Below are 71,038 nucleotides of genomic sequence, written 5' to 3' on the forward strand. Positions count from 1 at the left end.
GTAGATTAAAAGTTCCCTAAGTACGTTTATCTTTCTTTGATCCACTCTAAGCGACACTTGAAGTCTATTGTTTCAAGGCTTGTGTCTTCGTATGAGCCCTTCTTCATTCATATACACAATTTGTCTGGCAATAAAAGGCAAGACGATAAACCCTACCCAGGCCCAAACCAAAACGAACTACAAGTGTGACAAACCAAGTGACACAGTGTAACTATTGGGAAATGAGCCCGTGGTCCTATTCAATTTCTGCTCGCCTCCCACGTTATTGAATTCATAAGGTAAACTATAAAATCTATTTTCCGACGGTACCCATTTCATAGGCTCAATTTCCGCCGCTTTCTCGAGTCCGGTGTACGTTCCTCCTTCGGGGGAGGAGTGCGGGCTCCTTTCTCGAACAGCGGCTGGTAATCGAGCCCATCCATTTCACAGTGTGGCTCTCTTTCAAAGAACCGTGCAAATTCTACTTGATAGCGAGGCTTAAAATCATTTCGAGGCTCAGGCAATTTCTGGGATTGACTACATATACCCTTTACATAAATAGCCTGCGTAGCAGTCTTTTCCGTTTCCTCTAGGCGGGAGAAAGCGAGAACCAAGGGGAAGTCGCGCGAACGCATGGTGCTGATATTTGAATAACGACACTTATACATCCTAAGCCTCACATTCATGTGAAAAATCCTTTGTCTGCATGGAAACATTAACACGAGGTTTGGCATGTATAAAGTTTTTTTTTTTCTTTTAATTTAGGCCTCATTTATGCAAAGTGCCTATTTTCTTAATTGCGCCTGCTTGAAAATTCCTTGTATGCAACACTTGCAGGATTTGCGCCATACCATAAAACGTCGGTCATAAGCTCGTCGCCCTGCTTTTGAGACCTTGTGGTTATAGACCCTTCCCTTGAAGCTTGCCTGCCTGTGCACCTTTTCCATATTAACGACATTAATGTACTAACGTCCTCGCACCATCTAAAGGCCCCCCCTCCCCCCAACCCTCCCCAACTGATGTTTTTTAGCTCCCCCGTTGAACAAGTGCAGGGCTAATAAGACCTAATAACCGGGCGTTGCATAGTCTTTTATCATTCTAGGGTCAGATTATGAGATTCACTAGTTTTCATTGATAGCGTGAGTTATGAGCAAACGAAGCTTTGACTCGATGAACTAGAATCAATCAAAGTGAACAGGAAAATGACGTGCGTGCGGAAGGCGAACGCGGAGCTTTGATCCAAAACAACCCCTGGGGTACACACATAGAAACGTGATAGTAGAATATCCCGTCTCGATTCTTGTAAAACGACTGGCAATGGAAACCTTCTTTTATTAAATACTTGACTCGACTTGAGTGTTAAACAGGATATTGCAGGAAATTCTTCGACATTCTGGAACCACAGGTAGCCAAAGGCTTAGAAACGATTGACAGTCTGTGAAATACAATTTTTTGTCACATGCGAACTTTTGCAGTGCGCGTCGAGCAGAAATCGAAGCAACTTTCATCATTCAGTATCATCGGGTCCCTGGTTTTGCCGTAGAGATTTAAAACACGTTTAAAACCTCTACGACAGTTTTCGTGTCGCAAACCATAATTGCAAGCAAACTATTGGACTCGAGAAAGCGGCGGAAATCGAGCCTAGCAAATTTTAAGCCGATTTGACTACACGAAACGATTCGTGTGGTAGATTCCTATACATTGGTGGTCAGAACGTCTCGGGGGCATGCGATAAGTTGAACCATCCAAATCGCTCTAGTCTAAAAAAAACAGAAAGAAACGTGTATTTTTTTAGTTTTAATTGCTCTACGAGGGAAAAGAAAAGAATCTTTTATATCACTCCCAACCGTAATCTCGACTAATCATTCGGAGCGAAATGTTAGACACTCCTGGCCAGGCACGCAACGGAGAAAGCTGACCAAGTTTCAGCCGTTTCATCAAATGATCTACAATTCTCAAAGTTTGCCATTTGCACTCTTACAGTGCTATAAATCCAACAAATTTGAATACCTCGATAGTGTTTGCATACATACAGACAGAGCGAAAGTTTTCCGGTTCTGTTCTCTCCGTGTAGGATCCGTGTCTCGACCAGGTTCAATAAGTTAATCAGTGATTAATTTTTGGTACTGGTGATCCGAAGAGCTGACGCACCCCGTAGCGAAAACATGGAACCAATCGTGGGAGTTCAGCCTGTTCCAGGCTCTCGGTCAGTGGGGACGATCGAAAAAGCGGGCGGGCGACGAGCCCACTTTTTCAATCGTCCTCACTGACCGAGAGCCTGGCACAGGCTAACAGAGATTATTAAATTCTCAGCCTCGGATAATGCAATTCTAGCTTTCTGATTGGTTCACTGGATCTCGGTTACCAGCCATTATACCTGCGTTTGACCTTATATGGAAATGAAAGCGGCAAATGTCGCTCTGCATGAGCTTTTTCGCGTGAAGCGAAGTTCGTCGACAAAAAAAATGGATGAAAAAAAGCACATTCGGTGAGCTATCTACACAGGAAATACAGGAAATTATGGACAATGCCGTCCCAGTAACAACAAAAAAGCCACAAAGCTCGAGATAAGATTATTTAACGGTACGTATACGTTAAGTTTCCCTTAAAGTTGCAAAATTAAATATGACCGGCGAGATTTTACGCATTCATGAAGATTATGTAACAAAAACAAATTTTACCTGAACAGAATGGCTTGCTAGTCCTGGTAACACCAAATTTTCGAAACCGATATAAGAAATGTCAAAAGAAGAACTGAATGTTGAGTTGAAGTGTTTTTACTCGTCTGCGAGGAAGAAAGATGACACGTATTGCAAAAGTTCATTGATTAAATCCATTAAAGCCGCCAGTTGATCATTTCCTTCGCACGCCGTCGCACAACAAACCGTTTTCCATTATCTCTGACCAGGTAAATAAATTATTAGAGCATATGCATTTGTAAAAGGCCGCAGGAAAACAGGTATAATTGCCGGCGTAGTCCATAAGAAACCAGTTTCCAATGAGCAGATGAGGAAACTGTTCGACTAAGCAAGCTCGGATCGGCCGAGAGCAAGAATCCCGCACAGCTACAGAGGACGACCTAGTTTTATCGCAGTCTCTTTTTTGGCCGACGACGACGAGAGAATCAACGACAGCTAGCGCCAACAATTCTGTCCTTGCGAAAAACACCTCAAGGAGTTGAGTGTTTTGAGCTGAACCGAAGTAAGCCCGGTTCTTTACCAGCCACGAAAAACCACCAGGGTGGCCTCGGAGATTCTGAAGATGAATCTGACGCTAAGATAGTTTCTGTCCTTGACTCTAAAACTGACCAACAGTGAGCTCCACACGTACAGCTCGAAATGCCAAGGCTTTTAAAGCAAGGGAATCCTGAGAGAGATCTTGTCGAGAATAATTTTGGCACAACGTCTGTGTCACATGGCGATCAAAGTTTTCCGCAGCATTATTACAATGGCAATGTGCAAGTGCACAATTATTTGGCTCTTCTCCATGACTCGAACTTGAACGCTTTTCAAACTTTCTGACCAAGGTTATATCTCCTTCATTTGATAGACGTTTCTTGAATTCTACTTGATTGCAATTTCATTCAGCAAATTCGCTTGCTTCGCTCTCAAATTTTTCATTCAACTAATTTTACAAACGGCGCGCATGTCATGTGATTTCCCACTTGTTGTTGTTTTTGTCACATCGACTTCCGGTCGTTTTGTAAAATTAAAATCCAATAAAATTAAGCTATATTTCCAAGAATACAAACGCACCGAATTTAATAAAACAATTATTCCATTCGCGCTTGTTGGATATGAGATTGGTTATAGCCAACTCGGCCCTACGGGCCTCGTTGGCTATTTACCATCTCATATCCAACGCGCGCTCATGGAATAATTGTTAAGTATACGTGGTTGATATGGAAACGATTTCATATTGCGACACTGATAGCAAACCAGTGAAGTAGGAAGCCAACATCAGTCTTGCTTTAAAATGGCTCTAACTAGCAAGCGTAGAGAGTTTATTTGAAGTATGCATCCTGCTTGAAAAAAATGGTCAATGTTGATATCTTGAAAAACCTTTCAGTATAGAAAATCAAACTTTTCAGTAGCATTTCCCATATAACATACCACACAGAGTATTTAATTACAAAATATTCTTCTTTTTTATTCTTTACAATATTAACATGAACAGCTACACCTTCGAGGAAGAATCTAAATGAACATCTATTTTCCATCCTTCCATTCGGAAATGTTTCTCCTTGCGGTCTTCAACAGGCACGTATCTTAATTAATAACATAACCTTAAAATATACCTTGATACACCTAACCGTCACAGGTTTTCTACTCGTTATTAAAGCTCTAGAGTATAAAATTACGTATCTTTTCTATATAAATTGCTAAAACCACGCGAAGTAACATTACATAACATGAACAGGTTAAAAGTACCGGAAATCTGTTATTTCTGTTTCTAGAAAAAGACACCTTACGGGTATAAAATATCTAATCATTTCTTATATTAATTATTTAAGCTGCGAGCAGAACGCGTGTTACATATCTGCGCTATGGCATTCTGTATTTAAAAGTTTTTTTAGCTCATCCTTGGAAATCCGTGGACTGCAGTCGTAAAACGATCAAGAAATTGAGCGAAAACACATTGAATTTGGTAAAATACGGTGCCGGCTATTTTTGAACTACCGCGTTTTCGGTTTATTCTTGATTTCAGCCCACGGTATTGTCCCAGAATTTCCAAGTCTGTGAGATATATTGCATGATGCATATTTAGTAAACTATAAGGCAAAATGGTAGTTCTTTAGGATAGTTGTTTTCACCTTTTCCCTCATTATGCGCTTCTACTGCCCTCCAATTGTGTACCTTATTCGCTTCTTGATAGCGTACCTCTTCTGAGATTGGCAAGAGAACAATCCCTTACTTTTAAAAGTACTCCTTAAATTATTTAACACAGCAGTTGTCTTTTTCATTGTAAATGATCTTGAAAGTATCAATGAAAACGTATTCCACTCCAGACAAAAATCCAAATTGGGTAACATTAGTTTGAAACGTAGCAATTCACTTCCGTAACTGACATCCGTTTGCACAGCGGCTTTATGGCTTTCCAATCGCAACAGTAAATGTTGCATTCTGACTTTTTAAACGTAGTTAACCATGGAAAGGCTACTGGAAACAAATAAAATCTCCTTGTGCGTCTACATCCATCTTTTACAGTACTAAAGACATAATCTGTTTAAATAGGAAGCTAATTTCTCGTGAAGTGGACACACTAACGAACTGAAGGTTCAATGACTTGAATTAACTCTATACATGAGGCTACTCGGAGCTCTCAATACAACTGACACCTACGAAGGCCTAAAATATAACACAGAGTGATATGAGTCAGACTTGCGCAGTACAAAAATATCGATACGATACAATTTTCAATCTCAGATGATGCCTTCCTGACTACCCCCAAAGGCACCTACTTCAACAATCCCAGATAGCACCCACGTAACCATTTTGGGTGTCATAATTAAGATACCTTTTAAAATGATTAAGTTAAAATTCGGGTAAAACTTATCAGGATTAAAACTATCTTTTATGGACAGAAAGATTTTGACCAGTTCTGTTTTCCTTTGTGTATACTAACTTTAATCCCCGACCTCCCATGACCGCTATAGTCCTCCCCGGGAAGGGGGACTCCTTATATAAAGGACAGGGGTACTCATCGTATCTTTACGGGGTTAAAAAAAGCGGTTTTGGTACCTCAATCTTAAGGTGTTGAGCCTCAAAAGGTCCACAGCGGGAACTTTCGCGGTGCCTTTTAGGGTATTGTGCAGAATAAAATATGACAGGAGATATTTGACAATCAACTTTACGAGTAGAAGGTATTCGAAGTAATCGTCTTTATCGCCTTTGAAAATTACGAAAGTGTCAGTTAATGTGTTGTTTTTGAATTGGTACTTCTTAGGGATGAAAAACAATATCAAGCCGCGCCCACAAAACAGAATCTTGGTACCTCTTAGGGCTTTCCAAAATTTGCGACCAGCACCCCCGTCCGTTTAATATGAGAGTCCCCCGAGTAGTCGTCTCATGCAAAATATATCTAACGCAGTTATAAATGTAGTCTTCAACACAATTATGTTAAGGTAGCTACATATTTCGTCGATCGTTATAGCGTTTACGAAAGAGCACTTTGTATTCGTGAATATCTACCGACCATAAACCGACATTGCACGATGGAACACGATTATTCTCAAAGAATTCCGGATCATCGTCGATTGTCCAAGTGGTTACACTCCCACTGAGGTGTGATCAGTCGAATGTCTGTCGAGCGTCATGGACAAATCAGTCGGAAATCTTGCTCAGTATTTCGTAGAACATCACTTTGTTCGAGTTACCTGCACAAGAAAAAGTTATGAAAAAACTAAGTCAATTATGTTTTATACGATAGCTGCAACAATTCACGCGCGCTTATTGGCTAATTTTCATTGTCAATATGCGGACAGACACGTGAATTTATAATTTATGCGATGCGTCAATGAGCGAGAGCGAACAATTTGACAATTTGACAATTCGTTATTGTAAAAACCAAATTGATGTCATGCGTCTGTCCTGTTATTGACAATGAATTTCGTCATAACATTGAAGTCAATTTGTTAAATATACCATGGTAGTAATGGGATGGTTGTCCATTGCTGGTAACTTCCCCTCCCCCCCCCCCCCCCCACCCCCTCTCCCAAACCCCAAACACCATTTTGTTACGTTACTCTAATAGTTCGCTGGTACTCATGCCCCTGGGTGAACGACCACAACAAAATGAACCCGACGCGCGCAACAACTCTAGCCTACGCAGCGCACGTAACGCGAAAGGAATGGGGGAGTGATAAGGCAGGGGACAGGAGGCTACCCTTATCCCGTCAACACCAGCTACGCAGGCTAGGGAACCCAAACTACGCGAATCAGAGTCCATGCGCTAATAATTGGTCTAATGAACGGATTCGGCTAACGTGTTTACATCCTTGTTGCCACCTAACGAAGATCAAGCGATGATTCGTTTGGGAGGATACAAATGTTATGTTTGCGCGTGTACGAACTTGCACAATTGCAACCTCCCAAACGAATCATCGCGTGGTCTGAATTGGATGGCAACAAGGATGTAATTACGTTAGCCGTTTCTGTTCAACACATCTTCCATCCTTTCTGCCACGACGTATGAGCGAATTCTCACCATTTTCGTCCGTGTTGTTGGGAAAGTCCCTGCTCTCGCGTCTCATAAGTTTGCGGTATCTCTGTATGATGCTGCGTCGTTCTGTTGACGTTCTCTTCAGTGTGCTTGGCGCGTCGTCGCTCATCTGTTCCTCTGATTCTGACTCAAACCGCTGAAGGGTTTGGGATAGTACCGCGGACTCCACATGTTCTGGAATACTGTGAGGGATAGATAAAGTTAGAACCTGGTAAATGACTTTAACTGGTAGCCCAACAATGGACTTCTCCTTAAATGCAGTACAATAGCCGTACACGTTCGTAACAAGTCTTGGAACACTTCTTAGGCCCCGTCCACATAACGCCAGAGGAATTTGAAAACGCAGCTTTACTTCTTCGGTTAGGTTTATCGTCCACACTAATCCGGACGAAAAACTGTAGAGCTTTTCGAAAACGCTCTTCAAACCGGAGGAATTTGAAAACGCCGCCTTTGCGATTTAGATTGGACAGAAATATTTTAAAAACAGAGCTTTTCGAAAACGATGACGTTACGATAATCATTTGATTTCGCTGCCCGAGTTCTCCTCAAACACAAATCCAAAATGACCGGCGATTATTGCGTTTTCAAATTTCTCCGGCGTAGTGTGAAAGGAAAGCATTTTATGCGCTTTGAGAGTGAAATCTCTATTTCAAATTTCTCCTGCGAAGTGTGGAAGGGGCCTTAACCATTCCATGGAAGGAAAAAATAACCAAATTTAAATTCAGTGTTTTACTTACCTCCCCATACAAGGTACCAGTCCTTCCTCTAGAACCTTCCCATCTTTCCTCGCACGCTGAGCCACCCACTTCCAACTCTGTCTCGCCTGATCATAGTTTGCGCGCGTGTTGATCACGTGCAATGTTTCTCCAACAGTGAAGCTTAACTCATCCGGTGCCATGGCCTTATATGGATGGATAGTCCTGGCCGGGGGAGGAAACAATATGTCAGCTTAACGAACACTTCAAATAAGAAATGATTTATTCAGCTTGTCTTACAATTTTCTTCTTGCCTAGTACAACACTTTCTAAAATGAATGGTCTCACACGTTAATGTGCAGATAAGTTCTTAATAATCAATAATTCTTAATAATTTCCTGATGTCCAGCAATAACTCACCTGACATAAAGTGAATCGTAAGGTTTGTCTTCAAGGATTTCTTGATAATCTAACGAATTAAAAAGAGTTATTTGAGACATCTGATCAGCTTTTCGACTGTTCCCATTCTAAGAAGCCAAGTGACTGGTCACCCTACGTAAATCCCCTCGGACGGGATAGCACTCCATCGCAGGCTACTCCCAAAATTTTGACAGGTAGCCGCTGCGATAGCCTACCAGCACCTTTATATAAACCTAGCTCAAGAGAGGCCGCACCGAACATGAGGTATCTTTCCCGAGAGCACAACACAGTTAGCCAGGACAGATCTGAGCACAGGCCTTTCAATCTAACGTCCAACACATTAAGCATCAGGCCGCTAGGCCTTTAACCAACACACATCAGGAATGTATGTAAAAAGAAAAATAACGTAACACTTACTTGATACTAGTTGGGCCTCAATTCTGAGATATGTACACGTGCTTAGAAGCCGAACAATCCTCGTAGCGTGGTCCAGGGTCGCCCTAGTCAGGTCATAACTGTTAAGCTGAAGGTAAATAATCAAATACGTGATCAGAAAAGTACATGATCAAAGAAAAAAGATTTCCGTGAAACAGCGGCGCAAACACAAAGAAACACAGCGAAAAACAAACTAAGAAGAATGTTTTTTTTTTAGAGCTAACAAAATGAAACAGCATCGAGATCTTTTGAAGAACGTCAGGATGGTGGTACTGGGTTTTCAACCCTCAGTTTAAGTTTCGGTTATTAAAAGGAGCTCAGTCACTGTAGTTTTGAGTCATTTTGACCTCGTACAAAATTTGCTTTACGTTGAAGGAAACCAAAAAATAGTTGTTTACTGAGATAGAAAAACACCAAAGAGATAATAATAAACCATAAAAGAACAAGGATGGTTAAGGATGGAAAAGATTAACACGGATCAGAGACGACAAACTTGAAAAATCTAGGCTAATTTTTTTCAAGATGTGCAAACCGTGACTAGGCTCTTTTAAAGTTTCGACGATTTCTCCGCTATCATTTAAAATTTTAGCCCAATTTTCAGCTGTCAGTTAAGGAGCGCAACATTTGTAAGCTGGCAATTAAAATTTTGACCAGCTCTTAGTTATCAATTAAACCCCCATTTAGACTGTGTTTAAATTAAGTTATAGCATTGCTCTTAATCTCTCACCTTCAGGAGCCTGTCCCCAACTTGCAGGCCAGCGGCTTTACAAACTGAGTTATCCTGCAGCTCGATGACGTAGATGCCGACGCGGTAACCGCCGGAAACTTCCAGACCCAGGCCATCCAACGGCTTCTTTTCGAGGCGCATCACTCGAGGACTGGGGATGGAGATGCAGGGCAGAACATAACTGAGTGTATCCCATGCATACTAAGGGTTAAACTGGTTTAACTTGTTTTGTTTATGAATGTTACTTGTTGAGTTTTACTGACTTGAAAGTAAGCAATAACTTGTTCAGGATTCTAGCATTCTTGCAATGATCAGTGTTTTTCAAATTTGTTTATTCAAGGAGTTGTTGCACATGGAAATGTTTTGAACAGCCAATGTCGCAACCTCACTGCCCGCTTGCAATCCAAGGTGCAACGAAGACGTTGCCAGACGTTCGCGACAAAATTTTGAGACAAGTCTCAAGAAATATTTCTTAGTAAAAGCCCGGCTTTATTAAGGTTTAACTCGTTTAACCTAGTTACAAATGGCACCCCCTGTCCCTGGGGTTCGAGACTCTACTCACCTCCTCCCAGAGGGCATTACTGTTCCACACGTAGGCTGAGACCTTAATAAGCCTGAGTTCAATCCATCATCGTCTACTCGAACAGCAGTGATGGTAGACTGGGCGCGAACCAAAGTTCCGTCGACACTTGCAGGCGTCAGAAACGTTCCCGACTGCAATTGCGAGGTGCTGACGAATTTTCGGTTCATGGGCGAGCGAGTGTTCGGTTTTAAGGTGCCGTGATCGCAAGAATCGCTCTCTTTAGCGTCCGATATATCCTGAGAACCGTTCTCCGTCCTCGCGTCCGGCCAATCGTCTGCCACAATGGTCTCTAGTTGAGAGTCAGATGAGGGACTGTAGACAGCTGTGGCCGTGCGATGTCTGTCGGCCATGTGCAGTCCATACCCGGAGAATTTGTTTCCGTAAAGATCCGAGTTCGAGTCGGCGAGAGACGAATCGTTGTTCGAGCTCATCGAGCCCATGCTTGAGTTACAAGAAAATCGCGAGTCACGTGACATTGAGCTATCATTCGATATGAGTGACAGGCGGTTGTCGCCGTTGCAGCGAGGAAGTTGTCTCAGTACGACAGTGTCAGATTCGGAGTCCGTGGTGCTGACAGGCTACATAAAAAAAAACCACAATAAATACATATTAAAAATGAATCAGGAAATTTTGCGACGATGCTGTAACTGAGGAACCCAGAGCAAGATTAACCTTTAGATGGAGAAACCTATGTATGCATATCAGAAACTAGTGAGAGCAATAAGGTGGAGATATCAGAATTAATTTACCACCATGTGAGAGAAGATCTTAAAACCGAGACCTCTGCCAACATTTGAGTGTTCTGTTGAAGGGGAACTACAAAAAGGTTGATCGATTTTTGAAATTTCAATTCGCAAGCTCTTTGCCCAAAGGATCCAATCGACTGCATGTTCAGTTTCAAACGGAAGAAGAGAATAATCAAAGGAGATTAGTCTTGCTTCAAGCTTGGTCCACTGTTAGTCAATTCATTCACCATGTACACTAGACAGACAGCATGATACACCTACCTTTAACTCGCAGTTTTTCGGTATGGCCAGGATCGTTCTTGTCACGTGAAGTTTCAGTTTGTCGCCAGACTTTTTGGTGACTTTATCCACCGACGAACCGATTATTTTATCAAGATGTTTCCCATTGATCTATATTAAAAACAGAGCAAGACCATCAAGACTAGGGATAACGTGAACAGCGTTTGTGAGTAAACAACTACCTTAGAGTTTGCGCATCTTGAAAAGCTTAGCCTAAATTTTTCAAGTTCGTCGTTGGTAATCCGTGTTAATCTTCTCCATCCTTAACCATCCTTGTTCCTTTACGGTTTATCATTATATCTTTGGTGTTTTTCTATATTAGTAAACTACTATTTTCAGGTTTCCTTCAGTTAAAGGTAATTTTGTACGTGGTCAAAATAACGTGACTGAGCTCCTTTAAAGAACGTAAATACGAAGAGGTTTATTTCAAGTGTAACGATACGAATAAGGGTTTTAAGGGTTTGTTTGCAGCGGAAAAATGTTGCCCTGGCTATTCAGTCGCGGAAGATATTTCACGCGTTTGATGCAGATCTTTCTTCTCATAGTTAGGGAAGGCTTCTGAAACATTAACGAAACATTTTTCCTCAGTTTCGAAACATGTTTCCTACTCGTCTAAACGCAGAAAACATTTGTTTCACAGGAATATTTCCGCAATACCGTTTTTCTCGTTTTGCTGAGCCCTTGATTTGCAGGATTCTTGCGCGTCCCCCCGCCATCGTACACCCCGTGTGTGTCATCGCGCGACGATTCACGCGAGTAATCCCACGCAAACACGTGCCTTATTGCTTTCATGAAAATGGTTGCAATTACCTTGCAGTAAATCGGAACAATTGAATAGCCTCTAGTTATTGACCAATCACAAGCTCAAGAGGCTTGCAGTCACAGACTTATTATGTACCTTCATAACGTAATCTCCAACTTTCAGGTTGTTCTGGTCCTCGGAAATAAATCCATGCTTCAGATTTTTTACATACAATCCACACTCAAAACCAAGACCTGCAAAAGTAAACAGATAGGTTACATAAAACTGCGCAAGAGAACTTAAGCATCATTGCCAGCGTACAGCATAAGTGAAAACTATTAAACAAAATGATGCCACCCTCATCAGCCGGGAACAATTGTATCTACACATATCGATATATGGTTGAAACTTCTGCGCAAAATTCCTTTTATTCTTACCAGCTTTTGATTTCTTGGGAGCTTTGAGATCCAAGTCAAAACTTATCTGATAAGTGCCTACAGGCCGCTTGAGAACCTGAAAATTAAATTAACAGTATGAACATGCTGTTTACAAAGATTAGATAATAGTTCTAAATATACCTTTCAAATGCTAATTCCCCCCGGCTAATTCCAGTCTTACCATAGTGAGAGTGGAAACAGCTCCATCCAGCAAGGATTTCACGAGGTTTTGGTCTGACTCTGTTACTGGGATATCGTTGATGGACACAATCTCGTCATATTTTCTTAAGGACAAAAGATACAATAATCATTAGTCAATTTGAAAAAAAATGTTCTGATATTTTCACATCTCATGTTTTTCAAACTGGATATTTCATGTGCACAAATAACGTTCAACTTTAAAGCTCAAAAATCTCATTGAAAAAATATCAGTCAGTGGTCAGTTAGAAAGTCAATCAGTCAGTCAGTCATTAAATCGATCAATCACTTAATCAATGAATCAGTCAATCGATCAGTCAGTCGATCAGTCAATCAATCACTCGGTCAATCAATCAATCAGCTAGTCAGTCAGACAGTCAGACAGTCAGACAGTCAGACAGTCAGCCAGTCAACCAGTCAGCCAGTCAGCCAGTCAGTCGATCAATCATTCAATCACTCGATCAATCAATCAATCAGTCAGTCAATCAGCCAGTCAGTCAGCCAGTCACTCAGCCAGTCACTCAGCCAGTCAGCCAGTCAGTTGATCGATCGATCGATCAATCAATCAATCAATCAATCACTCAGTCAATCAATCAATCGATTAGTCAATAAATGAATTAATCGAACAATCAGTTACTCAATAAATCAACCAACCAACTACCACCAAACCTATAGGTCAGAATAAAGAGCAACAAAATAACGAATCAGACAATCAATCAATCAGTCAACCAATCTTATAAGTCGATTAGTCAGTCAGTCAGTCAGTTGATCAATCAATAAATCAATCATTTAATCAATCTACTAAGCAAACCAGACAAACCACAACCAATCAATTACCTGATGTTCCTCGAGTTACCAAAAGCCTTGTCAATATCTATGATGGCAGTATACGGCCTGCCACTCAGAGAAACTCTGGCCAACTTGATAGAGTCAAGTGGATCATCCTGCAAAAAATTGTTAAACATTCACGTAAAACGTAAAGTGGTTCAACGTAAAGTAAACTATCAGAGTGGGCAATTAGCGTGAAGCTAGATAGTAAGATAGCAATGTTTTAATATGTCAAATTTTCATCAACGTCAAAGTCATTATCATCTTCATTCGTGATGGTTTTTTTCGTCATCATCATCATCAACACATCGTCGGCAGCCGTTCGTCTCGGGAAACGATGGTGTAGCGCTATGTCGATGCGGAGCATCGTCTCGAGTGGCTATGGAGTCCCACTCTGGAGTGGCAGTCTCTGTTGCAAATAACGCAGACGAAGGAGGATGGTGCTGCAATTGAGGCTGCCCTGGTCTTCCTCCTGGTTTCTGGTGATCAACACATCACTCTCTTCATATCATTACGCTCCCGTCACGATATTTGTTAACATCATAATCACCGCATCTTTCGCGGCGAATTTCGACACCTGTAACAACATAACGTTATCACTGTCTATTATCACTATGAACATACCTTTTCTAAAGTCACTCGGATCTCTTCACTTTCCGTGAATGATGTGTCTGGAGACTAAACGTGTGACAACAAATTAGAAATTATCATGAAATAAATTATTTTGTTTACAGCCCTTTCACCTCCAGAGTAAAACTTCTAACGTTCTGAGGACAAAATCCTAATGTGTGAACATTCAGGAGTAAGCCACTAAGCTGTACGCTCATGTGATACTGCTTACTATATGCTGTGCAAGGTGGTGCTAACTTTTAAGTCTATGGATGGAATCCTAGTGTGTGACCTTTCAAATGAAAGCAATTGAGAAGCACTTCCGTGTGTTACTGTTTATTATGCTGCATAAAGTGGTTCTAACTTTAAAATCAAATTTGAGATCTTAAATTTGAACTTCGACTCTCGTGGGAGAGCTCTGTCATTGTTATCGAAACGTTTTAACTTTAGCGTCCTTGTAGGTATGTCCGTTAGAAACTTACCTCTAGGCCTTCAGCTGAATCACCCGCACAAAACTTGCATTCCTTGAGCGAGCACGGAATAGACAGTTCACTGGAGTTATTTGTACTCAAACCAGTTTTTGCCAACCGGTTCAACAAGTGATTATACTCCTCTTTCAACTTCTCTAATTGTTCTGCCGTAGAAAAACATTTCTGTATTGCTTCGTCCCTAGCTTGAACAATACTGGCAATCTCGCGATGTAGTCTTTTCCTTTCTTTCACTGATTGTCTCCACTGTTCTTTAGCATGGTCTCTTTCTCTCTTATAAGTCTCTGATTTCTCTTCCAGTGATGTCACTCGGGCGTCCATTTCAATGTTTCTTTGTTGTGACTTAGTAAGTTCTGTGCTTAATCTTCGAACAGAATCTGCATTTCCAAATCTGTCTCTTAAAATAGCATCTTGTTCTACCATAGAATCATCTTGGTCCTGTTTCGTTACTTCAACCTGTTCACTTAACAATGATGTCTCTTGTTGTATTCTCTCTAAGGCATCTTCTTTACGCTTTAGTTTCTTGTTTAAATCATCGCGCTCTGATTTTACCTGCAGATCAAAATGAAGGCGGAATGAAGGGCTGACAAACAGTCTTTGTGACTGAGTGACAGAGTGACAGAGTGATAGAGTGACAGACTGAGTGAGAGACTGAGTGACTGAGTGACTGAGTGACTGACTGAATGACTGACTGACTGACTGAATGACTGACTGACTGATTGAGTGACTGAGTGACTGAGTGACTGAAAGACTGAGTGAATGAGTGACTGAGTGACTGAGTGACTGAGTGACTGAGTGACTGAGTGACTGAGTGACTGAGTGACTGAGTGACTGAGTGACTGAGTGAATGAGTGAATGAGTGAATGAGTGAATGAGTGAATGAGTGAATGAGTGAATGAGTGAATGAGTGAATGAGTGAATGAGTGAATGAGTGAATGAGTGAATGAGTGAATGAGTGAATGAGTGAATGAGTGAATGAGTGAATGAGTGAATGAGTGAATGAGTGAATGAGTGAATGAGTGAATGTGTGAATGTGAGAATGAGTGACTGAGAGACTTAGTGACTTAGTAACTGCGTGACTGTATGACTGACAGGCTGGCTGACTGACTGGCTTCCATGGAGGAAGGCTGGCAGAAGGGAGGGAGGGTGGAAGGAAGGAAAAGGGAAAAGGAGAGGGGAATGGAGGGAAGATAGATAAATGACTACTAATTTGCAGAAGGAGCAGTGTTAACAGACTGGAACGTGATAACCGGAAGCCATCATGATTGATTTATGATATAAAAGGCAAGCTTCTATTCTAGTCACGTAAATCGTATTGATAAAACCACATAATGTAATCCTCCCTTGCAGAGCAGTGTCGAGTGAAATAATAAAAGCGCAAGTGATTAGCTATGGTTCTTCGCAGAAATAATATCAAATAAAAATAGTTAAAGGCAAGCTTTCAGCACACGTAGGACCGACATTAAAAATGGTTTGCAAAGCCAACCCTGGCCGAATTTTGCTACCTGGCCAGCCTTAGTCGCTTTGATATTGTATGTAACAGCAACTATATTTATCTAGCCATTAAAACTACTCCCGTTATCGCAATATTCAACCAAGTAGCAAGCCGACACTTAAAAGTGATACTATCAATTTCGACCTTATCTTCACATCTCTGGAAATACATTTCTAGTTGCCCGTCCTTTTAAATTATAATAAACGCATAAAAGTAGTCATGAATTGACTGATAAGAAGCTTTGCCTTTCTCCGTGAATTGAAACGTCCTTAAAAACCCAAAACGTTGCTGAGCAATATACAACGTATAACCCGCAGGATTACTGGGATTTTTAGATAAGTGCTGCACGGTTAAGGCAATGCTGGCGGTTTCTTGTCGAAGCCAAATATCAGAACCTCTATAAAGCTCCAAATGCGTTTAACAATCATGGGGCATAGCTCTTAGACAGTACACTTAACAAAGGCGCCAAACACAAAGGAATATGGAACAATAGTGTTGGATAATAACGCTGATAATTGAGTACGTGGACTAATTGGTCTTTTAGTGGGACTCTTTAAGTCAGCTATTATGGAGTTCATTTCTCATTAGCAATGCTTTGCATTCTTGCGGTGTTAGTCATGACATCCATTTGAGATCATATAAAGTAAATTAAGATAAATGCTGAATTAATGTTTCGAGTCACCGAGATTGAAGTTTAAATATTAAATATTATGAAACAAACATTCCTATTGGAATGATTAAGCAGAAAAATTAACGTTCGCGACTGCCAAGTATTGTCATTGTTATTTCGCTGAAACATTTTTTTTTTCGATAAATGAACTATAAACAATGTGTCAAAACTGAATTGCAGTACCGGTCTCGTAAAGACGTATTTGTAGAAGTTCTAAGGAAAAAGACATTTTATTTAATAGATTAAATCAATGTCCACCAGCCTGGTACATGGAACTGTCTATATCTGATAGCACACACATTATTACTCCCTGACCGACAGAGTGATCAAAGGAAATTATAGCGATGTTTGAACTTCATTGTCTGGTCACAGTAAATTAAAGGAACCACGTCCGGTTGGCGCATCTTGAAAAGTCTAGCCTGCCTAAATTTTTCCAGTTCGTCGTTTGTAATCCGTTTTAATCTTCTTTATCCTTAACCATCCTTAGTCCTTTATGGTGTATCATTATCTGTTTGGTGTTTTTTATCTAGGTGAACAACTATTTTCAGGTCAGTGTCCTTCAATTGAAAAAGTGGTTTTGTGCTTAGGTTAAAATACCATGACTGAATCCAAGACACTTGAAGTGTCTTGAATTCAATCATTGCGCAATCGTTGTGACCAGGTCAAGAATTAAAATAGAATCACGTATTAAAGGGCTTGACCTGATTCTATTTTACTTCCTAAGGACTAGCACAATAGAGAAGATATTGCACCCTTAATTTTGCACAAGGGATCTATGTAAAGTACATGCTAAGAATTTTCGTCTATCAAAAAGAAGACATTTTTCAATATTCCGTTTTCAACTGGTTTTGTAACGATTGGTTTAGATAACACACAATGATGATAGAAGAATTCATGGGACTAAAAAAATTGTTTTGGTAAAACAGATTGATTCCGGTTAATTTGATAATTAATTTCATGTTGAACAACGTGATTTACTAACAAGGTATGAAAACTAAACAAAATAATAAAACAAGCAATTAATTAACTCTTACATGAACCCAACACTTTGGAATTGTTTTTTTTAACTTTATATAGCAGGCTACCGCACAGTGACCTTGTTCGCAGCGAACACCCTTCTACAGAGGAAACAGCTTCCTTTGCTCACAAGGACTTCACTGTAAGCGACGTCGCGCGACAATTATGCATTATGCAAGCGCGTATTGACACGCGCGTACCACGCGCGTGCACACGTGGTACAAATCTTACCTTGTTTAGTTCTTTTACAAGGGAATCTAATTGATCCAGAGTGGTTTCCCATTTACTCGTAGCTTTGCCCCATTCCTCGAGCGCTTTGTCCTTTTCTTGTACTGCCTGATTCCGCTGATCAATAACAGTTGCAAGTTCTTCTAACGCTACCTCCTTCTCCGTTTGTGCCGAAATGAGTTTCTTCTGCACATCGTTCAAAAAGTTTTGCTTGCTCGCCTCTCCGCCCGACAGTGCGTCGTTCAAGTTCTTAACGTATTTCCTCAGCGCAATGGCCTCCACAAAAGCTTTGATTCGCGACTCCTTTAAACGTTCACACTCCTTACATGAAGTAGTCTTTTGAAGCGGAACGGCGTTCGCTTCAATGGTCGTCTCAAGATGTTCAACTTTGGAGGGAAAAATTACTTTATTGCCTTTCGATTGCACGGGTTCTAACTCAAGATCACTGAAAGAGATTCGCGTTCTTTTCTCGTTGCCATCTGTCTCGCAATTATCGAATTCCTGTTTAATCCGCGTGCTCAACAGTTCTTTCAAGTTTTCAATCTCTCGCTCGGCGTCTTTCAACTTATCGTTCGCATCTTGGAGGTCCTTGTTCATTTTATCACACTCATCCACAGCTCTGTTTTTCTCGTCCATGAGCTGAGCGTTATGGTCCATCAATATGGTCACCTTTTCAGTTTCAGAAATAGAGATTGTCGAATTCCTTTTCTCGTCGTTCGCTGACTGTTCTTTACTGGACTGTTTTCGTCCACTCAGCGACATGGAACGAAATAATCGCGAGGAAGTTTTCCTCTCTCGATCGCTTGATGTTGTTCTTTTAGGCATCTCGTAATTCCTTATCTCGATGCAGCTGCTGCGTTTTGATGCATCTAGAATGAAGAAACAGAATGCAAACCTGTCTGTTAGGAGCCGTGAATTCTATTGTTGACCTTTTGGTCCTAAAGGAAAATACTTCGATGACATCACGTTAAAAATTTCGCCGGAAAAAAAACCATCGTCTTTCCGGGGTCTTACGTGAGCGTGTTTGTTGCCACGATATTGATGTAAGGACAGCATGCAATAAACTGCGGGCGAATAAAAATACAGCTAAAGTAAATTAACGGCTCTGTACCAATATTTTGTTCCGTAAATAAGTCAGCTATCAAAACACGCTCGCAAATCTCTTTCAGAGGCTAAGTAACCCTTCACTAATTGACCCGTTACTGCGAGAGTGATGGTAGGGTGTGAATAAATGGAGCTGTTTTGCAAAACAAATTCAGTCTCGAAAACAAGCCAAAACAAACGAGCTAATGACAAAGAGAAGCAAGATTAAACAGGGGGCTTATTTCGTTGTCTTATAAATACGTTTCATGAAGCATACACAAGTGTACTTCGAGGGCGACAAATCGGGCGACAAATGTCATATCTGGGGAGTAAACGCTACTCTTAATTCAACACCAGGTGATAAGGGCTCGATTATAACAATATCCTGGCTGGAAAATGCGCTTGAAATTAAACCCACTCGAAAAAACATTAAGATACTGAGGAATTGATCGTGGACAAAAGATGTTAAAACAGTAGGTAAAATGATCGACCTAATATGTCAAGGAGCAAAATAACTGACAGTTATCAGTTTTCGTTCTCGATCCAATTTACGTTAACTTTGCGAACCTGTTCCTCAACACGCGCTCTGCATTCTCCCACGAACAAGTCAGCTATATAACAGCTGCTTAACATTTTATCGTTTCCGTTTCTGTTTTATAAAGTCGCCCGCTTTATGAATAAACACCCACTGCGACAGAATCAGAAAACAGCAGCGCGAATGTAAATACAATTGAGCGATATCATAGTGACGTGAGGCTAAATTCCTTAATAAAGAAAGAGAGGAAACAAAAAATATTTCGGCCATTTTCGTCTCCGCTGTACCTCGCCGCCTTTCGGCCTCGGACAATGTTCAGAAATGATCTTATCCCTTTATTAAAAACCAAAACATTAGTACCCTAATTCAACCCGTGTTAAACATATTTGCATATTGTGAGCAAAATGTTCAGACGGCCCTCAAGGCAAACTGATTTGGAGTTTCCCTTTCTATCGATCGAAAGTTTCGATTTCGTCGCTCGGCAGAAAATGAAAAGTATTGTAATTGCAATATTTGTTGTGGTTTTCGCCAAAAGACAGGAAAAGATACGAGCACGCGGCCCTCGACACGTCGCATTTTAAAGAACAAGAAACCTTCCGAATATTCATTTCTAAATCTTGTCTGTTATTACACAGGGCGCTGTGCGTAAATTGCAGATGACAAACAAAACAAAAACAGCCATGTACAAACCTGAAATCGCAGATTCCAACCTCACTAAGTTCAACATTTGATCTTTGATTCACAAAACCGCATTCGAAAACATTTAACGCCTGGTATTTCAGCACTCGGTTAGCACAGTCCGTGACTACATGTAATATTATAGCCTAGCTGGCAGTGCGCTATTAAAGATCTGCCTCTTCAAAAGTTCAAAGAAAATCGAGAGGCTCCAAAGCTTAAGATTTATCATCTGTCATGTCGGCTGTCGACCCACAGTCGGCAAAAACAACGGGAAATTTAACCACGTTTTCATCGGGGTTCGGACTCGGAAGCTTTTTCGCAACAGATCGATTTGAATTAATCCCAGAAAGTAAGGCCGGAGCTTTGTGAACAGCAGAACGGATGCAATTGAAAAAGGAAATATCCGATTACTGTTTTCAACAAAATTCAAGGATTCGTATATGGCAGACATTTTTGGCATAGCAGCCAACACTACACCCGTGCATTGTTGTTCCACGCAGTCAAGATAATAATTACAACTCACCAAACTGCCCGTTGTCACATCAATGAGAGTTAGATCATTTCCATCGAAAATCACAGCTAGAAATTGCTCGATGGTTTCCCACGACGGCTGCGCAGAGATCCAACGGTTCAGGACCCCTATTCAAGCAAGATTGAGCAATTAAAACGCGCTTGAAACGCTAACACTGACCAATTGTCAGCGAAGCGTACAATATTTTTTTTGGTGAAACAATACACAGTCAGTCCGCCGAAAATATTGCGTTGAATATTCATTATTTCTCGACCTGGTGAGAAATGTCATATGCTAATTACGAAGGCCAAGAAAGTCAATACGGGCGGGTATTGACTGACTTGCCTGTCGTTTTAAGTGGTTCCCATTATTTATCGCGAGTTTTTGCCGCTGAACGTTCTGTCAACAGATCGACTTAATTTATGATGGACGGTAAATTGTTATTAATGAAAAGTTCGTTTTACCTTGGAGAGAAATGTAGAAAACGCATGGAAATCTGAACGACTTTTTTGGGCCGTTTTTTTCAGCTACCTGTTTTTATAGTAACGATCAGCTTTGCCAAAGCAAATCAGAGTCATATCAACCAAAACGTTGACTGAAGTCATCCATTGCCCGAAACGGAAAAGTACCTGAAACTCGCAGTGAAAGCATTCCGGCAAAAAAAGGAAAATTTGTAAGGGAAAATTGTTTTTATCGAATATAAATCTGAACGAAAATTTGGGGAAATGGCGTAATTTCGAATGGCAGATATATAGTCCACTTGCACAGTCACGAAGCTAAAATTTTGACATCTGATATAAGTTCCCAAAACGCAGCTGCTCAACAGCTGCGGGCGGATGTGATATTTTATTCTCTTGGTATTTTGTACGTCTATGTTCACCGGTAAATCAAAATTCTATATATTGTGCGGCGCTAGCTACAGTAGATAAAATTTCGCTGAGACAGCAAAGGGTACAATCTTTGCGTTAATTTCTAATCCTTACTATAATACATTTTGAAACTCACCTGTAAAACCTTTTCATAGTTATGATTAAAAAAAGTTGTTCGTCCAATCTACAAAGCCATACATTAGGTTAAGTACTTTGTAGTTTTCTGCCAAATATTTACAGATTTTTATATATAAAAAAAGCACGAATACTATACGAGAACATGTAGAAAAATACGTTTTCTGTTTTTGACGATGAGAATTTTTTGATATAATCACTGTTCATGGGAACAAAAAAAGGACTAAACAAACAAATCTTAGCTCTTCTTGAAAAATCGACTTTCTAGACAAAGCGGCATACGTTGTTTTGCCACACCCAAACCAAAATTGGTGTAGATCAAAGCGGTTATCACTTTAAAAGGATTTATGATAAATAATCAGGGATTTTAGTCTCTGGGACGTAGACAAGCTTGAAAGAACTTAAACCAGTAGATACTGTCTAGTGTTGAGTTTATGAGCGGGCAATAACGTGGCGGTATAGAGGTGACAAAGAGATATCGCACGGGATGTTAATCGGCTTGTGTTGCCGTGAACGGATAATATCTTCGGTAAGTAAGCTCGGAACTGTGAGCAAATCCAATAACTGGAATTGGCAATTGTTCTATCAGGCACTTAGTCGGAATTAAAGCTTTTGAAATAAACTTTATCGCTTAGGCTGTTATGCTGTTATTTTTCATCGCCCTAGTGCACAGTTCTACCAGCCATATCTACCTCATGAACTGACAGCGGTGTCTCGAATCACTTCCGAGTGCTCTTTCAAAAGGTAGTGGTAGCTAGAACCACTTGTATAGTCTATATGGACAACGCTGTTATCTACCACAGGACATAAGTCTACATATTATAAACTAACTTCAACAGGGAAGGCTATTGTGGCTTCGCTTGTCGCTTTATGAACCGGCGAATGACGCCGGTGTCGGGGTATCTTCGATAAGCTCAGTTTGCGGTTGCAGAAGAAGACTTAGAAGTGCAAAGGGTTCTGTGAAAACCTAGTGTAACCTTCTCTTGCAAATACAGATCAGAGGATAAAGACAACAATGACAGAATGCCCACAAAGCAATTGCAAAGAGCTTGAAGTTATAGCTAGCTAGAGGTTTAGCCTGCGGAGAGCCTTTCAGATTCATTTTTGCGTCCTCAAAACATATGAAGAATAATCTCATTGTGCATTCTGTTATAAAAAGGTTTAACGGCTAATGCGCGCTGAAATAAAATATAACAATGAAATAAAACCTATTTACTAATGAATGAATTGGACGTTAGAAATGTTGTGTCTTTTGTAAAGAAAGAAAATAATTGTCTGATCCGGAAGCGACTGCAAATTAATGTCATCACGCGCCAGAGCTAGCCGCGCCGGGTTTGAATCTACTGATCACATTGACGCAAGATGCACGCTTAAAAAGACTGCACAACCTTTGTGCTAACATTGAGCCAACCACGCGCTAAAACCTTTGGCTACCCCCTACATCTGTGCATGCGCCAACCCTCTGGCGGCCTTTCTCAACACCTGAGCTATCTGGGCGACACCGGCACTTACCCAGGGCTTAATCCGCGCCAATTCACCTCAAAACCGACCCTTGCTGCATACTCGCGTAAACCTTACCCAGCTAGTCCTACGCTAACTCTCCACCAATCCTGTTCCATTCCTCCACCGCTTCCGTGAATTCAGAGCTGTCTTATATCTGTACAAACACGTCAACAATCTGGTACCAACCCAGTTGTCCAATGCTAACCCTGTATAACACCTGAGCTAAACCTGCACCAAATCTGTGACACTACATGTTGCAACCCTCCACCACACCAAACTCTACATTTGTGCCAACACCTAGCAACGAACACGAGCCAACCCGCTCAATTCCAGGCACCAAGCTACGTAAATGTCTTTAAACAGAAGTGCCTATAAGAAGTGCGGCAAACGATTGAAAGATTAATGTGTCTCGGGGGCATAACTGAATACGAGAATTATTAAGATTACGGATTGGACTTTGTTTGGTTTCAGAAATCCTGACCTCCGGTTGTTCAAAGTGTAAAAAAGACTAACGTCCAAATAAATCACCATTCAGTAGATAAAGTGCTAAAGCAAAAGCTATTTGACTTTTCCACTAGAAAAGTGATTTTGCGGTTATATATCGTTTTCCAACCCTTAACAACCGGGACTTGACGGCCATGGAAGGCAAATGGGTGATTCCTTACAATAGATTATTGAACAAGAAATACAGTTGTAGTGAAAAGAGTAAACAGTGGAAAAGAGTTAGGTCATGTCGATGTTTCACTAACAATTCTAGCAAAGAAATCTCTGAAAAGCTTTAGACGACAAGGTGTTGCCTTCACGCATAGCGTGAGTAAGGCTATGAAGCGTGCAGATGGGGTTCACCCCAGAACTGCATATCCAGTCTGGGCCCTGTGATTATGTCAACATAACAAACAGCATTTGTCACGCACACTTGAAGAATCAACACTACTGTACTGATAACAGTCATTAAACAACGCACTGTAGGTCAACAACAGATACGTTTCATAAAAAAGTCACAGAATTTCATTCTGTACTTAGACAGCTCAAAGTCCAGTTCATCGGTGAGGGATTTCTTTTCTGAGCTTCAAATTGCAGCGTTTAAAGTGAAATTCACAACGGGTAGCTGTGCAGAATCGAGCTACTCTTGAACTTCTGTCCCGAAAAGAGTGACCTGAGATCAAGATGTTTTTCCTGTTTCTTGCGCTGAGAAAACAACGCTTGATCTGGGCTCGATTTTCCCCCGCTCACTCCAGTACGCTCTACGTTCCTCCTCGAGAAGAGAGTTCGGGGGAGGAGCGCCGGTTCCTTTCTCGGCGAACAGCGGCTAGTAATCGAACCAACGCCTGATCGTAGTGAAGGAAAAAGGCAGCTTCAGTAGCAAGGTGGAGTCGTTATTGACATGATTTCGTCGCGTCAGCTAAGTCCGAAAGGAAACGGGCGTGAAGCGCGGGAGGAGTGGGTGGGGTACCCCTTTGCCATTTCATTGTTCCTCACTTCCGATTACAAGATGTCATTTTAATTTACAATCCCGTTGCGTGCATTGAGCTATTACGCCTGACCACAATGGCAATTCTATTAAATGCTATGTCGCCCTTTCGTAGGAGTCGATCACGACATATTCGCAAAATCATAGAATTAGCTGGAATCAGTTTCTGTAGTTGTAAAACTCTTTTAAAATTTCACAGCCTCTGTGAATAAAAAACATCGGTGTTAGTGTACACTATACCCGACATAAATAATCGAACTGTTCGGTAATCGAATTTGATCGAACTTAATCGAACGATTGGGTTCGACTAGTTTGATAATCGAACTCATTAGAACCAAAGGAAGTTCGATTGTGTTCGATGTCCGAACTTATCGAACCCAACGAACTCAACCGAACGTAATCAAAAAATCTTACTTCAGTGTAGTTCCATTCCATTTTATGATTTGTTTTCATCAACCTACGGAGTCTTTAATAGCCCAAGTAGCCCAGTTGTGGACTTTTGTTTTGCATTCTCCATGCCACATGACCTCAAATCGAACGTGATTAAACCTTATCGAATCCGGGTCGAACTGAGTAGAAACCAATCGAACGTAATCGAACGTTCGATTGAGCTCGATTGTGAGAGTTCGATTGCGTTTGAGTACCGAACTCAATCGACCCAAACGCGTGATTGGGGCTCGATGGAGTTCGACTAATCGAACGGAGACTAGGAGAATCTTTGTTTACAATGTTCGTCTCATCAGCATAAGTGACTCGGTTTCTGCTGGAGCTACAAAAATATTAGTTCTGAATATTGAGAGGGTATGGCATTAGTAACTGTCCAAAAGAGGTTGAGTTCAAAGTAGTTAATATTTCTTGTTCGAAATCAGTTTACCAAAAATGATAGCTGACCATTTTTCGCTACCCAAAACAACATTTTTAACAATCCGAAAACAACAGACATTAAATTTTCTCATATCACGAAAGTTTCAGGTGACAATTCTCTAAAGAAAATCAGAGGGGATTAAGGGCCTTCCGAACAGAATTTACCGAAACGATCTGTTGGGTGCCCCTGACTAGCCATCCAGAAATTTTGCTGGTTTTGAAAGCTAATATACCCTTCAGTATGACACTAAAAGAACTGAAGTTTCAGTTATTAAGTTTCACAAGCTCTTTAACTGTTTGGAGTCGATTCATATCTAATATGGTGCCTTCTTTTGCAGTCGTATGCTAATGAGCGCAGAAAATGTAACCAAATTAGCCAAAAGAACATCACATTTTAGGTGAAAATTTTTACCGTGCGGGAAAAAAAAAAAAAACGGCACATCCCATCAGGCCAAACAGGAAAGGTTCCAGGTTCACGAGGGCAGATGATAATAAAAAAAAGAACTTTAAATGCATTTTAATTTGAAGGATTATTTTCATATTGACAAGCAATTCAACAAACGGCAATCCAAATTATTTTTAAGGTTAGAACCTTGGGAAAGTGTAAACTAAACTGGATCTTTTTCATATTTACTGATTGAAATCAAGATGGAATGTGATCATGTTTTATGAATGGTGACGTTTCTGCTATTCTTGACGGTGACTCATCATGAACGCCCTAAAAACGAACTATCAGATGTCTACATTGTACATCCATTACCCCGGTAAGGTTTCAATGACTGCTCCGTGGCAGACACTCTTTGCCAGCTCGTCAACGTGAGGAGGAAGATTGCATGACCAGCCCAAAGAGCATCTACATAGGAGGTTACGTGGCTTCCGGTAAACGAAAAACGAAAGCAACTCTTCTCAGCGAAAAAGACGCAGTGTGAATCAAAGTAGTCGAAATGCGCGTGCAGTACACTGGTCTTTGTATGCCGCTACAAGTCCGTTTGTTTTTAAGTTTCCTGGCCTAATTATCACGGAAACCTTTTTTTTAATGTGGGCTTTCTAGGTTCCCTAGAATGGATGTCCCCGTGAAAGAGATTCCACTGTAATTTATACCTCGTCACATATATCGAAACTTCTAAGAACAAAATTCCGACGGCAAGGAGGCAAATCTGCCGTCTTAAAACACGTGATAAAATATATCGCAAATGATTCAATGTGGTAAGAACATCAAAAACACGCGTACATGCACTTGCCTAACGACTAGCCTGGCGAACGCAGACAGCCGGAAATACTTTTGCGTTCGCAGGCTACATAACGGCTCGTTTACCAGTTTATTGTTCTTACCGCATTTTGACGTCATCTGTCATCAGTTTCTGATAATTACTGAACAGAAGCACGCCAACATGGAATACATTTTTCTTTTTTTCGGGAAAAAAAAAGCATGCAGTCTATTTGCTAAACTCTTTTGTTCACTTACCGTATTGCGTTTCTCTGGTTAGAAATGAAGGTTGAAGCGAACTTCCTTTGATGTTCTCGATGATACCAAGGCTGCTTGATCTCCCGAGTACTTTTTTCGACACAATCAGTGGCGAAGACTCGGGGACTGGAAAACAAATGGAAAACAACTTTGATTGGTACACACACATGAATCAAACAATTCAGTATTTTCTTTTACTTGAGAAGCTAGCTTAAAGGAACAAAATTGCCTTAAAAAAGGAAACCTGAAATTAACATTTTACTTTATTAGCAAAACACTAATGAGGTAATAATAAACCATAAACAAATAAGGATGGTTAAGGATGGAGAAAATTAATACGGATTACAAACGACCAAATAGAGAAAATCTAGGCTTAACTTTTCAAGATGCGCAATCCGTGATGTAGCTCCTTAAAGGACAGCTGTTCGATTGAAAATCTTCTCAAGTTTTAATTAAAAGAAACGGAATTTTTCACGCAAGGGCAATCATTGATAAGAGAATCTCACCAGTTTTACGAGTAGTAAAAGGATACAAACTAAATTCAATGCAGTTTGCAAACGAAAGCAAGAAAAGAAAAGACATTTGTTTAACTGTTGTACGTTCGAAGAGCTTTCCATTAAAGTTTCTCTTTGAGCGCAGTAACCCGACCTAGACCCCCAGAGAGGGTCCCGGACAGGACCTGGAGAAACCTCGTGCTGACTCTGTACCAGTATGACAATGAAATATAAATTTCAAGCGTCTATTGTTCTAAGTTCGTTAGTCAACTAGAAAGACTTCAGGTCAGTTATTTGATGCAGACCCCTTCCATAAATGAAATAACTGATATTAGTGATAGACATGCACCTATAGAATAAAACAGTGAAGTACCCTGCAGGGTAAAGTTAAAGTCTGCATACGAGCCAAGTGGCCCACCAGGGCGGAGCTTATCCCGGTTTCTGTAGCATGAAGCGTATAGGAGTATTTCTACTCCCCCCTGGATGGGATGCTAGTCCAGCGCAGGGTTACCCTCAGCCGGTACCCATTTATACATCTAGGTGGAGAGAGGCACTGTGAGAGTAAAGTGTCTTGCCCAAGAGCGCAACGCAATGTCCCCGGCTAGGGCTCGAACCCGGACCGCTCGATCTGGAGACGAGCGCACTAACCATGAGGCCAAGGCGCCTCCCGAAGTACCCTACAGGGCCACTGCATAACGGTCGTCGCCTCCCACACACATCAACTCGTGAGACAGGCCATAACTTCACTCTGCAACTTGTTAGGACAGGGCGTTTAAGAAAAATTTATGTAAATAAGTAAGTAAGTAAGTCAAGTTTATTGTGTATAAACACTTAGATTTTGTGAGAAAGCTCACCAGCTAGTTTGCAGGTATAACACAGAAGGTAAAATAAAAGAACTAAAATTGAGAAAATACCTTCAACAAGTAACTAAGAAGATATGAGTTTAAAATGATTCGTAAATAGATGCCTTTTTTAACTTTATGTAACAATCCTTTTCATTTTAAACTATGCATTTCTACCTTCTCACGCTTTTTTTTTTTTGTAAATTCAAACGGATGTTTTGAATTCTATTTTAATAAAGACTATTATTAGAGGATCGATTAGAAAGAATCTCAGGAAATCCAGATTTACTTTCACGTATCATTATAACCACTGAATGCTTGTATAAGCTGAGGAATTCGTTCAGCTAGGATTTCCTCCATCACCTACCGTTAATCACTTCACTAATTTTAATCGTTTTAATCAAACTTAAGATGGAGGGGCACTGGCCTCATGGTTAGTGCGCTCGTCTCCGGATCGAGCAGTTCGGGTTCGAACCTTGGCCGGGGACATTGCGTCGTGTTCTTGGGCTAGCCACTTTACTCTCACAGTGTCTCTCTCCACTCGGGTGTATAAATAGGTACCGGCGAACTTGATGCTGGGGGTAAACCTGCGATGGACTAGCATCCCATCCAGGGGGGAGTAGAAATAATCCTAGTCGCTTCATGCTACAGAAATCGGAGTAAGCTTCGGCCTGATGGGCCGCTTGGTTCGTATGCAGGCTTAACCTTTGCCTAATCAAACTCAAACTGTCCCTGATTCTCCTTGTGGTCAGATTTTGTTTAAACCTATATCTGTAAATTTGAAGGCTCGTCAAGACAACGTCACCCAGTTGTCCATCTTTCTTATTCTAACATCTTATTTCAAAACAAAAAACTACAGGCTGTATTAAGAACTTTTCCATGCTATTACTCTGACATTTTTAGCATCAGCCACGGAAAAGTAGTTTGATATAGGTGAATGATGAAGTATTGAGACACAAACACGATTAACAACGAACAAATAGTGATTTATAAATACAAGAACTATTGTTGTTCGTTCTTTGATCGGAGTTGAAGATGACCATAACATCAGTTGTTGGATGAGCGGGTGCGATGTGTGGGGAGGTGGCTGCCCAATCCGCGCCTGGGGCCTGTTTCTCAAAAGCCCTGGAAACTTTTCGGGCCCGCAGAGCCATTTATAGTTAACCTGTATCTAAAAATAGAGAGCTGTATACGTCTGACACTTCTTGTATGAAGGGAACCTCTAGTCATATTAAGAATACGTGAATAAAACAGCTCTGTAATCATAAGGTTTGAAATGTTGCAGTTGCTTCCCGGGTGAGAAAACTTTTCGGGACCTTCGAGAAACGGGCACCTGGAACCCTCTCCCATGGATTGGGCACATGTGGGTGGACAAGAACTATAGTACTGCTATGGTAACAATTCTTGTTGTTTTAAATTCATAGAACGTTGTTAAAAACGAAGAAACAATGTATATGCCGCTTCACTTGGTCGCAGAAGTGCTCAATGCAAAGACGTATAGAGCGAAATACAAACTTCAAAATAGAAGGACACCAGACGTTGTTACGTAATCATATTTATGAGTAAACACAGGTGGACTTTCACTCCTGAATACACTGTCCCCTACCGCGCACGTGCAACACACCCGTCCTCATTGACGGCGAAGTTACAATAATCTGAATCACGTGTTTTGAGGCAGGCGAGGCCTACAAGAAGTGCGTGTAAGGTAAGACAGGGGAGCTGAGATCAGAACCAGATAACCTTTGATAACCATCTGATTTGATCTACATGTTATGTCTGTAGCTATTTTACCGTGCGTGAGAAATAATCTGTTTGGTCTGTCTCTAATGGCATAAGCCTTGTGTGTGTGGCGACTTAAAGTAAAATTAAAAATCATGACGATAAAGCCGACAATTAAACTTTCATGCTCGCGGTAATCAACGGAAATAAACCACTTCCTATGCTAAGCTTGCAGTTCTCGTTTACAAATTTTACCTTGAGATAAATTAAGAGCTTAACAAATTACAGGTATTCAGCCTGTCAGAACCAATTTCCGTTCCCGTTGTCTCGCTCTCCGCCGGCTATCTGCTGACGGAAATTTGAAAAGGAAAACACAAAAGCGAATCATGTTCCCTTGAAATTCTTTGTGTGCGTATCTCTTCCTGTGGGTGCAATTATTGTTGTGTTTGGAAAACGCTTATCAATCATCAAAAAGAGCATTCGATAGCATTGTTAAAAAAAGCGAGACGGCTATAGAAAAATCGTGCTGTTAGCGCTGAACCGAAATAGACGCTAACGATGTTTTCGGTGTTAACCGGTTGACGTATTAAGGTGGCAATTTCACACCTTCAGGTGTCCGTTTCGTCTTGCCAGTCACGACACGTAAAAATGAAATTTAAAGAAAACACTGTGGTACGAAAGCAAAATAACACTCATGTGTATATGACCAATATTAATCGAGTTTTAAACGTTTAACTGATCTGATAGCCTGCCACCGTAAGATCCCTTATTTTAACAAGTAGTAGAGCAGGGAGCGTCGGTGATTGCCTCGCGAGTGCGACCCCGCAGTGAGATTGCAAGGTCTTGTAGTATAAAGCGTGCTTAAAACCAAGTAAGATTATATATCATGTGTCAATGAAGGAGAAGAGAGTATTTTCACTCTAGCTTTAGCAGAAACTAAAAAGACATAACAGGATTTTCGTCTTGGTGCGAGAATAAAGTCAGAATAAAAGACGGTACTCTCTTGAATCTCGTGTTCCATTGTCTACACGAAGCACGCAAACAGTTAAACAGCATCCCGCAAAGAACTTGCCATTATGAACTCACAACACTTACCCGGACAAGGAGCATATCCATAAATACTCAACAACAGATTGCCCTGCTTTAAATGATTTCCATTTGAATCGCTCGGCGCAGTGCTGATTTCCGACCCGCTCATGGCTGTACAAGGAAAGATGCAACAGTGATGAAGTAATCCAGTCGTGCGTCATTTACGATCCGTGATGATAAAATCTCTGCTGGCCTCGCTGTGGAAAACTCGCAAGGAATTGCCAATCCGTAATTAACCGCTGACTAAAGCATGTTTTCTTTTGTTGACCTTTTCAAGCGTTTCTGAGACTCCCCACTGTATTAAAACCGAAACGTAATACCATTGTGCTTTCGACTTCAACTCGATCTACCTTTCAGCACTTTGGTGACGTTACAACATGGCAGACGGGCATAACTTTTTTTAAAAGCATATCTTGTCTTCGGCTTGCGGGCAACAACAAATAATTTGAACCGTAATCTTCATTAATCCTTCGAATTGTTTGGCACAATTTTGCCCTTTGTTTAAAGACGAACCAAACATTTGCTTTTAAAGTAAACACTCAGTGGTACAGGAAACCCAACTGAGAGTCACCCTTTCGTATAATTTTTTGTTCTATTCATAGCGTATTCTCTTCAGGTGGTTTTAATTACTTCTTCCATCAGAGACATTTCTAGTCAACTTGATTTAATCACGACAAACCTTTTTTGCTGTCAATTGCTTTATGTGTACATGTAAAAAAATAACAGGTGTGATAATTAACATATTTGATAATGTCGTTCGCAGGTTCCTTTTGAAAGCGGTATGCGTCAATAATTCTTTAATTTTATCGCATATAGTGAAATTTCAATTTCTCGAACCCTCCATTTTCGAACCTCCCGATAACTAGGGCCAAAAGTCGTTTCCATCTCCTCAGTCCAACACTGTAATTTTACCTCCGATTCCTCGAACTTCGTTTCCCTTGGAGGTTCGAAAAATCCGGACACCACTGTATGCCGCAAAGCCTGATTAGAGGGTATTAGAACATTTTAGATTATGAGATGGAGCTTGCAACGAAAAGGAAAAAACATTTCTACATGCTTTGATGCGCTACCAATAATATTTATACAACCGACCGACTTGTGTTTACACAACGGTTTGTTTGCAAAAACTCTTCAGATTACGTCCTCTGAACGTCAACTTCGGTTGTGATTTGTCTATTCTATCCAACCTCTAGGGCTTCTGCCTTAAACTGTGTTTCTTTAGGAGTAGCCCTGGGGAGGAGGTTGAAAGGAATAACACTTCTCTTTACTAATCATGATATGCTTACTTTGACACCAGTTTTGAGAAATATTTGACGTTTGATAAAAACAATGATAATTTTCTAAATGCAGTTATATTTGTCATACACCTGTCCGCTGACCAATATTTGATGTTCTAGTGGAGAAAGTACATTACTACTTTGACGATGCTCACAGGAATGTTAAAAATTCAATGCTGAGCGACCACCCATATTGTTATGGTGCTGTTGGCCGGTGGGGCGTGAGAAATTGATGAGTCGTCAAGATCAGACACGAACAACAACAAACGCGACAAGTTATATATAGCACAACAGCTAGCCTGTGAACGCAGTCGCTTAGGCTACACAACAGCCGCTGGTAGGTGATTTCATTGCCCCATGAGAAAAAAAAAAACTGAAACACGCACTTTAATAGGGATAATGGATGATAATAGATAAAGTGAAACCTGTATTTAGCGGACCCCATATTAAGTGGACACCAGCTTGAGTCCCAAAATTTTCTTCCCACATTCACAGTATTGAGCCATTTTGTTGCACAAAACCTGCAATAAGCGGACACTTCAAGGACTTCTTACTTCGAAAGGTTCAGCTGAGACTACTTTAAAATTGTTCAGTGATGTCATTTTAAAGTTAAGTAGATTATTCCAGTTTGATGCATTGACTGACTGGACATTGTGCTATGCTAGTCTTCGATCTTGCACCGTGTTACACTGTGTTGCAAAAGGGTTGATAATTAACTATTATTGCACAACATATTAGAACCTGTTTTGAACGGACACCCTGTATTAAGCGGATGCTAGTTAGGGTCCCAAGGCTGTCCGCTTAATACCGGTTTCCCTGTAGTACCCAAGGCTTCAACAAGAACCAAACTTATGGCCTTGAGTTAACCAAGAACTCGGGTTGACCTTTAGCCCGGGTTGAATCACCGTAGAGGGTACTAAAAATAAACACTTTACACAAACCTGGGTTATCAGTTTGTAATAATAGCATGTGGTCTGCTTCGAGCCTGACCCAGGTCAGCTTTCTACTAGTCTCCTCCGCAGCCGTTATTAGGGTCGTCACGCAACGCTTCTCCCCCGCCAACACGGTTAGCGGGGGAGAAGCGTTGCGTGACGACCCTAATAACGGCTGCGGAGGAGACTAGCTTCCTACCGACTTAAAATAGACTGGAAACATTGGCTACAAAGATGACATTCAAATAACCTACCAAGTCCAGTATAACCAAATGGTGGGAGGTCATGACGTACATTGAAAATAAAAAAAGGAAAAACGAAAGAATAGTTTTTTTGAGTGAAAGATCCAAGTAACCTGGGGTAGCTTTTGGCCCAGTGTTTACATGACAGAATTGAAGAAATTTCAACCCTTCTGGCCGGATCAACCCGAGTCTAAACAGGGGGTACCCGGCAATAAGGGCTGACCTGGCTTGACTAACTGATCCTAATTTTTTTCATGTAAACGCTTACAAGCATTTGACTACAAAAGTTTTCTCCTTTGTGGTGATTCAACCCAGTTAAAAGGTAACTCGGGGATATGTAAAGAGGAACGTGGTAATGCAGTACTCAAATCTACCCGCCGCTTTTTATGATTAGTACATTACGCAAAAGAAAAGAAAACATAGCCGTTTAAGATCTTCCGTTTTACGGTTTACCATTTGATTTAAAATCAAGTGACCTTCATTACTGAGCATAGAATCCTGTGCACAGTTCTCCGCGGTGAGCAATGGTGAGCTATTCTAACTGGCGTACTGTTTGCCTGGATTGGTCGCGAAAACGTAGAACTGTATCGATTGACCTGAACTCCAGCACACAAGCGACTTAAGAGATGAATATTTATGTCATATAAACAACATGTAACAGCGAGAGAGTAGCAGATTGCGTAAAAATCAGTTGAATACACGAGCCCAGACAATTCAGAGCTGAAAGTGCTGTCCGGATCGGAGTGACAGTGAGAAATGTTTGAAGATGACAAGTTGATAGATTGATTCAACGTGCACTTGGAGTAACAAAATATTCCGCTACTGACTGTCACTGAACTGGTACGAGGAATAAGTTTGTGAACTACACACATTATAGGCAAGTAGGACCTACCTCGTCAAAACACTATTGGAAATGTTCCAAGGTATTCCAAGTCGAGCGGTGATGTCAGCAGAACCACAATGAAATCGGCAATAATTACTATCGCATTTAGACGCATATGAAGAGTCTATAGCAAAAGGACTCTTGTTTTGTCAGTCAGAAGTCTTTTCTAGGTTGGAACAAGCTAGCTCTTGTAAACTGATGAGCAACTGTAGTAATGTGAAGTCGCCCGCCGCTGCGTGAAACCAAAGAGGATCGCTTAAATTCCAGTAAGGCAATGAGCTATTGTTGTTAACGTCAATCAAAGAGCCACGTGATGATTTCCAGTTAGGACTGGCGTGGAGAATTCGCGCTAAGCCTGCGTTCAGACATTACGCCAGTTCTTTATCCTTCCTCGATCTGGGGCGGGGAGAACTTCTTCAGTAGTCAGGTTTAGGGGGGGTGGGGAGGAATCCCATGTGAAAAGATCACGAATGCTCGTCGGCAAATTTGAATCCCGCCTTTCACTGTCGTGCGCGTGCTGCCAAAACCAATGGTAACCATTCGATAAATAAGACAAGAATCTGGGATATATATATCTTATTAAATGTTTTGGTGTGTAGTATCGCTGTATATTTTTACGAGTTGTGCCGTATTTTGACTAGCCTGCAAACGCAGACGTATTTCCGGCTGTCACTTGGTTCCGCCGAAAAATAACGTCTGCGAACCTGAGCCAGAAAACTATTTCTGTGACGTAGGAATTCTAAGCCAATCACAGTTTAGCTCAAATAACCCCAGAACTACTGCGCGAGGTATTCGCTGTGAGGAGCACTCGAGTTTCATTCTATCATGGAATCTGATTGGCCAAGGAGGAACAAAAGTCATTACGTCACAGAAATCGTTTCCTGGCTCGGGTTCGCAGACGTTATTTTTCGGCGGAACCAAGTGACAGCAGGAAATACGTCTGCGTTCGCAGGGTATAGTTTGACGAGCCCGTAGGGTGAGTCAAAATACAAACAACGAGTGTAAATAAACAGCGATACTACACACCAAAACATCTATTAAAAGATTTATTATATATGGGGTCTCCCGCGGGACAAATTAATACCACTAAATTTAGCGGTCTCGGTATCTTTTAGGGTTACAGATGAAGAAATAACTAAAAAACATTGTCATCGTCGTCTATACTTGTTTGTCTGTTTTAAAATGGTTTCTTTTAGGGGTCGAATAAAGCTTAAGCCACGCCCAGAATAATCTTCCGACTAGCCTCCCCTACCTTTTCATATGGACGTCTCCCCCGGGGATATGTAGGCACCATGTTGGTGTCCTTCGGAGGGGCACTAATACGGCGGCCGTGAAATAACAGAAACATCGAGTTTCGTTATTGAAACGAAAAGTTATTCCTCTAGAGCTCCGACACATTAAATCAATACTTCGTCCAATGCAACGACTGTCGTTTAGCAAAAACAAATGATAAATCATCTTTTGACCTACGCAAAAGCCTTCTCGGGCCGTCAATTTAAGGCGGGATCTACCTGAAAATAAGTGAAGTTTTAGGAAGTTTAAAGAGGAATTAAAAGGAAACAAAAGTGTTGGAACACCACCAGACAGTTGAACGCCCCCCGAAAGGGCACCCCATGGGTTGGTGGACAACTGTTTGGTGTAAGTCTACCAATTTTTAACTTCAAATTATAATTTTAAAACAACATCAAATCTTCAAAATTTCCTATTTCCATAAATTTTACTAATCCTTTGAGAAAAACTATTTATTCTCAAATATACCCAAAAATCACCAAAAAATTTACAAAACAGCCCAAAACTTAACGTAGATATGTAGAATGAGCAAAGAGATTGTTGACTTCTTGAAACGTGAACGAGATATTTGCGTTAAAACCATAATACCTTGCCAAAATACGATCTTCATGTTAACCAACCCCCGCCTTAATGTCACGAAACGCAATAGCTTGGATATTTAAACGTGCTCTGTCACAGAAGGAAGAACCCTGTCGAGCTACAACTTTATAAAACATCAAATTCTTAGAGGGTCTCATGCCTGACGGGGCTAAAACCACAGAAAGACAGGTAACTGAATTTTTAATTTCGGAATATGACAATACCGCATGAAAACCGGTTATTAACCGGTTATAAAGGAGACTAATATGGGCGTGGCCCTTAAAACGGACAAGACAGCGTTTTATTTAAGAAACAGAAAACGTGCCGTGCTTCTATCGAGTTAAAGAAACACGAGTGGAAGTTTGGGAGAACGAGAAATGTTGTGGGAACACGAGCCGCAGGCGAGTGTTTCCACAGCTTTTTCGAGTTCTCCCAAACTTGCACGAGTGTTTGTACTGATAACTCGATAGAGGCACGGAGAGCATGTTTTCTATTTCTTTTAGTAAAAACCGCGACGAAAAAAGGAAAACAACTTGTTAACTTCGATTATCAAAATGTAAATTCTCTTTTCTCGCGCCATCATTGCGTCAACAACTCGTGCGTCAACAACTTCTGTGTTTCCATCGAGTTATAGAAACACGATTTTTAACCAATCAGCGCGCGTATTTTCTTAGGACTGTTTTCTAATATTATTTATCATTTTTTGAGTACAACACTAAAATTAACAGCTGCTAAAATTAGTTACATTGTGTCCTAGATGTCACCGTTGTGTCGCATTGTTGTACAAAGTAACAGGAAGCAAGGCGGGTAGCTTTTTAAAATGTACATTGAATCATTTCATGGAAATATAAAAAAGACTAGTTTACTAAACTTAAATAACCGTTAACATTGACATTTCTCAAAACACTTGTCAACGTAAATGGTCCTATCTGCAAGGAAAAAATATCCTATATTACAATTTTAACCAAATTTTAACCCATCGATAAACTGACACCACCACGTGAAAGACCACGTTGAGATTAGTCATTTGACCAAGTTTGATGCTTTTAAGGTAAACAGAGACCAAGTTATAGACCTTAAACATGGTTCAAAATCCACACAAACGTCTGCAATGTTGAGACAGCGTCCCCCAAAACCATATTAACTCTTAAAATCTTTTATGAGTTCTGTGATAATCTTCAAAATGGATAAGAAATTCGTTATTTTCATCTAAGCTTCTTTCAAATGGTAGGTGAATGACGGGATTTTGCAGTTATCATAAAACTGATAAAAAAGTTTTTTTCAGTTTTAGCCGTCTAATTGAGCCCTGGTTGGCAAAGTACATTCTTTCTTTGCCAGTTGTCAGGTACACAAAGCAATGTATAAAGAGGCACAATATCATGCAAGTGGTGTTGATGTTAACATTTAGAGCAGCATGTTTAAGGTAACAATATGCATCCGAATGAGAAACAAAATTTTGCTTTTATCTCATGTAACAACTTATCATCAGGGGCGTAGCCAGGAGAGGGGGTTACACTGTGTCAAAGTGAGGGTACTCACCAGGGCCGGGCTGTTCAAAGTCCGATTAAGTTAACTCAGGATTACCGAGAATTTTGATTTCATTTTTATAGCTTTTCAGCAAGGTGTTCTGTTTATATTTTTTACCCTTCAGTTTTGAGCATGAGTAATCTCAAACTACACAAAAGATAAGCGGTGGACAACAGTTTTATAGAAGAAAAATTGTTACTCCGGTTAACTTTTAATCCTGGGTTAGCGTTAACCGGCTTTCGAACAACCCGGCCCAGATTGTCATGTCGTTTTCGTCATCTATTGTAGGTTGTTTTCTTTAAAAAAAAAAAGGCAGCAAAAGGGGGGTCACGGGCACCCCAAGACCCCACTAGCTGTACGCCCCTGATCATCGTCATACTACAAACAGTAACCTTTGGCATACGGCTGGCGCGCCTGAAATTTGAATTAACCGATCAGGATTCAGCAGGCACGGAAAACTTAACTGTCCTTACGTCAATGTTTGTTAACAGAAAAGGCATTGAAATCGGGCAACTTTTCTCACTTGAGATGGTGTTAGATACTCACGGAAAGGGATTTTCAATTGCAAACACCATGTCAGATTGTAAAAAGTGGGAAATATGAAGTTTTTTGTGTCTCTAGGCTTCTAATTTGGCGCCAAAAATGGGTCGCCAGCCTCCGGCATCTCGCTCGTTGTTCGTCGAGTGTCGCCAGGTAGGATAATAGTTGTGTTATTCTGAACAAAATGTACTGTTCCTCGTCAAGTTGAAACCGGAATTCTCAAGTTAACTATTAAAAGAGCTCAAAACAACTTTAGCATTGTCTTTAGTTTAGGTAGATGCGAAGAAAAAGACTGTTATCATGCCGTTTCAGTAGGACAGCTCGGTTTTGACTGCCGCTCGTATTGCGGGCGCAGCCGCCGTATGCCAGGAAGTGATATCATCAAACTAACTTAATAAACGAGTCGACACCGTATGAACACAAGGCCGATACACGAAACACAAAGAAAGGCGATGAACTTCTTTCTTCCTTCGGCAACAGCAAACGTAGATACCGCAGAAGCTTCATAATTAGCGACAAGTTTTGGTTTAAGTTTGGTTGACTTTTGGTCTCCAACTTCTTTATCTGGAGACGCTGGTTCACTAACACCTTCATAGCGCGTTTGTTCCAGTGACTCATTAGGCATTGAACTCCCTAAATCTGGAATTTGAAGAAAAAGTAATGGTATGGATACTGCTAATGGCAATGCAATGGCAGTGGCAATAGCAATGCAATGGCAATGGCAACGGTTAAGGTAACGATACCGAAAACGGAAACAATAACGATAACGGTAACGTCAACAATCACGGAAACAGTAACGATAAAGGTAACGTTAGCGATGACGATAAAAGTAATGATTTTAACAGAAGAAAGAGCAAGAAGCAGGAAAACTGCACATCTCTTCCTATCATACCTTCCTTCCCGTTGTCTTCCTCAGGTCGCTGTTCATTCAAAGGCGGCAGTGGGTCAAATTTTTCGAGGGCTTTTTTGACGATGCGCTTGAAATATTTCCCCAATGGTTTTCCAACTTCTCGACGTAATTCTGCAAAAAAAAAATGATCTGCGGTAAATATGGGAGCCTTTTTATCTAGAAGTATTTTCTACAAGTTCTTGAGTATGCTTGTGGCTTCAATCATGGTAAGAACCTCATCATTACTGTGAAGTTAACCTTATCAAGAGAGCATGAAGGGTAATCCTTGACGCTTTCCTGTAAGACCTCTTATAGGCCTTATTCCGAAGTTTGGGAAGCAGGGTTGGCGCAGTGGTGGGTGCGCTCGCCTCCCACCAATCTGGCCGGGGTTTGATTCCGGTCCCGTGCCACACGTGGGTTGAGTTTGTTGTTGGTTCTCGCCTTGCTACGAGGGTTTTTCTCCGATTGATCTCCAGTTTTCCACCTTCCACAAGATCAACATCTCCAAATTCCAATTTGACCAGGATGATAGAGGACCCCAAGAGATTATGAGGACCCGAATGAAAACCAGTTAAGGCTAATGTGGCTTCCTCTCTAAATATTGTAACTTACTTTTATTTATTTAATCAATTCAAGTTATTGATAGATAACTATCAGTTCCTTAAATCCCAGGAGGGTCTGAAAATAGCCAATCCTGTGATTTTGCTGACGTGAACAGATTAAGGAGCTTTACACGCAATTTCATCCTTCACAAGGAAATCTTCTATTTTTGTTTTCCTTCCTATACGACAGGTAGAAGGGCAAACAGACCAGATATGATTACAGCTTCTTTGTCATCCCACATGCATTACACACCGAGGCGCATTCCTCGAGTTTGACTAAGTTCTCTGGACACTTACAATAGTTTAACATTGAATTTAAGAATATAAAAGCAGACACAACGTAGGATGATTTTTTTGAAGGTATACGATATTTCAGCTGGCCAAACCAACCTTCTTCGGGTACAATGAGAATTTTACATTGGGATGTGTTTTTATGTAGCATATTTTCGTAATACCGGAAATACGTAAAACTAATTGACAGTGTAAAATTAAAGATATGCATATGGTAAAACAAAATAATAAAAGAACATAATAAAAGGAAACAATTAATATGTAACACCGAAACGCCTTTCAGAACAAGACTCAACTCCCGACTCTACCGCGGTGAAAATGTATTACTCACCAAAATACTGAAATCGCTGACTTTAACGACAAAGACCACTTCCCATGTACCCGTCTCACTTGTAGATAAGTCACCACCCAACCCCCCTATCCCTCTCCCCCAACATGCTTATCTATTAAGTCGAGTCCTCTGAGGAGTGTTGACAACCTTACCCCCAAGACGCCCTTTGGCAATCGCTCCAAGTCTTTTCGCTTCTTTTTTGATGTCTTCTCTGACTGAGAGCTTAATCTTGAGCTTCAATTTGCAGAAGGTTGATGCATTCCCTGGTTAAAGAAAAGGATTTTAACATCTTTAGTAAAATATCAAACGTTACAACGACCGCAAATAAACTCAACTCGTTTTTGAGGGTTCGCGGAAATTCCTCACCCGAAAAAACTGATCAGCAGATAAAGATTTCATTCGAAATATTATTGAGCCCGCAATGCAGGCGTATTTTAGCAGAAGGGCCCAGCGGTATTTCTCCGAGAAATGTTTGGCCGCCATTTTGACTTTTTGAAGTAGAAGAAGGTTGTGGAGAGTAAGAAATTCTACCAAGGGGGTGAGCAGTAGGCGAGAAGAATGAGGAGTGCAGTCGTATTTTACCGGAAGCTCAGTATTTCTTCGCGAAATGTTTGGCTACCAAATCCTGCCGGAAGGTCCCATCGGGACCAAATGAGCGGAAGTGGATGGTGGTTGGGGCAATTTTCTGAGGCATGAAATATTTTCTCACCTTTAGGTTGTGAATTGTTGTTTTTTTGGGGGGGGGGGTGGGTGGGTAAAAGCTTGCTTTTTTTGGTGGGCAATAATTTTTTCAGTAAATTCAAACACAGGACCTAGATAGTAGTGAGCATTTTGCTCAATTTTTTTCCAACGGTTCACCTTGCACGATTTTTCAGTCGTTTTCGCTCTGCAAGAATTTTTTTTTTAGGAAATTGTCCAACACCCCCCCCCCCTTGAAAAGCAGATAAGACGCCTGCACTAGAGGCTAAAAATAGTTCCTAGCTTTCAAATCTTTATCTAGAAGTTTTAAATCAGTTTCTCTATGACAGCGTCAACTAAGAAAATAATTGTCTTTTCATAGCTCGCGCGCGTATGTCGAAAACAGAGACACGCAAAAATAGCTGACCTTAACCTGGACCTGAATCGGTCAAACCAGTTAGGGAACGCATGAAGGCTTTCTGTTTACTTCCTGTTGTTCCGTTTCTATGACGCTAATTAACATATCTATAAATTACTATTACATCATCTATCAATAAAAAATTTACCAACGCATGCGCAGTCAGTTCCTTGTACACTTAGAGCATTACGCTGTTGACATTTACCTTCAGGGAGAGAGAGCACCAAGGAAAGAGTGCCATCAATTTCCTTTTCCTTTACTTGCACTTCCTCGCAAACTAGAAGATTTAAAGACTGAAAGCAATAAGTCATGGGGTCTTGTGCGTTACATGGCGTAAAGAGGACAACTGAATAAAACATCTACATCGAAATAACTCGTACAAAATTCTAGGGTCTAGATTGAAGACAGAATTTTGGCCACATTTTCCATCTAAATTATATTCTAGTAATGAAATGAAAAGCAGCAGAAAAAATGCCATCTGATGTTGTTTTCTTTTTGCCTTTTTTTTTTTTCGCTTAAATGTTCTATTTTTTATCGCCAGTAACCCTTTAAATTATTTGATTACAGTTTTTACATTTTTTTAATTAAACATTGATGAATTCATACAGTTGACACAAACTATAGTAAGTGAAATGTGGCGGTGTTGTGTTTATTTTCCAGCTCCTGAATTCATTCAGCATTTTTATTTTTCCACGACATTTCTCGACGTCGTGTAAGGTTGTGTCCTGAAAAAACGGTCACATGACAGCAAACTGAGATATACCTGAATATTACTTCTTCTCTGCTCCTTCTTATCCTCGACCGAGTTCGAAGTTCGCCGGAATCTCAAAACATCGAATCTCTGCAATTAACGTCAACATTCTGATAACACGGTCCTCGAGTTCTCTGCAAATCTGAACAAGTTTTTAATCTGGGAGCCTTTTAAAAATTCGTGTATTTGGCCTACTGGGATTAAACACGGAAGGCTAAACCTTAGCTCAGCTGTCAAAATCTAGCTCGATACGGCCGATACGGCCGATAACTGACTGTTTACAACCACTAAAACTCACCGCAGCAATTGATGTCGCCGTGAAAGAATTCAAACAGTCCCTCCCGTCCGCGAAACTTCTTTACTGCGTGCACAAAGTACCAGAAAGCATGAGGATCTTTCGTCGATATCACCGTCACTAACTCGGCCACCATCAGCTCCGAGGTGGGAAACAGATGGGGGTTGGATATTCTCTCGTAGTCAGCCAGATCACAGATGTCAAAATTTCTGAGGTAGATGAGAATTTTCTTCACATCGTGAACTTGCAGCGAACTCTGGAAGCGAAGTAACTCTGTGTCGGGGCCACTGCTAACGAGCGTCTTGTATCTCGAAACAGCTGGATGCTCCAGCTGCGCTGCAGAGTTTCTAGACTCCAGAAAGTTAACACACTGCTCGAGCTCGAAATGACGATTTGTCAACAAATAAGATTCAGCCATGTTCAGCGGAGAAACTGTGACAGAACAAGAGCTCCCAAGTAAATGGCACAAAACGTTGTAAATAAAAGTTACTTCACCGACTCCAAGGGCTAATACCTGCGACACGATCGATATTTACTAACTTGAAGAACCTTCTTTGACAAGGAGTTAACGATGTGTTTGCGGGTTGTTGACATCTGTATGCTTTTATTGTTCACGTTTCATCAATTCAGGGGCGTGAAAACACTAAAACCCCTCAACCATGAGGTAATCAACAAAACACGTTCCAAGCTTTGTTCCGGGTCTGTTCCGTTAAAGAGATCAGGGGGGACACTACTACATACGTGTCAGGGGTGTGGTGCACGTATTGTAATACCGGGTTCAGAGTAAGAAGACACGGCCTAGTAGGCTAACAGTTTTTGGCTCATTTTGTTGCTACTGTGGGTGCTAGAAAAGAATAACACATTCAAAATTGCAATATGAAAAGCTTCTGCTAGGAGTAAAACCTTCCAAGAGTCCTTCCTATACACCCAAGTGTGACACCTCCGTGTTTCTGATTTCATGCTTAATGCCTCGCAACTTTCACGAAGACTTTGTTTGATCGAAAACGGCTTATGCTACGATTCAGCGTGTTAATTCTGTTATCTGTGAAAAGAAAAACACCGAATTTGTGAACTATTTATAACACAGGAAATACCAAAAACTCTTGTAAGTATATTAACAAATTCTGCGGTCGAAGTTCATTGTGCTATAGTTCAGTTATGCGTGGGAGAGTCATTACAACGCTTCACAGACTAAAAGGCAGTACAATGACTAGTCTTTTACTTAGTCGTCCTATTAGCAAAGAAAGCCTTCCTTTGATACTTGGCCTACAACTGAGGCAGTAGCCAATATTTCAAGGGGAAAAAAATCTAAATTTTGAAAAATATCAGGAAACAAACAGCACTGCTCCATAGCTTTCACTTGCTAGGTCACACAATAGACTTCAAAGACAAACAAAAGGTCTGGTTATGAAATTAAGAAGAAGAGCCTGGAAACCTTTGAAATCTTCTTTTTGCTATCTGACGTACGAACAAAAAAACAATGATGTAACCATTGTGCTTGAAGTTTTCTCGTCCGTTATTTATATAGAGGAATTTCCCAGGAAGTCATCATTACTAATGATTATATTTGAAGAAAACTTTTGTTCAGCTATCGTATATCCTTTTTCAAAGCGCAATCCGAGTGTCTAACATATAGAGAAAAACAAAGGTTTTACCTTTCGTTTGGAAATTATTTCCTCGTCCGTTATGTATACCGGGGGAATGACCCAGGAAGTTAAAGCTTCTAATGATTCTATCATTTATCTGAAGAACATTTGCTTGTTTGCTTATTTCAAGTAGCTTCGACATAGTTATTATTTCCTTTATCAAAACGATTTCGAGTGTCATGCCACAGCTCTGTCGCGGCGCCTCAGAATTCCAAAGCCGCTGATCGGTGGATGTACTGGAAGGTCAAAATCACACCACAACTGAACGTGTAATCAGCTTATGACGTCACGTCACGCCACTCACGCTTCGGTGACCCTGGAAAAGCGCAGGCGTAATTCTACTAAAGTATCCTTTGTCTTGTTCAAATAATTTCTTCCGGCTCACTAAACTCCTGTAGTTGCATTGGCAAGCTCAAAAAGTTATCTTGTTTTCCTGGTATCCGAAAAACATACAGCTAAACTTCACTGTATTTGCATGAGCAAAACACAAGAACAAGTTTATAATTTTAATTCTAAGACTGCCTCTGACTGGTGGATTTCATGGACCGTATAATCACTTCGTGGATGAAGTAGCAGCGATGGTGACGATAAAAAGAACCGCTACACAATTCCTTTGTATTCTAATAACTTAACGCTACTTCACGAGAAATTTTGCCAACAAACAAACACATTTTGGATTCTACTGGGAATTGTTCATTTTTCCAAGTTTGTGTTGGCTCGAACTGGCTTTACTAAGAAATTAACCGAGCAAAGCAAAAACAAATAAGATGGCAAGATAATAATTAAGAATATGGTCAAGATTCTTCATTCCCTCATAACGAAGTTTAATCAAAGAATGTTCAAAGTGAATTTCACTCCGAACAAACAAGATATTATTGTTTCAGGGTAGTTTAGAAGTCATGCCACAACAATTTCTAGACACCCCAGCATACAAACGATGTTGATTGGTCGATTGAGAAGGAGGTCGAAATCACACCACATCCGATAAGGAGTGATCACGAGTGGCGTGACGCCATGGGCTAATGACGACAAACAAATGGTGTGTCACACCAGTCACGCTATGTTGAACATGCCAAACTCAGTTGACATTGTTTTAATCCAAAAAGTTTACCCCAGAAGAACAAGAATTTGTCAAGAATCTTCAAGGAAAAGGTATTTAAACTTTACTCAAACTTTCTTGGGCTAGTTTATCTTAATAATACGAGTCTATTTGCAAGCAAGACGGTAATGAGAAAACCAAAATATCACCTAGGGTATGTCCCTTTGATGAACTAACAAATTCTTACAACAAACATTATAAGAAATGTACGGCAGTCAGTTAAGAGAATTAATATTTTGATCTGTGAAATCACTTGGTACCTGAGGCCTCAAGTGTCCCTTCCTCTTCATCCTACATGGATTCATTTTGCCGCCAAAAAAATTTTCAACTCTCAACGACGCAGTCGTATCAAACGTTTTCGCGAATGTATTCGGAACTTCCTGAGTGGTTTATTTTAGTGATGTACGCACGATTAATGGTACTCCCCGATTACATACAGTAGTGCTCCGGTAATACATGAATATTGAACGCAAGCTTTCCGTAAGCTACGCTTCTTCAAGCTTGCGTCTGATTGGTGGATCGAATCACACGTTAGATCACACCACTCGGCGGTTACAGCGTTGAGCTGTAATAAAGTCGCTAAAGGAGCTTAGTCACGATATTTTGAGATATTTTGGCCGCGTACAAAGTTACCTTTAAATTGAAGGAAACCTGAAAATAGTAGTTTACTAAGATAGAAAGACACCAAAGATATAATAATAAGCCACAAAGGAACGAGGATGGCTAAGGATGGAGAAGATTGACACGGATTACAAACGACGAACTTGAAAATTTTGGGCAGACGTTTCAAGATGCATGCGCAAACCGTAACGTAGTTTCTTTAAGATATATTGCAACTAATGGAAGTTGTGCCAAACGTTTAGTGACTTTCATGTTGTGTCGCTGAAGTCAGCACGAGAAATCTTACCATTTGACTGATATTTTTATAGTTTTGGATCCGATCGCGAATTCCGGCGTACTGGCAACAGAGGACCGATTAACTTCAGGTGCGAGATGATTCTATACCATTTTCAGTGGAGTGTTTCAAATACGGTAATAATGTACGTTCGCTTTTGAAAGAGGTAAGAAACGTTTTCATCTGGTAACGTTTTTAAATGCTTAACTTTTTCATAACTCTCAAAAGCGATTTTCATCTGAGTTATCGTAAAGTGCATATATTTACGTTGTTCCAGAAATTATCCATACTCCTCCCACAGAAGGGATGGAATTTTTCTGGGGGGTGAGGGGATCTGTAATATCGAAAAAGTTAAAGAAATGTATGAGGCTTGATTGGAATTTCCAGGAGTGTGGGGGTCTTATATACTGTGAATATTTTCATTCTATAAAGCTGGTTCTCAAGATATCTCCCTCCGTTCTTCCAATCGAGAGTTTCCTACTAATGTTGTAATTAATACACCTTAACCTCAAACAGTAAAATTCAACCTTTTATTCTAAATTTTCAAGATGAGCGTGCATCTATTTTACTGGCTTGGTTTTTCAACGTACTGGTAAAGAAAACACATTTTCCGTCTCTGATTGGTTACAGTGCTCAGCTGTTCAAAGGCCATTGAAAAACTGTTCCATTACCATTACATAATCGTATACTGTATACAGTAGAGAACCACGATCACGAAATCATGACATCCTAGCGTTCTCCTCTAGGAGGCGCTATAATCTACAATAATGCTGCCAGAGCCGCGAATATCACTCTTTATATCATTCCATAGAAAATACAGCCAATCAGAATACGTGAAAGCCTTTGTACAATGGGTGGTGCTACACCCAACCTTTCCATCATGGACCGCCCGAATGTCCCATTTATTGAGTTATAAAATAGTTATGCAATGCTCTCTGTACAAAGGAATATCCCACTTGTCACTCAGTGTATTTTGTCGGTATACACACCAGTCTGATGTCTTATTTACAGGTAATTATCTCCTTGAGAAGGTAAAAACAAAAAAAGGTAAACAAAGAGGAGATTTATCAAAAATAGAGCTTTTTGACTAAGTATAGTCTAACTACAAGAACATTGTAGCTACAGATAACCGCGTCTACACTAAGTAAACTTGCCACGGATTCCTAGTTTTTTCCTTTCAATGTATCTACAAAAGAAGATAAAGGGATTATTTAACAGCCGCATGGTATAAATTAATACCACTTGTCTGCAATTATTTACAAAAAGTCTTAAAACTCATCAACAAAAACTGGAATAAATTCTCATTTGCAGAAGGCAGGACACAGATGACGGAGACTAGGAAGAAGAATCATACAGGGAGAGATATCAAAAACCGAAAGGGGAGCTGAAACTCAAAAAGTGATCAATATGATTAAAAAGTTGCAGTAAATAAGCAGGAACAAAAAGGCAAACTCCGGAAGTGGATGGAAGGTAAACAGGGTGACCGCTGACAAGGCAGTAAACGCAGTTTTGTAGGCTCTTTTGCGTCTCGTTATCACGCTGAGCATCTGTTCTGACGCCGCTGTTGGCCAATCTTTGGTAGTGCTGACGTCATCCTTTACTCTCTTGGGTTCGCATGGGTCATCGGGAATGTTCCTTAAAGGTAAACCTAAGAACGAAAAAGCTTTTATGATCAAAATCAACATTGTTTGCTGGAGAAACGGTGGTGTCATGCATAGTTTGTGGGGCTGCGTCTGCCTCGTTCTGAATTTGAGTCTCGCCATGCAGTGTCCCTAGGCTGTAGCTTAATAAGTTTATCTATCAAAAAAAGATTAGTTACGAACTAAAAATGCGTTACCTGATACAAACAATAGAACCTTTGGAAGAATTCGATCATTGACGAACTCCAACTCACATGGCCGGATTTTACAACTTTCCAAATCCTCCCAAACTTCCCCTTGCGTTTATATAGACCAATAATCAAGGTACGAAGCCACCAGAATAAAACAAAACTAACAACATGTTGTAACACGAATAATCCAAAACGAAAGCCAGCCAATCAGAGCGCTCGAAATGTGGTCATTAATAACGTTACACACCCTCAGCATCTCTGTAGTCCTCGTCCCCGGACTCTTCATCTTCATCCAGAGGATAGCTGACGTGAGAGGCTCCTTTTGACCAACGTATCTTTCTTGTCGCATCTGTTTAAACAAATTAATTGAAAAATAAACGCACGGTTATGTCTACAATGAGTGACAGAAGTGTTGAGACAGTAAAATTCAATTTTCAATCCTTCTCAAAACTGTGTCACTCACTTTTCCGTGCACTTCTCTTCTCCTTCACGTTTTTCACTGCTGCCAAGGCTGATAAGTATTTTTCCTCTATAGTTTCCTTCACAGCTTTCTTTATGGCTGACAAAACTGGTACGTCACTCTCTAGATCTGTGCAAGGCGAAGATTAAAACTGTTATCTATCGACGACACAGCCGTAACGAAAAGTGATTTATATGAGACAGCTTTATTTTCTGTAACGATGAACCAAGTGAATTTCACTCATTACCAACAAATTAACTTCCTTTCGACTCAGTGACCTCATATGCTATTCCTAGATATTGACCATGAAAGCCATAAAACGTAATCACCGTGCACGAAACTTAAGAACCAATTAGAGAACGTGTTATATTATCAATATAATATTTAGAGAGAAAGGTACATCCCTCGGAGCAAGGAAAAGAACTAACCACAAACCCACAACATGTACCAGCCCGGAATCGAGTCCAAGCCCAGTTGGTGAGAGGCGAGCGCTCCTACCACTACACTGCTTCCGTTAATTAAATATGATATTGGATTTATAGCGGAGCACCATGGGTAGGAATTGTTGGTTAAACCATCAAGCCGAGAAAATTTTATTATCACGTCACCGTGTGAGCGAGCGAGCGTCCGCACACACTCTGGAGGCTGGAGAGGGAGAGGAGTCAGGGGTTTTCTTGGCGCGCGCGTACGTGATACTGGGCTTTTGGGCAGCCTGCGTTTTTCTGGCGGGAAATAGCATGAAAATCGCATTAACCATTTTGAAAGAGAGAGTTTTTTAGCGAAACGATTGTTTTCGAAAACAGATGTTTTCCATTTAAGAGAAAAACTCATTTCTGTTGTTATGTCAACAAATGATCGATAAAAAAGGGTGAAATAAATAACTGGGTAGCTCCGGGTTAAGGCTTGGGTAAATCTAGATAATAATAATGTTTTTCTTGTGTGTGTTACACACCCTCCGTATCTGTGTAGTCCTTGTCACCAGGCTTTGTAGCTTCATCCAAACAGTGCTCGGCATGTTCACTATCCTCTGTGTCACATACAGTGTTTGAATTTGTGGCATCTAGGAAGTATGTAAATATAGAAAAACAGGAATCAAAAACTTGATTGCTATTTGAAGAAAGTTTTCTCGATTGCTGTACTTGTGTTTCTTCGTTTCTACCGCAATGTCCTAGTTTTACACAAACCACTATGCATTGATGGATGGAGAAAGGCGTTATGTGAAATGTTTTGCCAAAAAGCAAAAAAACACAAAGCGTGGGGTCGGGGCTGCAACCCAGACCTCTCTCTGTCAAATCGTTATCTATCGTTCGCACTTCCCAGCCTTGTTCCCAGGGTTTCTCGTCTTCCTTCTCCCTTTCTCGTTCTAGGCTCTAGGGGGTGAAAAGAAGCGAGGACCCTGGAAACGAGGTTGCCCACCTTCCTCACTAGAAAGCAGTGCCCATTTTCCACTCACCTTTCTTTTCACTACATCGTCCCTTCACTTTCTTCACTTTTTCTTTTGTTTCCTTGATCGTTTCCTTCAAAGCGTTCTTTAATGCAGACAACACCGTGACTTTATTCTCCAGACCTGCGATAAATATTGACCAATCAAAAAGGGCCTGTTTTAATTCATTTATTACCATTTCATGTCTAATGTCTAGTTGATAACTGGCGAGAGAGAACAACAATGATAACAACAGTAATAGTGATGATAAAATTATGAATAAAGCCATAAGGATGGTCTGTAAAAAGGTTAGAACCCTGAACGAGACAAACCACCAATATTAAATATGAAACCTGCTGAAAATACATCATTAAAAGATAAAATAAAATAATTTCACAATGCCCACAAAAAATCTCTCCTACCAGTCTTAAAGCGCGCATATCCGGCAACATTTGAACCTCCAAATTAAAGGTAGTACGTTCCACATTTCAACGATTCTATTAAAATAACTACCGTTTAAATTTAATCGTTCTAGTGTAATTCTTTCTTTTTCGTACATGTATCAATGTGATGGATAAATCTTTAAACATTTTAAACAGAGCTAAGAACCCCAATTTAGAGGTTTTATCTAGCTTTCGTAAAATAAATTATAAATCTACAGATACCCATTCCTGAAGACTGTAGTTCATCGTCTTTCTCTTTTTGTCTAATTTCTCTGCACACTGCGGACGAAATGAATGGAGAATTAGTGAAAGACTGTCCAAAAATCCGCTTCTTTCTTGTTTCTTGAATACATTGCATTTAAAAATTATGTACTTCACTTGCGAGCTGAAGAGCTTGTCCAGAGCAAAGCTTACAGTAGCCGCAGTTCTTTTCCGAAGAGATTTAAGAGTGAATGCCTATAAAAATGGACCTAAATCGCCTATCAATGGCACAAGTCGAAAAATTGATTTCGGTTGTATTTCGTCCATAGATAGGGCCTAGAAAGAATAGAAACGGACCATAGTTAGTTTCTGCTAATGGAGCTTTTTTGGGGAGAAATTTGCGAAAAACGATTTCACCCCAATTGAGCTCAAAATCTACTTCCGGTTTTGCTGAATTTTCCGAATATTTGATCGCTTCGCACTCCGCAGAACAGCTACTTGAGAATCTTTCAATGGATTTTATATTCAGTTCAGGTCTTCATGGTATGACTGAGCGAAAAATAAAATAAATCAAATTTAGTTTTGAGCCCGGAAAGAGATCAAACTGACACGCAAAATTTTACAATGTGTCGCAAGAGAATTATTGCATAAAAACATCGCCATATTTTTCTATGGGCTATAACTTTAAATACCATAAAAACACTTTCTACGGGTTAAATATACACCCACCTGTTAAGATATCGAAAAATATCTCTGGGCAAATGGTTTCAAGTCGCCCGCCTTGGCCTGTGTTTCTCATGGATTTTGCCCAAAATCCGCCGTTGGAATGTAAACAATTGTGTGACGCGGATAGCCACTCTCGATTAAATATTCGTTTCCAGCAATCCGATGAAAGCAATTTTTGAAACGTTGTGTGGATAAAATAATGGAAATTTTTTTGTTTGTGTTTTTTATTTAAGTTAGTATATATACATATATATATATTTTTTCATTTGCATTGCAACACCCACGACATCCCCGATAAAGAACGTTACTACAGTACTCCGTGAAATGATTTTAACACTTGTTTATTTTATTGATTTCACTGAGAACTTACAATACAGTGGCAGTTTTAAAGATACACTCAACCAATCCTCTATAGTTTATGGCAATTGAATCATTGACTGACAAATAAAGTCAAGTGGAAATACCATAAATTCTATAAACTACTAACTGCGTGACGGCATCTCAGCTCTTCTAGCTGTGTAGAAAATTTGTACCTATACAATATGCTCAAACTCAGCTGGAAAACCAGGAATTTCTTGAATTGAATTAGCCGAGGAAGAAATTGCGTTTAAGTTTCAATCATACTGGGAAAAAAATCCATCCTTTCTACTTTGGTTGTTTGATCAATTAACTGAAATTTGCAGATCATAACACTGGTGGACAAATAAACATTACAGTGGTCGATCTAGGACTAGGTCGGTTTACACTAAAGGAGTTTCTTTGGACTCGTAAAAGTTCCCGGATTCATCAATTTCAGAGTATTCGGATTATTAGGGGTTTACAGTGAAAGGATATTCAGATTCTTAACCGTTTACACACGACGATAACTCCGGGAACATTCATGATGGAATGGTTAACAAGCAGTTTGTTGCCTCGACAACGAGAAACAACATAGGCACGCAAGGCGTGCAAGAGTTATTTTTTTGTGTGAAGTGTCGGAGATAGAAGCATTCATGGTACAGTGATGATTTGGTTAATTTGACAAGTTTTTATGGTTGCGATGTTACATCGGTTATAGTAAGATAGCTAAATAGTAAGCCATAAAATGTTTGACTGAACAAACTACAGTAATCTGACACGTCTCCAGATTGATGTAGATGCCATCTTATTTTCTAACAGGAAATTTGATTCGTTCTTTGATACAACCCGCACTGTGATTGGTGTGACACGCGCACATGCATAACTCCCTCTCTCACCGATCACATAGCCCTTCCAACCCCTGAGGGGAATTTTTGTTCAAAAATACTCAAGAGAACTTTTCGCATTTTAGACAAGTCGTAAGTTTACCCTTTTTACACAACACAACGCAACAACACTACTTCACCAAAAATAGAAAGAAAGAAAAAAACGTCTCTGACACATTGAAAGTCTGATTTAATTAAATGCACTTTAACTTGCCGCCACGCAGTCTTCAAAGAACGTTTGAACAGTTTTCATACTTTTTACCTTTAAAAATATCGGACTAAAATGAATATCATCAAATAAAACTATTAAACTGCTACTGCAGAGACGTAAAAACACTCTAGAAATGAAAGCTTCTGTTTTGTTTAATATCTTGGGAACAATAGCTGATAACTTGTAAGCTTTAATTGAATTTACTCCCATATGAACCTGCACTTACTATTGTAAACGTTAGAAATGCTTCAAATCTTAATAGTCTCGTCTCCTCTAAAACATGTCCTAAGAACTAGAACCGACGGTTCGTGACCTCTAATTGAATTAACTCCTTGTGAAAAACAAAAGTATCAAGTTACCCTTTGTAATTAAAAATAAAAATATCTCGTGCCATTTGCCTACTACTAACTCATGAACTGCTTCAAAACTCAAGACTCATCTCGTTCGTAACTAGCCACCATTACACTGAAAATTATGCACTCTAAAACAACCCAATGTAGGTATATAACTGTCACACTTCCCTCCAAACCGAACTGAAAATCACAAACCGGCAACATACACGTCACTCTTTATTTTTCAATTACCATAGTCCTTGTGTTTATACACCCCTTGTGTTTCTCACGTACCATTTACCTTTACAACAAGAAATTTGATTGGCTGTTCATAGTAGATCCAATCTGATTGGTGTGACATACATACATCTCTCACTCACTCACTCACTCACTCACTCACTCACTCACTCACTCACTCACTCACTCACTCACGCACGCACGCACGTACGCACTCACTCACTCACTCACTCACTCATCCATTGACCCGTCCATAACATACCCGACGCGCCGACTAAGAGATATTTTTTTTTACAAAAAAAATAACCCAAAAATGACTCCAAAAGTAAGGCTAGGGGTAGGTTGAGACAGTCTGAAGTTTTCTTTCAACTCGCTGACCACGGTACTGTTGTCCATCATGTCAGGTCCCTCCAGGCATTTATTCTGGTCTTTACTTAATATCTAGAACTGTCGAGGTTTTCGATCGTGCCATCGTCGTCATCTGCGCAGTAAAGCATGAATTGGGTTTCTGAGGAATATGGCATTACCCATTATAAAAGTGATTACCTACACCTGAAACAGCTCGAGGTGATCACCCAGCGACCGCCATCAAATGGCCATCAATGAGCCTACGACTTGACTACGACTGGATCATGTAATCCGCCATTTTCGTTCCACCGTAAACTCAAACGATCACAGGCGGAAAAATATCCGGATTCGAGAGAAAATCGTTTACACGACAAAACTCTCCGGATTCAAAAGTTTTCGGATTCAAAGTTCCCACTTTAAATTCCGGACTTCGCTGATCGGTCTTTCAGTTTTAAATAAAGCTTTTATTATTATTATTAAAATCTCCGGAAATCTCCGGAGACACGACCAAACCGGGGAGTTTTTATTTCGGATTCGTCCACTTTTGTGTAAACGGCAAAATCAATCCGGCACAAAAACGTTCCGGATTCATCACGAATCCGGAACAATTTCCTCTAGTGTAAACCTGCAATCCTGGCCATAAGTTGTTGGGACACCTCCCCTTTTTGCGCGTTAAAACCCACGATTTCAACTACGTCCTTAACGTTTTAGAACAAAAGATGAATAAAAGCAAGTACAATTCACCCCCCCCCCCCCCCCCTAGCAATGTTGCAAGAAAATGAAGCTATTCTGAAGACTAGATCGGATGTGGGAAGAAAGGAAAAAGGGACAACAGAAAGTGGTTAGACAGTTGTGTTGGAACCGAATGCGATTGCTGAAAAATCGTTATTATTGGAATAAGACGTGAATATCTATCTTATCGTCTCTTTAGTTCGAGAATACTGTTCTAGGAGGCGAACAATTCTTGAAACGTGGCTATTCTGAAGCTATTGTCAAGGATTTTTTTTTTTCTTCAAGACTTTTATCAACATTAACAGGGGGGAGGGAGGTAGGCGGGCTTGCGCGGTTTTGGTCTTAAGAGAGGCTGCCTGTGAAGTCATCTGCCGTAACTGTCCCAACACTTTTGACCAGGATTGTAGTCTTAAATGAACAGCGAACATCCATCTTGTTTTGTTCGGAAGTCGGTCACGGAAGAGCGAATTTCAGTGAAATATACATATAATTTGATTAAGCAATTAGCCAAAAATAGGTTGGCCGCCAAAACAGTTTAGGGTTTAGCCTAACTCTAACAATAAGTTTTAAGACTGAAGAAAAAAAGAAAAAAAGCATTGAGCATTTCAGTTGTTTGAAACAGAAACATTCGCGCACAATGAACTATATGTATAGTATGTGCGTAACCTGGAAAGCAATCTGTCCAGCACAGTAATTGTTCAAATTAACAGCTTACCGAGACACACACACTGTCGATGCCTCTTATTTATGATTTAAACTTTTAGGATTTGTTTACTTTACTTTTTCCGACTTTTTAGCAGAAGAAAAGGCACTAAATGTGCTGGTACAAATAGAAAGGTTTAACCGAAAATCGATCCGTCGAAATCAACAAATACAATTTTAATCACTGTAGTGTTCCTTCAGATCACGTAAGGCTACAAACCAACAATATCAACTTGTCATTACGCTTAACAGATGAACTAAGAACGATTTTCTTTCTAGAACTCGTTCTTGTAATTAAAATGATCAAAGGAAGAACGACAGCTTAAAACAACATAGCAATAACACCCGAACTCCAAGTAAATTGCTTTTAATTGGCGTTTTTAATTAACGAAATTTCCAAAGCGATGACTTTCAAAATATTAAAGTGCACCTAACCCCAAAATTTTTTTTTCGCTAAAACAAATCTAGACTTTATTTGAAGCATTTGGGCGAAGAAATTTTTGAATTTGGTTGAATCTTCGATTTTCTATGCCCTTTCAAAGTCGCGATTAAGTGTTTCACGACCGCGTTTTAGGGAGTCTGGGGCGGCGGTACCTGATGACGTCTACCCAGGAACCAAACACAATGGCGCCTCAGTCAACTCTCTGTATTTGCTCGAGAGAATAGAACGCAAAACTAATCGTTCCGATGTATTTTGGGACTAAAACGTCCAAGTTTTGTCTCAGAATCATTTCTTTTTCGTCACTGGAGTCAGAGTTAAGTTTCGATTCGGAAGGCTCCGAAATAAACTTCGATCGAGCACGTTCGACAACTGTGAACTCACTGCTTAGAGCTTTGAGAGCAATTTACAATATTTCAAGCGACGACGGGGAAGACGTCTTTGTGGACGAGCTGCCTGTATATTAGGAATGGAAAGCTAGATATGAAGTGGAGGAGCAGGCAAACGAAAAGCAGGAAAGAAAACTCAAGGACTGCTTTGGATGGTAATTTCGTCAACTAAACATAAGATTCCCACGCGTGTTTATAGCCCGTTTACATTTGTCCTTACCGAGAATGTATTTTGTCAAGGTTCTGTTAAATCCAGTTTGTGTTTTATTTTCAGTTGAATGCTTCATGTTTATAAGAGCGACGTACGTGTTGCAGTTTTCGAGACTTGATGACCTGCAAAACATTGGCTTCAATCGATTGAAAATCGTATTGTTTGGACCTGTATTTTTGAAGCTGCGGGAAGCAAGGCGGAAGGAAACATTTCATACAATTACCGATTTCACATTGTCACACGTTTTAAGTCGTAACTCCAAATAACCAATGTAAATTGTTCTCAAAGTTTGCAGTGAAATTCGTCGGATAAGCGAAAAGGATGTGTTCCCTAAGCGGTCCGCAGATAATGTTACGCGGTCATATTTTCGACGCTATTGCACAGAATCTTTGTCGCACTGCTGATTTCCAAACCTTCGAAAAACTCTGTGAGTCTAACAATTTTGTTATCATGTAATTCTAGAGGATTAATCTTCGACTTTCATCTAAATCGAAAGAGAAATAAGTGTTGGTTAGCAGCGTACAGTTGCGATCTATTTACATATCAGTATAACGCTTCTTGATCATGACCGGATCACACAACTTTGCCGGTTATGTTATAAATACTGCGGGATTGGAAGATATAGGTTGTAGGTAGTATTTCTACAAATTGCTGGTTAGCTTAAAGCAGAAAATTTATGAAAATAGCGTTCGAAAGTCTGCGGAACAAATTCCAGTGACAGTTCTTCAATGGTTCTCACAGATTCAGTTCGCTTGTTTCGGTTCGACAAAATCAACCATCGTTTACGTCTTTATTGCACCATTAGCCGATCATCGTCAGTAAATTGTACAGTATATCTTTCTTTAAATCTGGAATATTGCTGCAACAGCCGATAGCACCTCTGGAAGGCGTTTTTGCCCACTTTTCGAATGTGTATTGCACCATCCTGAAGGAAATGAGAGGAAATGAGATATCCAACCTTCCTGGGTAGACGTCACAAGAGCCGCTGGACCCATTCTCCTCAAACTCGGTCGTGAAACAAAATGGCGGTGTTTTGGAGCTATTTTCGAGATTTCGTCGTGGCACAGAAAATCGAGGATTTAACGGAATTCAAAAATTTTTCGCAGAACTATTTCAAATAATAAGTAGATTCGTTCTAGCGAAAAAAAATTTTTGGGGTTAGGTGCACTTTAAAGTTAAAAGTGGTCCATTGTGTTTTTCTTTTTTCACCCAAATGTTCTAAGATAGCCATCTGCGGTTTGTTGGAAACGAATTATGTATTCAGGGTGACTGCCCGCGTCACGCAACTGTTTACATTGTCACTGCGGTTCAGGGAAAAATTATGAGAAGCACAGGCCAAGGCGGGCGACTTAAAACCATTTGCCCAGAGATGTTTTTTGATTTTCAAACAGGTGGGCGTACAGTTAACCCGTAGAAAGTGTTTTTATGGTATTTAAAGTTATAGCCCATAGAAAAATATGGCGATATTTTAGTGCTATGATTCGTTTGCAACACATTCTAATATTTTGCGTTTCTGTTCGATCTTGTTTCGGGCTCAAAAGAAACCTCGATTTATTTTATTTTTCGCTCAGTCATACCATGAAGACCTGAGCTGAATGTAAAGACCATTGAAAGATTCTCAAGTAGCTGCTGTGCGACACGCAAAGCAATCAAATTTTCAGAAAATTTAGCATAACAGGAAGTAGGTTTTGAGCTCAATTGGGGCGAAATCGTTTTTCGCAAATTTCTCCCCAAAAAAGCTACATTAGCAGAAACCAACTACGGTCCGTTTGTTTACTAGCTAGGGCCAATCTGTGGGCAAAAAATGAGCAAAATCGATTTTTCGACTTGTGCCGTTGTTTGGTCCATAGTTATGGGCACTGGCTCTTAAATAAGTAGCCAAGTATTCCATAGTTAAGCCAGCATATAATGTTGGTATCTAATACATGGGGCTGGTATACAACTAGCGACGACTTTGCCACGAGGGTCCAAGTTTGTCAAAGATATGTTTTGTTTCTTCTTTCGGTTTCCATCCCAGCACAGCGTCCACGCTTCGCCGGAGAAATTTGAAAAAGCAGTTTTATTTTTACGGTTTGCCCTACCGTCCATACTAATCCGTCATGAAAACGGAGCTTTTTGAAAACGCTCTTCAAACCGGAGGAATTTGAAAACGCTGGTTCTGCGTTTTCGCGTGGACGGAAAACATTTTGACGGAGCTTTTCGAAAACGATTTCGTCACGAAAGTCATGTGATTTCCCTGACTGAGTTTTCCTCAAACACAAATCCAAAATGACCGGTGATTGTTGCCTCTTTTACTCCCTATGGCGAAGTGTGAACAGAAAACATTCGAGGCGTTTTCTGAGTGAAAACTACGTTTTCAAATTCCTCCAGCGTAGCGTGCACGGGGCCTGACACAGCATAGAGCAAGCCTTCGGTTTGAAACCGTTTGCCATGCTATGATGTCAGAGGGGAATTGAACTCTTTCCAAATACAAAAAAATCATAAACAAAACAAAATATTGATTGTGTGTATCAGCGTGTCAAATAAGATTTGTTTATATTGTCAACTGAATAAAGGGATTCTCGTGAAACAACTCCTGATGAGACAGTATCAAAGTAAGAATTTATTAGCACCAGGTAATTTATTCTAATGTCACTACGTTTCTACTTTTGTTTTGATCGATATACGCAAGGATAAGAATCTTAGCCCATTAATTTTCCTTGAACTGACTTCGTAGCTTTTACGCATCTAATATTTGTATCAAAACAAGATCGGACCACCGGAACCCTTGATTCAAGTACGTTGTAATCACAATCAAAGCAACGAATTCCTTGCTATTCCTGTGAGCATTGCGTTGGTTTACAGCCAGAGAGGTTTATGGATATCTAAATTCTCAATCCACGAGCGCACGAAGGCACCTTGTCTGTGAGAAACGGAACTTGCTACGAAACTCAAAACGACCAAAATAATCAAGAAACTATAAAAGAAATTACATTTACGTGAAGGAAGTATAATTATAGTTGCAGGGAATGTCATTATGTAACATCATGCTTATTGTCACAAATGAGGAAAAAAAACGGAAGTATGAAAACTCTACGACATAGACTTTCGCTTGAAACTGCCCTTATCACCAAACAAAGACGAGGAAAAAACTTTTTTTATAGCAGATGAGTTCTAACATTCTTCCAAAGACACAAAAGTAACCACGTCAAGTTAAGGAGCTACGTTACGGTTTGCGCACCTTAAAAAGTTTAGTCCTAACTTTTTATAAGTTCGTCGTTTGTAATCCGCGTGAATCTTCTCCATCCTTAACCATCCATGGTCCTTTATGGTTTATTATGATCTCTTTGGTGTTTTTCTAACTTAGTAAACTACTATTTTCAGGTATCCTTCCATTTAAAGGTAATTTTGTACGTGGCCAAAATACCTTAAAATACCGTGACTGACCTCCTTTAACAAAATGAAACTACATACCGCAGCATTGTATGGGTCCATGCAGGTGTCGATACAAAGGCTCTTGTTTAGCCTCGAACGAGTGCGCCAGATACCAGAAGGCGTGAGGATCTTTCTGTGCAACAACTGCCAGAAGCTCCGTCACCTTTCTCTCCACAGTTGTGAACAAGACGTTGTTAAAGATTCTCTCGTGATCAAGCCGGTCAAATTGGTTATGTGCCCGCATATATCTCAGGATATAATGCAAGTAATCATCGTTACGAATTTTGTCCGGAATGACGAGAAGGAAACTATCGAGGCTTCCTCTTTCAGAGACTTCAAGGTACTTTTTGATAATCCTGTCCGATTCTGGAGCGACCGAATTTTCCTTTTGAAGGAACTGTTCGCAATCTTGTAGCTTGGCGTGTGTTGGCATTGCTGTTTAGCTCTGCTCGCTCGCCGAGGTTCTTGAGTTGTGGTGCAAGACATTTCGCTGCAAATCAACTAAATATTCTAAAACAGGAAGTCAATTACCTACTAAAATTCATTTACGTCATCTAACAATGGGAAGGTCAATGTTAAGTGAATATCAACCCCGACTGATGAACTGCATCAAAATAACACCATGGTTCAGTGACTTCGATGTAAATACCTTGTTTACAGTTCAATTTTTTGACGATGCAGTTCGCGAAACAGAATTGCATACACGATGAGTCCATGGGCAACAAACTGCTAAAACAATTTTTGACACCGGATTTTGTTTTTGCTGTGTTGCCTGTTTGTTTCTGTGTTTATATAAATTTACGTTTCCCACGCTGTGTAGCAAAAACCACTAACGATCTCTTTCACGCCACATTAAACTTCCCACTAAATTTGCATCAAAATGCAAAAATGCTTGTTTTCAAATTAGTAAATATCATTTAAAAATAAAAGCTAAGATGGAGAATCAAATTAACTCGTAGTGATGTGCACACATACAGCAAGTTGTCGTTCACGTTGTGACAAGTTTGAGAATCACCATTTCCGTTAAATAAACCAGTATGCAGAAATGTGTCAGACTTTTCAAGATTCTTTTACACTCTAAAGATAATTTATAAAACGAAGTCTCCCGAAACCTAATTACGAAAACTTACAGCGTTTCTAAAATGGGAAGTGGGGCTTGAGAAAGTGGTCTGATGAAACACCGATCACTGATTGGTTGGTTGAGTCACCAAATCTTTGCTCTGTATGTACCACGTGACGGTGCATTATTTTTTAATATTTATCGTGCAAATGACAGAAGGACTGTGGCGAACTTTTCACTTAATTTATTACAGATATATTTAGGTAAACAGATTGATTACATGTCGAACGCTCATTAGCACTAGTGTGCTAGCCAATCACAGGAAGCGTGCTGTATTTTTAGCCAATTAGAAAATTTATCCAAATCTGATTGGTTTCTGTTCCATTACAGTTATTTTTTAAAAAATAAACATCGCATGGAAACCCAGTATTAAGGCCACACGGAGATTTTGCCTCAGTTTTCTAGAAGGAATCCTACATTCCCGGCCTTGCTTCATTGTTATATTTCTATTTTTGGCTGATCAGATCTCTCACAGATCCTACGTATACCGGCAGCATTTTCGTTTACAGTCTCTTGCATCATTGTTTTTACAATGCTGTTATTTAACGTGATCGAACATTGGATCATAACCGAGGATATCGGCATTCAAGGGTGAAGACCGATTTCAGTTCCTACTGTCTATATTTCTCATGGATAAATTTTCCTAGGTCCTTGATTGTGATGACCTCCTTTGTTAGATTTGCTACAGAAGTGGTACCGAGGAGACTGGGATTTTTTAGTGTAGGTGTCATATAGTAATGCGGCTTTTTAGTCGAGCCAGAATACTCTGACACGTGAATAAAGTTGGATTGATTGATTGATTTTCACTGTTGGGGACGAATCGAACGGAAAGGATTTCAGGGAGAAACCTTCACCCAATTGGGATTAAATGGCAATAACTCATTGATTCAGTCTAAGATTCAGAGAGACGCGAGCAGTGAAAAGTGCTAAAGCAAGACTTCATGCAAACAAAACACTATTGAGTGATCAAGGCTTCTAAAGCGAACAGTCAAGAAATCAAGGATTCCATTTGGAAACCTTTGAACAGTCGAGCAATTACGCCTCTGCTGTGTAACGGAGTACGGCGAATGACCGAACAAGAAGACGAACAAAGATGCTAATAGAAACCACAAGAACAATATATAGAAAAATCTGAATCAATTTTATTCATTTTACATGGTTCTATTCAGCTCTAGTACAAACCTGGTGATCCTCAGCACGGCATTTGATCAACAAACAAGATTGTACCTTCTATACTGTTGATTGTGGAGCTGAGTGAATGATTAAAGAAACTTCCCCATCATTCGTTCGCCAATCAGAGTACAGCCATCGTGTTATGGGTAAATTTGTGTTATTACCGATGATTAAAGAAGCTCAGTCACGGTTTAAGTCACGGTTTATCTTGAAAAGTTTAGCCTAAATCTTTCAAGTTCGAAGTTTGCAATCCATGTTAATCTTCTCCATTCTCAACCATCCTTGTTCCTCTATGGTTTCTTATTATCTCTTTGGTATTTTTCTATCTTAGTAAACTAACATTTTCAAGTTTCCTTCAATTTAAATGTAATTTTGTGCGTGGCCATATCTCAAAATGCCGTGACTAAGCTCCTTTACGTGAAAGTATTATTGCTTTCGATATCCTATGCCAAGTTCTTGAACCAGGAGAAGCTGCGATTCAGTGATGTCTTATAATTGAATCATGCTTGTAAAGATGATTGGAATGATTAAGGGTAATTGGGAAGTTCGTTTCCACAAAGTTAGGCGTAAAAAAATTATCCATATGTACAAATGGTTGGACTTGTATGAACGGCGGACGGATTTGTGACCGCGCCCTTCTTTGATAAGCCTTCGTCAAACAAAGTCGCTTACAAGTTCAGCAGCGGGAGAGTATCTTTGTTGTCGCTTCTCCTTTGCCCCAGGATTAACCAAACAAGCCAAACTTCCGTTGTTATTGGCGGTTGAGTTTAAGAGTGACGGAGTGGAGCCGCCGAACAGAATGGAAGCGGAACGTCCCAGATGTCTGTTTCCCGCTTCCATGTTGGCGGTTTTCATTTGCTGTAGCTGACCGTACAGTTTACGTATCTCTTCCTGAAAGTCAAAATACGACGAAACTAGAATCAGTTACAAGAAGTTAAAGTTTGTGAACGAAGCCCTCATTTGCAACTGGCCACTCACATCACACGGCACATCCATGTTGTACTGTTGTCTTAATAAGACTGGGGAATGGCGTACCAAACGAAAGATGTCGAGAGGTACTTGTGCGATACAATGCCGTTAACATTCGAACGAAAGTTACTGAGTAGCAGTTTCATGTGATGGTGTGTCATGCTGTGCAACGCAGCTCTAGTTAACACTAGCATGTGACCATTCAAATGAAAGCTATGGAGTAGTAATTTCATGTGGTACTGTTTATTATGCTGTACAAGGTGGTTCTAACTTTTAAGTCTGTGAATGAAACCCTAGTGTGTGACCATTCAAATGAAAGCTGTTAAGCAGTACTTTCATGTGGTACTGTTTATCACGCTGCACAAGGTGGTTTTATCTTCTATCTATTATGCCGTACAAGGTGGTGCTAACGGCTTTCAAGTCTTTGGATAAATCCCTGGTGTGTGACCATTCAAATGAATGCTATTGAGCAGTACATTCACTTGATATCACCACGCTGCATAGGATGCTAACTGAAACTAAATAAGCAACTTAACACGATATGGCCAAAGGTGTCATAGAAATATATAATATGCACAACGAGTTTGTTATATTCACCTTAAGGTCCTCGTTTTCAGCGCTCAAGTTCACCGTCCCTTCTGAGGATTGCCCTGTCATGTTAAGAGCAGCCCCCTTTACGGACGCAATCCGACCACTTGTGTCAAATACGTCGCCACGCCCCTTAATGACACGAACGATCTGTACAAGAAAAGGATATCATGTTTAAAAGAAAAAAAGAAAAAAAATCAACATATATTTAACAATGAAGTTATAGCTGCAAAGAAGATGGTCTAAAATTACGTGAGATGTTCACAAATAAAAATACCTTAAACGCTGCAACAGGCAACATGCTATGAGTAAATATTTTTTTTCTTAGCAGTAAGGCGGCCATCATGAAACTGAACGGTTAGAAACCTAGACCTCTGGGATCTTTTTCATTCTCTGACGACACGAAATACCAAGAAGAGACTCTGATCTCCTAGAACATTTGGACACTGGATTAAAAAAATACACCGGCAAGAACAAAACAGTCTGTCTTTTTGTATTCTATATCTTAAAATTCCAACAGGTGAACTATATAGGCTCCTTTTTGAAAGGGTCTCAAGCTAGGAACCCTAGCACGTAAATCATGTGAGCTCATTTAACAAAAGGACCTCGAGCTTTAAGAACGAACACGTGACCTAGACGAATTCGAACTGGTTATTCGGATACAGGACGTTTCAAAGAGGGGTCTACAGTTTTGTAGACTGCTGACAGCCGGTGTTTCCTCTTAGGGTCAGACGAGTGTTTATCCGTGAACACGCACGCAAAAGGGCAATGTGGATGAAAAGGGTTTGGGTGCCGCACCCATCATGTCTTGTCCCAATCCCTTCTAGTTTGAAGTGTCTCGCCTCATAATTCCTGTCTGATTTCGAGAAAAGACCGGCAGTCTAATAGCTTTGGTAAGAATAGGCGACCTAGAAGAACTCTAACAGATAAAACAACACAGGCTCTCCCTAAAGAGGAGTCCATACCTTGGGAACGAATACGAGCCCTAGGAGCACAGACACGCTGAGCTGCACTCTAAAGAACTCCAGAAGGTAAATCATATCAGGTCCTGCGAGGTCCCCAATAAAAAGCCTGCAATGAATGATAATGTGAAGAGAGGTTACTCCTCAGAAAAATCAAATGCTTTAAATCATAAGTTACTAAAATAACTCTTAGATGTTACTAGAACAACGTGGAGATCAGTTCAGATAATTTGGTCATATTGTCCTATGGACTGTGGCACATCCCTAGACAGCGAGCAGTCTCTCTTTTGCTCGAAAATCCAATCCGCGGGGAAGAACGTCAACGACGTCTACGCTGTTCGCGGCTCGCGGCTTCGCCACACGCCTCTGTTCATTTGCGTCCCCCACGAATTTTAGAGCAAAAGAGAGACTGCGCGACTTCCTTCAGCACCTAATTTAGAACACTAGGAGAATAGGCTGGTAAATGTCAGTAATATACTCTCCTCCACTGTTCAATTCAGGCCCTGAGGAATAAGCAAACAGCAATTTTAAATTTGGTCGAGGGCAAGTTTTATCCACGGGATACAGGAAGCAGTTTTGCCTACCCATAATTCACTGGAGCTACTTGGTGGCCTGCGTGGCAGACGGAGATTGGGCCGAGCGCTTATCTTCCCGCTATATACGGCGCATATAAAGTGTAGCTGCTCGGCGTTTGAATGGGGTTAAATAGGGGGCCTGGAACGCGCGAATACAGTGTGTTTTTCTTGTAACTGTCTGTTCATAATTTTTTGGTCGGGGAAATCGTTTCTGTTGTTTTTCTATCTGCATTCTGTCAGTGGTGTTTTGTCGAAGCATCGGTGCAAACCGGGAAAGAAATGTTCCTTGGTCATTATGAAGTTGAAGTAAGCAAATGAAATTCGGCGGACACAGTTTTCAAAGTTTTCGGTCTTGAAAAAAAGTTGACCCAAGATCGTTTAGTATTGTTTGATTGCTTTTTATGCGAGAAGAGCTTCATTTTGGAAAAAAAAAATCCAAGCACACTTTACTCAAGCCGCATTGGGCAAAATGGAAGTTATAGGATTCTTCATCTCCGTAATTGGCCACGTGACACGTTTTGACCAATCCCGCAAGTGAAAACGTTTTTAAATTGAAGACAGCAAATACGACACTTGTCTTGTACTAAAGGATAAAACACGAGATTTAAATGCACTCAGTGCGATAAGAGTTCTAGAAAGAACTCTAATATGCGACTATGTACACGAGTAATAACTCAATGACGTCGCCATGGAAACGGGCCATCACAGCATCAAATAGAGCTGACACTTCTATTGTACCTATCACGCTATTGGTTTAATGCTTAAGATTAACAATTGTGCAACAATGGAGTGCTTTTCCAGGGGGTGTCTTTCGGATTTTCCCCTTTAACTTCCAAGACTTATAGCCTCTCATTGAACTACGGTACTGCAAAGGTACTTTTTGACCCTGCATTTAAGGCGATAGGAAGTTTAAATTCATGAAAGAAATTTTAGGATGGAATTTTGCTGCAGGTGGAAGCATGATTCTACCACTAACGTACACACTGACGTCAATTGTGGTTAATGAGGTAATGATTTACGCAAGCAACATAGCGTTGGACAAACAAACGTCACTCTTGAGAGCTGATTAAAATTTTGTTTCAGAGAGCTTTTTCAGAGAACGTGAGGTTTTCCGTGTTGGAAAAAAAAAAGTCAAAGCCTGCTAGAAACTTGCCGAAAAAACAAAAAGACAAAATAGGGAGGCTAAGCATGGCTAACTTAAACTTTACACTTTTAGATTTTCAGTTGTTGCCATTATTTTGTTAAAAAAAATATATTAAAGTAAAGTGTCTGTTATGGGGCACATTCTTCGCAAAAAAGGACTGGAAAAAAGCCAATTACCCGTATGTTCAATAAAATAAAATATAATATGATAACAAATTTATCCCTCTTAAGTTAACTGTTAATTTCTAAGTTCTATTAGGCGTTTAAATATGTCTTAGTGGAATTAAAATGTAAAGACAATTTTCAACGAAAGGGCCAATACTTTGGTGAACCCTGTTGTATTTGTCGGTCTTGTTCAGTAGTATTTCTGGTTTGGGATAGAAATAAATTTGCACTACATTTGGTTACCTCGCTAATTTTGTGGCGATCCTTCATTTCAGTAACCAACGCACAAAAGTGAAAGACTTAAAATAAAGAAAAAAAAAACGACGAAAGATTGCACCATACGGCCTTTTAAATGCCCTTCACTATTCTAAAAAGCGTAGCATTCGGCTGGCTTTCCGTGTCAGCGCATAACACAATATCACAAATGCGGGCTTTCGCGTTTGCCTCAAGCAGTGAATTGTGAACATTGCCACAACATATGGCCTGTCAGAAATAGACGAACCACCTGGTGTGTTCTGCTTAATAACTGGCTCCGGCAGAAAACCAATACATTGTGCCATGAGATAATGGATTGAGCAATTTAGTCAAAGACAATTCAACCATAAACAGTTTTTTTATCTTTCATTATCATACAAACAACAAGAAGTTGCAGAGAGCTATGAGGAAGGCTGCTTACGCGCAATAAAATTATGCTGTTAGAACAAAACTAACAGGTGAAAAATTCGAAGGAAAAACCGAATTCATCGTCTGGTTGATTACAGCCAAATAACAAGAACATTTTTTTTCTGCTTCATCTATAAGAGTCAGGAATAGATTAACGGACGATAAAGTGGTTATATACGCTTCAAACATCCAGTTGCTCTGAATATTTCAAATTTCCTTTTCAATACGTCAGATTTTTTTTTTCTTATTTTCACCATGTCCGATTTTTTTCTCTCGTTTTCATTAATCATTTGTAACATTTTAACACTTTTTAGACCAAGGGAATATTTCAACTATCCCACTACTAAACCTCAAACTTTGACTTGGAGCAGTCATGGAGTAAATTTACAACAGTCGATCTCATATCTGCAAAGTTCGGTTTCTATAGAGGTATTGCACAGCAGCCATGTTGCATGGCAGGGACAATGAAAATGTTTTGCATTAGAAAGAATATTTTTTCCCAAAAAGAATCTATTGTTCCTGCCATGCAACAGGGTTGCCGTGCAAAACTTCTATAAGAAGGAATTCTCAAAACATGCGCGATAAAGACATTTTCAGATATAGTCCGAGCTTTACAAAGTGTGTTCATGTACTCGTTTCACCTGGAACAGGGTTGAATTTTATCACACAACTGGTTTTCAACTAGGCAAAGTCCACGTTTCACATGATGCCCCCTGCCTATATCGGACATGCGACTTTTATAGCTTTCCCACATAATTTCATGCAGAAAAAAAATTATTGATGCGTTGCTACCAAAGTTAGAATTATTTTCCCAAAGTCTGTGGGGTGGCGTAGACAATTACACATATAGAACCCACCAAATGTCGAAACATAATTGGCTTAACATGTGGACGCCTCTCCCATTTCCGTCTTCAATCGCCCAAAGATCCAAATATATATTCTCCGTACTGACTCCATACATTTCCTTTAATGCCAGTTAGGAGAATTTGATGGCGAGTCAACATTATATTTTTGCCATCACCTGCCACTTGAAAATGTTAGAAGGTAATCATTAACAGGACTTAAACCCTGCAATCCTTAAAGAAGCTCCATTGAAAATCAAACCTCATAATTTTACAAAAGGATCTGTTCCTATTGTTTCACGCCGCCGAATAACAGTTTGTAGATTATCCCTCATTAGTCCGCACTCATTTTTTGTTATAAATAGACGGGAGAATTTTGTCTTATGCCACGAGTTAAATTTTTGATCACTCCCCTGATTTTATAAACATTTTTACTGAATTTATGTCACTATGTTGAGAAAAATTCAGACGATGATACAGTACAGCGTGACACAGAGCCACAGGAGTACGTGACGAAAACCATTTAAAGGCACGACGGTTAAAATAAGCGCTCGCAACTTTTAGTCTTATACATGCTAGTTTTAGGAGAAATTAGTTTCTGATCTACGTACTGAAAAGAAATGTATTAAATAATTTTGAAAGCTGGCAATTTAACGTTACGCCCATAATAATAGCATAAAAGCGGACAAAATTTCTTGCCTGATTTAATACACCTTCCCTTCTCCAACTGATTTCACCAGCATCGATATCATTTCGCAAAACAAATCTCCAGAAGAAGATTACTCTAACCATAAATGTTCTGTTTGTTAAGGGAGGGAGTGAAAAATGAAAACACGTCTTTATAAAAGACAAAAAGAGAAATGCCTTGTTCACAGTTTAGTGAAAAAGTCAAGAAACATATTAACGTAATTGTCCCTCTGGCTTGCTTGTCAAGTTTAATTCAAACCAAAGATTGTCAACCTCCAGAAATAAAAAAAAAATTAATAATAATTGCAGAAATAGTGCTAAAAAAAGACCTCAGTTTTGTCAACTGCGTGATGCCCAATAGAACGAAACTGAATAACTTAAAAATAAAGTCATTTGCTCGATAGATAATAACACATGATACTGATCTTGCAAACGGAGTTTTATTATCCACAATATATCTGTACAGAGGGGACTGACTTGTCATTGCTACGAATAAATAGTTACAAAGAAATACTGCAGCCAGACCATCAAATATATTTTCGTATTTTTTGACAATTTTTTAATCAACGATGTGACTTGTATGCAAATTCAAGGAATTTTTTTTCCCTTTAATTTTCACCGTTCTGTTTATTTCGCTGTGTGACAAATATTGTAAGTCGTGTAGGGGTGATTTTCCCCGCGTGCGGTCAATTGGTTTCCAACAATTTTTACTTCTCGTCTTCTTTTATTACTTTTGTTTATTTATCTTGTTTTTTCGCGCAAATGGCCGCTGTGATTCTATATACCGAGAGATTCTTTCATTGCTGCAATTGTATAAACTCGAAAATAATATCCTCGGTTATGACAATGCACATTTTAAAGACTGGTTGATTGGAAAATTCTGTTTCTCCCAATGAAAAACACAACAAAAAACCGTGTGCATTTCAGCCATGCTAAATTAAAAGAGCCAAGAAAAAAACTTTGATAAAAAGAGTGATTCCTCACGAAAAAGGTGGCTCGCGAACGAAATTTGGCGAACGTTTCGAATTCTAAAACGAATGAATGAACATATGCTGTCTGTTTGTTTAAAGGAAAATAGAATTCTACATTACACTATATGAATATTAATGAAACAAAGGTATATTTACATCGCCTAAGTTCACTGCCAAGGTGCATTTGTTGAAAATTCAATGGTTTTCTCCGATGAAGACGCTATTACATAAATCCATTCTTAAAATGAACATTGCTAAATAGTTCCCCTTGACGGCAATTACTCCGCTATCGGATCAATATTCACTTGTGCTGTGGACTGTCCATGTGTTTTTGTTATATTTCAGCTTGGAGAAAATCCAGTCGAACGACGCTCTCTTGTTTTGCGATATCCGTCCGTGAAAATCTTCTGCTCTAGCGTCGAGCTGCTGCCGTATTGTCTTTATCGTTTTCCGCTTTTTTTTTGCGAAGGAAGAGTCCACGAATTTTTCCATGTTTGACGGTTCACCCAAAAAGCCCTCCAGTCAAAAATCGCCAGTAATTATGAAAGCCACAAAAACACATCTCTCCGAAACGATAAATATCCACTAACTAGGAGCAGGATTTGATGAAATTGCTTCGCCTTGTCAGAATTTTATTTTCGGCATGCGTTGAAGCGAATCCAGTCGGACGGGAATAAATTTTATGCGTCAACTCCAAATGTCGAGTTCTTTTTATGGTCTGTTACACCGGTACACTTTCAATGGTTTCCAAACCGGTTTTATATCACATTGCTCGATGCCCCGCTTGACAGTGACGTGACGGCGTTGTTGGCTTTTGTTGGGTTCTCTAAGGCCAGTATAATGTCATGATGGATGTCTATATGTTTCTTGTGATCCGCGTTGCTGGCTGTCTGAAACACCTTCAATTCGCCGATTTCCTGTAAAAGTTTCAAAGTTTCCTCGTTAACCATTTGTATCGTCGGCGCTAGCGAGGATTTCTCTTGCTTTATTGTTTCCTCCTCGTTATTCGAACGCCTACCAGATGCTGCTTTCTTCGCCGGCGCACTTTCTTGCGGCGAAACTTCGTCGTCCCGTCTTCGAGATGGCAGGCATCCCATTATGCTGAGCTTAAAACACTCTCGCATCTAAAGAAAAAAAAACATCGCGATAACACGGCATTAATATTCAGTTTTGCCGCCTTAGAACTGGCATCCCAACGAGGTATCGGCCGATGCTTGTTGCTCCGTTGATCAGGCTGTATTTAGCATTGGATAACATTTAATTATTAACTAACACAAACAGACGCATTTGATGACATCTGACGTCATTTCGTGTTGTCAGAGCTCAATGTTAAAAGGGTTTCCATTCCTTGTTGCAAAATAGGCCAAAAGTAGCAATTTATTTCTCAATTATATCGAACCGAACTTGAAATAAAAAGGCTATCAGGTTATCGCATAGAGCCTCGTCGGGCGTAAAAGGTCAAGAAATAAAATAACAGAGAATATAAATTAGGTGTCGCAACACAGGCCGATATTCAAATTGCTTTTTCAAAATTTTCTGAAGCTAATATGACCACTAAATGACTAAGGAGTTTTAACCATGAGCAGCTTGCCAAAGGGAAAAAAAATAAACAAAATTGGTGCGCATCCAATGACAATG

At 40.1% G+C, this 71,038-nt stretch overlaps 5 protein-coding genes and 1 long non-coding RNA gene across 9 annotated transcripts in view; 1 reads left to right on the plus strand and 5 right to left on the minus strand.

Annotated features, from left to right (window-relative positions):
• Window positions 1-4,102: 4,102 nt before the first annotated feature.
• Window positions 4,103-31,356, minus strand: LOC110065720 (uncharacterized). 4 transcript variants are annotated; one of them, XM_089270789.1, is made up of 17 exons: window positions 31,062-31,347; window positions 26,912-27,037; window positions 17,801-18,666; window positions 14,382-14,939; window positions 13,915-13,968; window positions 13,300-13,406; window positions 12,446-12,548; window positions 12,265-12,340; window positions 11,984-12,081; window positions 11,068-11,196; window positions 10,040-10,638; window positions 9,478-9,628; window positions 8,733-8,838; window positions 8,316-8,364; window positions 7,938-8,120; window positions 7,186-7,382; window positions 4,103-6,355 (listed from the first exon to the last, which is right to left on the minus strand). In XM_089270789.1, the coding sequence occupies exons 1-17, from the start codon at window positions 31,162-31,164 to the stop codon at window positions 6,303-6,305; spliced, it is 3,558 nt and encodes a 1,185-aa protein (XP_089126915.1). In that variant the 5' UTR covers window positions 31,165-31,347; the 3' UTR covers window positions 4,103-6,302. The 4 variants fall into 4 exon arrangements, with proteins under 4 accessions (XP_089126915.1, XP_089126917.1, XP_089126916.1 ...); XM_089270791.1 differs by lacking the exons at window positions 26,912-27,037; window positions 31,062-31,347 and adding an exon at window positions 20,617-20,921; XM_089270790.1 differs by lacking the exons at window positions 26,912-27,037; window positions 31,062-31,347 and adding an exon at window positions 20,106-20,282.
• A 4,731-nt stretch (window positions 31,357-36,087) lies between these two features.
• Window positions 36,088-43,583, minus strand: LOC110065668 (uncharacterized). The gene is made up of 5 exons (XM_089270908.1): window positions 42,584-43,583; window positions 41,740-41,811; window positions 40,591-40,701; window positions 39,218-39,346; window positions 36,088-38,964 (listed from the first exon to the last, which is right to left on the minus strand). The coding sequence occupies exons 1-5, from the start codon at window positions 42,996-42,998 to the stop codon at window positions 38,717-38,719; spliced, it is 975 nt and encodes a 324-aa protein (XP_089127034.1). The 5' UTR covers window positions 42,999-43,583; the 3' UTR covers window positions 36,088-38,716.
• A 1,668-nt stretch (window positions 43,584-45,251) lies between these two features.
• On the plus strand, window positions 45,252-48,448 carry LOC149104757 (uncharacterized). Its single transcript, XR_016201287.1, has 2 exons — window positions 45,252-45,378; window positions 46,255-48,448. It is a non-coding gene; the product is annotated as an uncharacterized LOC149104757 (long non-coding RNA).
• LOC110065625 (uncharacterized) lies at window positions 46,733-60,027 on the minus strand. The gene is made up of 7 exons (XM_089270892.1): window positions 59,582-60,027; window positions 50,600-50,656; window positions 49,965-50,078; window positions 49,464-49,571; window positions 48,515-48,640; window positions 48,299-48,400; window positions 46,733-47,868 (listed from the first exon to the last, which is right to left on the minus strand). Exons 1-7 carry the CDS (start codon window positions 59,973-59,975, stop codon window positions 47,612-47,614), a joined length of 1,158 nt encoding a protein of 385 aa, XP_089127018.1. The 5' UTR covers window positions 59,976-60,027; the 3' UTR covers window positions 46,733-47,611.
• A 1,757-nt stretch (window positions 60,028-61,784) lies between these two features.
• The window catches only part of LOC110065666 (putative G protein-coupled receptor CG31760), a 27,144-nt gene continuing 17,890 nt past the window's right edge, over window positions 61,785-71,038 (minus strand). Inside the window, exons 8-10 of the mRNA XM_089270817.1 lie at window positions 64,358-64,463; window positions 63,402-63,542; window positions 61,785-62,726 (exon numbers count right to left, since the gene is read on the minus strand). Coding sequence (XP_089126943.1) covers window positions 62,490-62,726; window positions 63,402-63,542; window positions 64,358-64,463 — 484 coding nt within the window. The 3' untranslated portion in view covers window positions 61,785-62,489. The remainder of the gene's footprint in view (window positions 62,727-63,401; window positions 63,543-64,357; window positions 64,464-71,038) is intronic.
• Window positions 68,856-71,038, minus strand: part of LOC110065656 (uncharacterized) — a 2,668-nt gene continuing 485 nt past the window's right edge. The window contains exon 2 of the mRNA XM_020772814.2: window positions 68,856-70,524. Within this exon, the coding sequence (XP_020628473.1) occupies window positions 70,159-70,524 (366 nt within the window). The 3' untranslated portion in view covers window positions 68,856-70,158. The remainder of the gene's footprint in view (window positions 70,525-71,038) is intronic.

This window comes from Orbicella faveolata, unplaced genomic scaffold (assembly GCF_042242905.1).
Source record: "Orbicella faveolata isolate gen_17 unplaced genomic scaffold, um_ofav_v1 contig_34, whole genome shotgun sequence".
NCBI lineage: Eukaryota > Metazoa > Cnidaria > Anthozoa > Scleractinia > Merulinidae > Orbicella > Orbicella faveolata.

What these genes read in the sequence shown, in the direction of transcription:
- LOC110065668 (XM_089270908.1), bottom strand. Translation starts at nt 42,998, where the DNA reads ATGGCTGAATCTTATTTGTTGACAAATCGTCATTTCGAGCTCGAGCAG. An exon ending in GGTGCTCTCTCTCCCTGAAG is followed by an intron (nt 40,702 to 41,739) that starts GTAAATGTCAAC and finishes TTCTTTAACCAG; the next exon opens with GGAATGCATCAACCTTCTGC. An exon ending in TGCCAAAGGGCGTCTTGGGG is followed by an intron (nt 39,347 to 40,590) that starts GTAAGGTTGTCA and finishes TTTTTTTTGCAG; the next exon opens with AATTACGTCGAGAAGTTGGA.
- LOC110065625 (XM_089270892.1), bottom strand. Translation starts at nt 59,975, where the DNA reads ATGCCAACACACGCCAAGCTACAAGATTGCGAACAGTTCCTTCAAAAG. An exon ending in ACGATGTAGTGAAAAGAAAG is followed by an intron (nt 49,572 to 49,964) that starts GTGAGTGGAAAA and finishes CATACTTCCTAG; the next exon opens with ATGCCACAAATTCAAACACT. An exon ending in GGACTACACAGATACGGAGG is followed by an intron (nt 48,641 to 49,463) that starts GTGTGTAACACA and finishes CGCCTTGCACAG; the next exon opens with ATCTAGAGAGTGACGTACCA.
- LOC110065720 (XM_089270788.1), bottom strand. Translation starts at nt 31,164, where the DNA reads ATGAGCGGGTCGGAAATCAGCACTGCGCCGAGCGATTCAAATGGAAAT. An exon ending in ATTCAGCTGAAGGCCTAGAG is followed by an intron (nt 13,969 to 14,381) that starts GTAAGTTTCTAA and finishes TCACACGTTTAG; the next exon opens with TCTCCAGACACATCATTCAC. An exon ending in CTGTTTCCACTCTCACTATG is followed by an intron (nt 12,341 to 12,445) that starts GTAAGACTGGAA and finishes TTTAATTTTCAG; the next exon opens with GTTCTCAAGCGGCCTGTAGG.